At 43.2% G+C, this 67,735-nt stretch overlaps 5 protein-coding genes across 5 annotated transcripts; 2 read left to right on the forward strand and 3 right to left on the reverse strand.

Moving 5' to 3' along the window:
- Nucleotides 1-1,386: 1,386 nt before the first annotated feature.
- LOC308105033 (transmembrane protein 238-like) lies at nucleotides 1,387-1,926 on the reverse strand (the record flags this gene model as incomplete). The annotated part of the gene is made up of 1 exon (XM_080455668.1): nucleotides 1,387-1,926. The coding sequence occupies one exon, from the start codon at nucleotides 1,924-1,926 to the stop codon at nucleotides 1,387-1,389; it is 540 nt and encodes a 179-aa protein (XP_080311794.1).
- A 4,060-nt stretch (nucleotides 1,927-5,986) lies between these two features.
- rsl1d1 (ribosomal L1 domain containing 1) lies at nucleotides 5,987-12,677 on the reverse strand. The gene is made up of 9 exons (XM_080455036.1): nucleotides 12,586-12,677; nucleotides 11,683-11,822; nucleotides 10,518-10,656; nucleotides 9,915-10,063; nucleotides 9,193-9,294; nucleotides 8,119-8,212; nucleotides 7,627-7,764; nucleotides 7,251-7,358; nucleotides 5,987-7,099 (listed from the first exon to the last, which is right to left on the reverse strand). Exons 1-9 carry the CDS (start codon nucleotides 12,664-12,666, stop codon nucleotides 6,995-6,997), a joined length of 1,056 nt encoding a protein of 351 aa, XP_080311162.1. The 5' UTR covers nucleotides 12,667-12,677; the 3' UTR covers nucleotides 5,987-6,994.
- Nucleotides 12,678-29,638: 16,961 nt separating this feature from the next.
- LOC308104020 (eukaryotic peptide chain release factor GTP-binding subunit ERF3A-like) lies at nucleotides 29,639-37,884 on the reverse strand (the record flags this gene model as incomplete). Its single annotated transcript, XM_080454272.1, is given in 9 exon segments — nucleotides 29,639-30,315; nucleotides 30,889-31,057; nucleotides 31,469-31,558; nucleotides 31,715-31,888; nucleotides 32,722-32,802; nucleotides 34,777-34,870; nucleotides 37,310-37,369; nucleotides 37,371-37,442; nucleotides 37,688-37,884. Coding segments are annotated over 9 exon segments (990 nt in total), but the record flags the coding sequence as incomplete, so codon positions are not given.
- A 3,151-nt stretch (nucleotides 37,885-41,035) lies between these two features.
- On the forward strand, nucleotides 41,036-45,993 carry LOC308105034 (uncharacterized protein; the record flags this gene model as incomplete). The annotated part of the gene is made up of 5 exons (XM_080455669.1): nucleotides 41,036-41,076; nucleotides 41,803-42,014; nucleotides 43,902-44,033; nucleotides 44,939-45,228; nucleotides 45,415-45,993. 5 exons carry the CDS (start codon nucleotides 41,036-41,038, stop codon nucleotides 45,991-45,993), a joined length of 1,254 nt encoding a protein of 417 aa, XP_080311795.1.
- A 599-nt stretch (nucleotides 45,994-46,592) lies between these two features.
- On the forward strand, nucleotides 46,593-55,888 carry LOC308105035 (uncharacterized protein; the record flags this gene model as incomplete). Its single annotated transcript, XM_080455670.1, has 6 exons — nucleotides 46,593-49,357; nucleotides 50,749-50,836; nucleotides 51,553-51,605; nucleotides 53,121-53,208; nucleotides 55,109-55,277; nucleotides 55,364-55,888. The coding sequence occupies exons 1-6, from the start codon at nucleotides 47,953-47,955 to the stop codon at nucleotides 55,886-55,888; spliced, it is 2,328 nt and encodes a 775-aa protein (XP_080311796.1). The 5' UTR covers nucleotides 46,593-47,952.
- Nucleotides 55,889-67,735: the final 11,847 nt, after the last annotated feature.

Consider the following 67,735-nt stretch of genomic DNA (forward strand, 5'->3'; position numbering starts at 1 on the left):
TGATAGTGAGCTTCAGTCACTTCCCCAATTTCCAGCTGTTATTCTGCATTATTGTGTTGCATAACCAAATGTATGAAACCGTTCACAAGCACCCTAACAACAGGACATTTGGTTTGCAGGAAGACATGATACTGTACATAATACTACAACATTTCCAGTCAAAAGAAATATAAGTTTAAAAAAATACAAGTTTAATGTATATAGGTAAAAAATATATATTGCCTACTAACAAATATACAGACTAACACAAAAGTTTTGACTGAAGGTAAATTATACCAGATCCTTAAACATAAAATACAACTGCCCTAGAGTAAGATAAACACACACTGGAGAGAGAAAGACAAGACAAACTATATGCAGTCGATAAATGTCTTTTGCTGATAAGTGATATTCATCCTTAGGATAAATATCACTTATCAGCAAAAGATATGATAGGATTCGTATCATATCTTATCTAAGAGAGTTTTACTGGCATCCATTCACCCCTATCAGAGAAAGTCATCAAGTGCTTCGATTTTGTGCTTTTTCCCCCTTATTTTGTCGCTGTCGGGCAGAAACCTTGCATCTATATCTCCATGCATCTCCATATATCTTTTTAGCTGTCAGACACTGGATTGTCCACTCTCGTTATAAAATATCTCCCTGTAATGCAGACATTTTGTTTTGACGAACTGTGCGGAAATATCATTGGTTGTATCTAAACATTTAATTGAACAATAAATAGTATATAAACAATTCCAACATGCACATTCAATTTGTAAACTATTAAACTATTATTGTGGTAGAGTAGGCTTAAAACAAATGTATTAACAATTAGACTATGTGAAGACTGTCTGTTATAATCAGATTGCCACTCTTATATATACTTCATTTTGAGATCCAGATGTTAGTTCAGTGTATACAAAATACTATTACTAAGTACTATAAAACAAACATGCATAGGCCCATTTCACATTACAAGTCTTAGATATTTTCTTTCCTATTCACATAAAATAAAGTCTTGGATATTCATATCAACTGAATATCGTCAATAACAATAGCCATTGACAGATGAACACTCATGTGGATTCATAGCCAATTTGTTTTTGTTAGACTAGTCGTGTGTGTGTGTGTGTGTGTGTGTGTGTGTGTGTGTGTGTGTGTGTGTGTGTGTGTGTGTGTGTGTGTGTGTGTGTGTGTGTGTGTGTGTGTGCACGCGTGCGTGCATGCGTGCTTAAGCACATACGAGTTTGTGTGCAAAGTTTATGCCCTATCTACTAGATAAGGACATGTCCAGAAAAGACCTTGGTATTGCTTAATCATTACAAGCGCAGCAAGCACACTACATTTAAAAATGCTTTCATAAAGCAACAATTTGACAAATTCTTTGACGATTAACTGCCCAGATCATATTGAAAGAGTCTCCCTCACATATTCCTTCGATGAAGCCTGTTGAGGAGTGTTTTGACATATGACAGAAAGTGCCACGTCAGGAGTCTGCTGCTGTGCAGCAGTTGAAGCCTTGTCGTCTCCCGCTGTGTCCAAAGACTGCGGCTCCATGGGGCTGTCTTTGTTGGCCCTGCCATTCCTCCTGAATGAGTTCCTGATCCCGTTGGAGAGTCGGTCAGACATGCGCCTCACCACCTTGCTGATTCCTTTCTGGTTCTTCAGCTTCATCATGCCCACATCATCCTCCAGCTCCTCGGGGGGGACATCGATGTTCCCACTGTACCAGAACACCCACCAGATGAGGCTAAGGAAGATGATAATTGCGCCGGCATAAATTAAAAGGTCGTGGATCACCAGGCCACCAAACACCCCCACCATCATGATGAACACGCCGAGGATGTCGTGCGCCACTGCGAACCAGAAGGAGCACTGGCACCGGCCCACGCCTCCGTACCGCCTCTCCTCCACGACCGGCACCATCTGTACGGCCGTTGACATGGTTGCAGTGGAGTTAGGCTACTCCAAACCGAAAGACCAGAATGTATCAATCCACAAAGATAGGATGCTGTCCCCTCAGTGGGTGATTCCTTTACAAATGTCCAGGTGGATAGAGGCAGGCGGCGAGGTTTTGGGCTGCTGGCAATCCTGCAGTAAGTAAAGTGCACTGTTGTCCAAAACTGGCTGAGACACATACAGTATATCAGCCCACATGTTCAAAGTACATTGACCCTCAGTGCTTATCAGCCGGAAACTATACAGCAGAGTGGTGATTGGAGTTTATAGGGAAATGATGTTGAAATGATGTTGTCATTGCAGGCAGTTTACTCTGTTTGTCCTCTGTTATTCCTCTGTTTGTCTGTCTGATTTATCTTATGTTTCTTTGTGAGGACTGCGGATGAAAACTAGCATCTTTGCTAATTCCGGTGTATTTACGTCTTGACGTTCATTCATATGCATTGTCCTGTCCAAATAAACAAATGAATGAATGAACTCTGCAAGATAATGTAAGGTTCCTCTATGTCCAACCACTGCACAAAATGTAATTTGTAATCCCTGCAGAGCAGCTATCATTGCTTTTCACCTGAATTAAGTTTCAGATGGAATTGGCAATGGGAATCATCCTCAACTAAAACATTGAAAGTTTCCCCAACAACACACGTCAGGTAAGACAATCTTTATTGAGGCAAAGCGTTACTGCGCAACTTGTGCAACAAGTGACAGCTCTCTGCTGTCACTCACTCTTCAAAATGTTGCACTTCATCATACGACAGAGTAAATGGCCAAAAATAGCCAATATACAAGCTTACGTCATGATGCGATGTGTTGGGAGATTGTAGAGCTGCTATTTTATATTTTTGATAATGTTTGAAAATATTTTAAAACATGCACAAAGGGACGCCTGGTTGAAAGTGGTTAACAATTATCGCCCTAATGTTGACTTTTCCCTCCTTACACTATTCACAGCTTCCATGCCTACAAGTCTCTTGCCACGGTCCTTTTTGTCTGAGCTTCTCCTTCAGTATGGGTATCCACACCAGGCCAACCACCACAAACATCAGCCCTATGGATAGGCAGGCTGGGGCAATGCCGTGGGGTGTGCCGGGAACTCCTGCTGAGTGGAGCAGAAAAAGGACTGCCCCCACAGCAGACATCAATGCTCCCATCATCACTATGGCGATGATGGGTTTGTGGAAGTAGGTCCAGCTTGGGGGATGCACAATTCTGGGAGGGGGTTCCGTTTGCAGGCTCTGCCTCACAGAAGTATCTGAATCAGAGTGACGTGGAAAGAAGGTTTCTCCTGACACTTCCATGCTCTGACTGTTCTAAAGGATGATGCCGCTTCCAGACCTTGTTCCTCTTCTCTCGCAGTATGTCTTTTTCCAGCTTAAATGTTTATTGAATATGAATGTATTTGGACATTTTACAAATGTTTAGTAGTAGAATTCCCGTCAGGAGCAGAATGAGTGTGGTAGCTCTTATGCTACAGCAAAAGAAGATCAGGCACATTTGACATCACATCAGTGATAGACTATTGTCAATAAAAAACATCTATGGAGGGGTATTTCAGATGAACGATTCCAAGTAGCTTGTGTTTTTCTGCTTGCTAATGCATGGACATCACTGTTGAAGAGTTATGTGTTCTCGTCCACAGCTGCTCCTACAGTAGCTGATGTTGTTCTGTCAGACCTCTCTGCCAACATTACTAACCAGTAAGCTGAGCACTGAGAAGCAGACTTCTTCACCAAAACTCAACATCCACGGGCACGGTTCCTGTCAGATCCTTTTGCTCTTTATCTCACACATCTAGTCATAGTTGCTGTAATGAATCACCTAAAGGTAATTCAAACTCACCATAGATACAACCGCATCTCACCGCACAGGCTGTATGATCACTGCTACCGTGTAGTGCGTACATCGATCTAGTATAGTATAAAAATATACCTTGTTCCTTCAGCCCTGCCCCTGCAATTTGAGATGGTCCACCACGCCCTCACGGCAAAGGGCTTGTGATAAATAGACAGACATGATCCACCTGTTGACATCTCCCATCGTCACTGTTGATTGGCCAGCACCAGCCACCCATCATCATCATCTAAGCACCAGTGTAACTGTGCTTTCAAAGCACTAAATAATCTACACCAGTGGTTCTCACCATTGGGTCCGGGGGCCCCAGCCAAATGAATGATAGTTTGGAACCAAGTGGACCCTTACGGGTCTGTAACTCCAATTGTAACTCCAAGTGGGTTAATTTTATTCCAATTGTACACTCTCAGTGTTAAATTAACACAGAGGATGTTACAGTGTAGATTGGGGACCCAGAGATAAAGCATTTATCAAATGGGAGTCAGTGGCCTAATGCACATCAAACTGGAGGTCCTTTCAAATAAAAAGGTTGAAAATCAAATCAAAGAGCCCAAATAATTCCTGTGAACAGCCAAACCTGTCCTGTCAAGTGTTGCAGAAGTGGATTATACTTAGTATAGATATCATGGGTGTCATTTGCCACGACAGTTGACCTTTAAATGCCCAATCAGTGATAGAAACAAACATGTATCCACCTGTTTCCGCGGGAATTTACTGGAGCAAAAATCCTGTGTGGGAAACATCCTGTGGGGGGACCGGAAGTAGGAAATAGCGGCTCAGTGTGTTTACATTTGCCAGCAGAACGTAGCTCGTTCGCAGCTGGCTAACGGGCCTTTTGCATGTAGTTGAAGCGCAAGGGGGCGGGGGGTCGGTGCATGGGGAGAGAGTCAGCGCACTGAAGTCAAGGCACACTACAGACTACTGTGTTGTTGACAGACAACGGGTGCACGCTTATTATGAGAAACAACACAAATAAAACATGGCAAAACAGTTGCGTGCATTAGTGCAAGATGAGGGTAAAGGAAACATTCAGTCTAAATGTCCAGTAATTCGCACGCGAAAAGGAAACATTAATGTCCAGTTTGCTAATCCACAACTACTGTGCCAGATAATCACCAAGAGAGTTAAAAAAGAAAAAACGTTTCAGTCATTCAGTCCGACTTCACTGTAGCCTATAGTAGCCTTTTCATAAATTATATTTGTATTAGGCTGTCCTAAGAGTTTATAATATTTAGAGAAATGTAAGGTTTCAAATACAAAAGTATTGGTAGTAGTTGCTGGACATTTAGACTGAATGTTTCATTTATCCTCATCTTGCGCTAATGCACGCAACTGTTTTGCCAGGTTTTATTTGTGTTGTTTCTCATAAGCGTGCATCCGTTGTCCGTCAACAACACAGTAGTCTGTGCCTTGACTTCAGTGCGCTGACTCTCTCCCCCCCCCGCCCCCTGCCCCCTTGCGCTTCAACTACATGCAAAAGGCCCGTTCGTACAGCTACGTTCTGCTGGCAAATGTAAACACACTGAGCCGCTATTTCCTACTTCCCGTCCCCCCGCAGGATGTTTCCCACACAGGATTTTTGCTCCAGTAAATTCCCGCGGAAACAGGTGGATAGCCACCCCAATGAACAAAAAATAGCAGGTTTTTATTGTGTGACTGACATGGCTCTTGATAGGACTAACATATTTTGGGGCTGTAATGTGTATTTAATGTTTGTAAGCACTTGAGTAAAACTTGTCTATATTTTGATTTATTAGAGCATATTTTTCATCTACAAATAAATGTGAATATAGCCCTCATTTATATGTTCAAATTAATCATGAATTGGGCCTAACAAATATAAGTATAAAGGCAGTTTGTCAACTTGCTAATTATTTTCTTTACACAATGTTCACTATGCTATAAAAGTATTTGTACTGTGAACACTCAGCCATCCAATATAAAAGGTAAAAAGCCTCATGCAGTTTTTAATCAAACAGCATTATTACATGACAGAAGCAGGCAGCGGTTGTACCAACGATGAATATAATTCCATTAACAACAGACATGTCATCGATATAGTAGCTAGCAGCTATATCGGCCCAGTTCTGATGGTTGTGTTCACTCTGAGTAAACAGCCCTCAAGGCATATTTAAGTACATAAAAGACTGATCACACAAAATATATATCTATTGATCTTTGCCCATTAGCCTGGTGACATGAGAGATTGTAGCCAGTTTATTGTAAAATGCAAATATTTACAAAATCATAAACTTATATTAGGTAACTACAACATCTGTTTGCATTATGTGGTCACTTGTTCACCATAACTAGCCCATACCCGGAGATGTACAACACTACAGATCCCATAGCCCAAAAACGCTAATAAAAAAAGAAATCAGCTTCAATAAACTCTAAAGATAACCCACTGAGGTGAATAATGCATGAGAAACCTTTGCACCATTGAGCCATCCGTCTGTCTGTCTGTTCAGGTACAAGGAGACCCAGTGAGGAATGATGGATGGAAAAAATGGATAAGACAGACAGATGGACAAAGGTTTCCTCATTTTATAGCAGGACAGGATTCATAGGAGATTAGGATTGCACCAGTTATACATTTTATTTTGAACTGCACTGCACCGAACCACAACACATGCTGGGGCTGTTCAATTCTGTTCATTTGTTTACTTTTTCCTCTCCGTTGCGCCTGTAATCAGTCAGACCAGCAAAGCTATGTCTATTGACATCTAAATTCAATGAATGGGCTAAAACATTTCAGAACTTCCCCAAACCAAAACTAAGACTTTAGGGCAGTCCATCATATGAGATGGTAACAGGATTGTTTTTTGTAGCAGTGGGCGTAGGTGTGTTACCATACATTTCCTCAGACGCAGTAGGTGGAGATGGAGATCTCTGATCATCTGGCTACGTGAGACTCTATAGAATAGGGTATGTTCTCATTCACATTTTTGCAGCTAAAAGCATATACATCACTATCTGACAACAAAAAAAAAAAAAAGAAAAAAAAAAGAGTCTAATTTCGGTCAATCAAGTTTTATATAAACTGCTTAGTACAGTACAAGAAAGAGACAGTTTTTTGTTAGTGAAAGACAAAAAAAACAATTCCATGGCATGTTATTCCTGTATATTTGTATTATTTATAGTCCAGGTTGACATGGCACGTGAAGGGGGAAGGGGCTGATTTAAGAAGCCTCACTGACACTCATTTTACTTTAGGCTTTTTCGGTTTTCGGTTTCGATCGAGGGCCTTCTTGGACTTTAGGATCTTTCGTCTATTTGACTGGCTTCTCCGCCCCTTCCTTTTAGCCTTTCACCATGAAAAGGGAGAACAAGAGTAAAATACAATCAATTTGGGCAATCGAGACATGAATGACATTTTGATTTAGAAAAAATGTGTCATCATAGATACATTCATAAAAACAATCTTAATTAATTTGAAGGCTCTGTGTTATACTGACCTCCATTTTAGGCTTTTTGCTAGGGGTTCCTATGGGAACTAGTTGTGGAATCTCTTCTTCGCCCTCTGTGTTCATGGGAGCAGTTTCTGTCGACTTCTTGGCAGCTGGCTGTAATTCACAAAAGAGATACACTGTTGACAAACAGCCAGGAGTAGGCACAAAACAGGATACGAGTAAACTCACACACAATACATGTATGCATGCAATGAATGCATGAATGCAATGCATGAAAGTTACATACTGAAAGATGAAAATGAAATGACAGGAAGACATATTTTGGCTCAGTGGGCGATATTTCCATGTAACTTTAGGTTAATTTAACTGTGCAGCAGCAATACTGAACAATAAATTGAGTGGCATTTCCTAGAAGACATACGTTTTTGCGTTTCTTCTCGGCCATGGCCTGTCTCTGCGCGTCCTCCAGCAGGGTGAGGTGGCTGAGGTTCGAGGTGTAGATAGGTAGGGCTGCTGATGCTTCACTCTTTATGTGGATGATCTTCATCATTGGTCCTTTCTGACAAATGGGAACATGAGCCCATTAACACAGACCCCAAGCGCCACGCCATGCCAACACTTTTACCATAACAAAAAGTAGGAGATGAACAAACCTAATGCAGTCTTAGGTAAAGCTTCGCAGTTAATCACATACTTCTACATTGTAAAGTTAGGCTCTGTGATTAGTGCTGAATACAGGCATTTCTGTGAAGATGAAAGATTTTCAATACCCATTCGAGGATAGTCTACATGCGATCTACAAAAGTTGACTGCAGTATCTTGCAAAAGAACCATTTTAGCTGTAATGGTACAGTTCAAAATTTAAGATATGGGAATTGAGGAACCCAAAAGGTACAACTGGCTAGGGACTCACCATGCGTAGTTTGGTCACCACTGTTTTGACAGCAGCCTCAATGTTGTCTGTTATTTCGTCTGCCGTCATGCCAGAGTGGGCAACACGGGCCATACTGAAAACAGAGCTCATCGTTACTATGAAATTGATGATTACGCTTGGATATGAAGCTCACATGTCTGAGTAAGACTTTTTCAAATTTTATACAGCTGTCCATATTCAGGCATCATTTAGGTAATTTGAAATTGTAGTTTCAAACGGCTTAATCCTATCCCTTCTAATCGTTTCATTTAATTCAGAAAGCATGCAGTGGTGAAGGGAGGCTGATATATATGATGCAAAAAACTGCTCAGACTAATAATTATTTATGAATTTCAAAATAACTGGAATAACTGGGTAACAAGATCATTGTCACCATAATAGCACAGCCACTTTCTCAAAACCAAAATAAAAACATCACTTGAAATTCCTGTTTCAAAGTTCTAGAGACAGGCTCCACTGAAAGAGGAGGTCCATCTGGATTTACTTTGGAGTCTCTTTTGGCTCCAGTGTTGCCCAGATCCCACACTGAACAAGCAGGAATGGGTTTGCTATGGTGCCATTTTATTTTAGATAATTAATATTTTGTAATATTAATTTTGTAATTATTAAGCTTCTACATATTTACACTAACTAATTTACAGTAAAGACTTAAGTCACAGAAGATGGATCAGGCATAACAAAGGGTCCATGCAGCAGTCTCGTGCAGCTAAACGATCCCAGAGATCTCAACTAATCCGCCTGGTGAAATCTAGCTCAGCTAAAACTGTGTGGAAAGAAACCGTTCAAAATGAGTAAAAAAAAAAGATAACAGCATCACAGAACCAATGTAAAGATTTTAGGGTGGTCCTTTGTGATGGTATTTGGATTGGTTTTCAAATCAGTGGGCGTAGGTATGTTACCACTGGTTTTCTCCACCATCCAATGAATTTTATCAGTAGAAGAGCTCTGATTGTATGGCCACAAGACAAGTGTTTTTTCAACATTTAAGTGTGTCACTGCATCCATAAGTCCTTTATTTGTTCTTAATAAAGTAGGTAACATAATGACTAATACCAGCAGCTGCCTTTGTTGGTGACCTTCATGTAGGAACCCTGGATGACACTCTGCATGTGTATGGACAGCTTCTTACTTGTTAGATCAACACACATAGGGTCCCTGGGGAAGAGAGAGCAGATGTACCATGTATTACTTTTACCCAAGTTTACTTAAATTACTGCCGCAATTCAAATGAGTTTGTTTCTTATTGTCAACAACTGACATTTCCCCTATGTACTTTCAGTAATTAACCACTTGAACCCCAGCATGCCTATTCTGGGGGGAACAAAATAGATCCCGTTAATGAATTTCAAAATAGCTGGGTAACAATATCGTTGTCACCATAATAGCACAGCCCCATCTCAAAACTAAAACAAAGACATCACTTGAAATTCCTGTATCAAAGTTCTAGAGACAGGCTCCACTGAAATAGGAGGTCCATCTGGATTTACTTTGGAGTCTCTTTTGGCTCCAGTGTTGCCCAGAGCCCACACTGAACAAGCAGGAATGGGTTTGCTAAAGTGCCATTTTATTTTAGATAATCAATATTTTGTAATTATTGTTACAAGCTCACAAAGCATTGCAAACGTGGTGCGTTGCGAGCTTGTATATCGGCTATTTTTGTCGATGAGATATTGTACGCCGAAAAAGGCGGTCCAAGTACTGTTGTAACTCAGGTCCGATTTACTAAGAAAGAATAGAGGGTTTAAGTGGGTAAGTGAATCAGACTCCTATCTTACTTCTTCCTCTCATAGAAGTGCTTCCCCAGGTGGCTGGGCAGCAGGCGACGGATGCGATCATCGGACAAGAAGAGGTCATAGTTGCCCGCAAGGCGACGCTTGGCCTCATGTGGCTTGTATTCAGTCTTTAGGACCTTGAATGGGATGATCTGGCGCAAGGCAGACAAGGGACAGTAAGAAAAATTAACAAGCACTTTTTTGTTTATAGTTTAAATCAATTTTCAAAGACAGGAAATTACTAGAATAATTTTAAATCCATTTTCCACAGTGGCGGGAAATAGCAGAATATACAGTTCCATAAATATAGGTCAATAATCATGAATGCGACATCTTGGATTATCAGTTAACAAATTTGATTGATACAGTTTGATTGAGAGCGTTTGAGGTCGACCCACAGTAATGTCTCAAAGTTCTAGAGACAGGCTCCATTGAGAAAGGAGGTCCGTCTGGATATACTATGAGTTTCTGTGGCACCTATGTATTACCCATATCCAACACTTCACAGTAAAGACATGGGTTTGCTGAGGTGCTATATAACAACTCACTTACAAGGAAATGTTTACAGCAATGCAATGGGAACAATGCAAGGATGCCGAGTGGTACCTCTGTGACATTTTTGACTCCTCTCTCTTCCAGCAGCTTCTTGTAGAAACGCTGGGTCTGATCTGTGGTCATGTTTGGTTCATCTCTGGTGAAGAGGCATACTTCATCTGTGTCTGTCCGCTGGCCATGGAGCAGGGGGCTGAGGTCAAGAAGAGTCACACAAATAAATACGTTAGTTTATTTTATTACCAATGATTGAGTTGATGTTCATAGCAACTAACGAAAAGTTAGCAGGCGAGTTCAAGGGGACAAAGCCAAAGGCAGTTAGAGAAGGGGAACAAATCTGTCACAAGTCCGTTACAGCAGTGGTTCTTAACCTGTGGGGTGGGAAACCACATGATTTGGGGGGGGTCTCCATACAGTAAAGTGACAATTTAAGGTCTTTTAAGAGCTTTATACCTAAACAAAAATGGGGGAAAAGAAAGACATGAAATGAAAAAAGACCATTACTACATTTGAGGTTGACACATGTAATGTCTCAAAGTTCTAGAGACAGGCTCCATTGAGAAAGGAGGTCCGTCTGGATATACTATGAGTTTCTGTGGCACCTATGTATTACTCATATCCAACACTTCACAGTAAAGACATGGGTTTGCTGAGGTGCTATATAACAACTCACTTACAAGGAAATGTTTACAGAAATGCAATGGGAACAATGCAACTATATCGAGAGGTACCGCTGACATTTTTGACTCCTCTCTTCTAGCAGCATTACAGCATCAAAAGTAATCAACAAACTATACTATAAAAGATTGGTCAAACATTGGTCAAATTGTCAAATTATGCAAGAACATTTTTGAAAATAGCCGATCTATAAGCTCACAAGGCCCAGCTATTTTCACAATATTTATATGTGGAACCGAGTCAAACTAAATGTAATAATGTAATCATGCCTCATCTCCTACGATTCCAAGTGCTTGTCAGGGTGGGGGGGGTTAAAATGTTTCAAATAAAAAATATTCACCTTTTTATTTTTTTTCTTCAAGATCAAAAATAAATAAATGCAAATCTACAAGCTCACACGTTGTGAGCTTGTAGATCGGCCTATTTCAAATTGCAGATGTGTATAGGTTTAAAGTGTTCATGTGACCAAAGTTGCTTGTTTTATCTCACACAATCTGGCAACACGGGTGCTTCGTCGCTGTATGTGTGTTGTGAGACTCACATGCGGATGGACTGGGCCTGTTTGGGGACCTTCCACAAGGTGAACAGAAGACACACATGATGAGTGTCGTCCAGGAGCAGACTGTCTGGGGTGGACTTGGATTTCAGGAAGGCCTGCAGAGCCTGGACGGCCTTTTTCACCTGGAAACCAAACCACACCAGTCATTTAGATATAGTTATAAGACACCAACACCATCTAACAACTATTTACACACAATACAATTTTTTTACCGTCAGAGTACAGAACTGCTGGCAATGGTGTAAAGAAACTGAGTACATTTTCTCAAGTACTGTACTTAAGTACAATTGAGGTATTCTACTCCATTACATCTCAGAGGCAAATATTGTACTTTTTACTCTACTATAATTATTTGAAAACTTTGGTTACTAGTTACTTTGTAGATTTCACAAAACATACATTAACTACTTCAGCCTATACATTTCGGCCATTAGAAAATAGCCTATCTACATTGCGCATTGTGAGATCGGCTATTTTCTGTTATTTTCAAAAGATTTGTTGACATTTTATACATTCGAAAACTGCATAATGAGTACTTTCTACTTTCTGGTACTTTAAGCACATTTTGATACCAATATTTTTGTACTTTTACTCAAGTAAATTTTGAATTCCAGACTTTTACTTGTAAACAGAGTGTTTCTACAATGCAGTATTGATACTTTCACTAAGTAAAAAAATGTGAGTACTTTTTCCACCACTGAGAGCTGCTCGTGGCAACAGCGCTCTGCAAGCTAACCGGCTAAGGCTAACATTAACTATGTCTAGGCACTGCAGACAGTGGATACTAACATCTGTCACTATCTAGTAACGACTATAAGATCAGTTACTATTAAACTGGTACTATTTCTGCTGTAATCTAAAAAGTGATATTTTAATATATATTACCTGTGTTCTGTCCAACACGAGATCCGCTGTTTTATCAGCCATATTGTCTATTTCACGTGTAAGGAAGGAGCGCATGTGCATTGCAGATTGTGCACTACCCAGTAGTGTTGCCAGATGTTGTGACAGAAATAAGCAACCAGGTCTAGGAAAACAAGCCCAAAAGAAGCAACTTAGTAATGTTGTGGCTATTCGAAAATAGCCGATCTACAAGCTCACAACAAATAACAAATCACAAATAATGTTTTAATTAGCAATATTTTAACAACACAAATCTTGGGCGTCCCTGGTATAAAATGTTTTCAGATGACATTGATTTGGGGGTCCTCCTGGACTTGAAAATGTTTCAGAACAGAATCACTGGTTTAAACAACATTAGGAAACGAGCCCAAATAAGCAACTACACTTTAGAAACAAGCCCCCAAAGAAACGCAACCCGCAACTACCAATATTTACAAGCAACTTTACAGAAAAATAAGCCCAAATTCGCTTATAATAAGCCGACATGGCAACACTGGTACCACGTGTTCTTCTAGTTTTACATCCGTTGTTGTTGGCATCCAGCTTGGTGCATTACCGCCACCTTCTGCTCCGGAGTGTGGATCAGCCAAAATATCTCAAATACAGTCACACATACATACATACCCTGGCCTGCCCTGAACTAACTAACTATCCATCCATCCATCCATCCATCCATCCATCCATCCATCCATCCATCCATCTATCCATCTATGAAATTAAACACTCCTATATCCCTTAATAAATCTAACTGTACTCTAACCCACTGTTTCCCAACGAGTGGATCTCTTATGTTGTTATGCTCATCTGGAAAACGGAATTGTAATAATATAATTCATAAATACATAAATAAATAAATGGGATGATAGAAAATACAATTTTATCATCCCACTCCTCCCCTCTAGGTTACTGCAGCTGAGGTGACACAGGTATACCACACGGTTAAACACAACCTCAGCTACAACAGTGCTGACTGTGCACACAAGCTCAATGAAAATATTCTACATAATTCTAAAAAGATTCCAGTCTTTTTTAAGTAATAAAAATTCTATTGTCTTTTTAATGTCCAATGTATGTTTAAAGGACAACGTTAACGTTTAAAGTTAATAAAGTTAACGTAAGTATAACTAAATGCATTTGAAATTAAATAAAAAGTTACTTTTCAGGATTCCAATTAAAAAATAGCAAAATAAAATCAGGATTCCAATAAAAAAATAGCAAAAATAGCAGCTCTACAAGCTCAAAATGCGACGCATTTTGAGCTTGTAGATCGACTATTTTTGCTACTTTTGTGTGACATAGAATGGCAAAGTACGGCATTAATTTACGAAAAAAGGAAATTAAGTAAAGAGAGACAGTATGCAATGTGGCCCTCTGAAGTGAGTGTCAGTGTGGAAACATAGTGGCCCTCTCCATCATCAAAGTTGCCCACCCTTGCACTAGATAGTTATCTCACAATCTCATGTCTGTTGCAATTTAATGGACCTTTTTCACATCACACATTTTGATGGGTAAATGCAGGTGAAGGCAATAAGGTTAATTGCCAGTGCTTCATTTAGGTTTAGTGACAGTTTATGATATGGACCCCTTAACAGATGACGTCACACTGATAAGAACCAATAGCCTATGCGTGCAACCAGTATGCGTGCAACCAGTATGCGCGCAATGAAACCCATTCTGTCAAGTCTCGCTAGGACGCGCCTCACTAGCCAACACACAAGAGGGGGTTGGGGTGTGCTGAAACCAGCGCACCCCAAAACAACAGGTTGGGAATTGATTGCGTGAAACAATCACCTTTGCGTCCAGTCTCAATGTTAGTAAACAAATAATTGGTCTATAAACTGTCACTAAACATAAATGAATCCAGACTACAAGGCATATTATGCTAATATAAACTTTATATTAGCATAATGGCCTGGTAGTCTGGATTGCAGCGACCCGAAAAATCTTGACTGCCCTAATGTAAATCCTGGGGAGGCCACTGCCTCCATCTCCCTTTAGTTTCATACAATATGTTTTAGAAAAGACGTTTGTCTGCGTTCTCGCACAACAATAACTGACTCATATTGAGCCTAAAAGTCAACGTTTTTGTTTACAATCAGTTATTTCAAATAATTCACTGTAAACCACATCCAGCAGTTAACTCCATGTTCCAAGATCCTCGTTTCTCTCTCACACACGCACACAATAGCATGTATTGTGAGTTTCTGACAGCACCTGGACAACTGTTATTATTGTTTCTTTCCTTATCTAACTTACCATGCACCAATCACTGCAGTCAACGGATTCCTCATACATTTCATGTCATCAAGAGACTTCATTTTGGTTCCCTCCAAGCCAACGAGAAGACACGAAATTCAGGTAAGGTCTAATTCAGCACATTTTGTTATTAATCTGCTATGAACAATATGGACATTTCCATAGGTATATATATATAATATATATATATATATTGTATACGTTCAGGATAGGAGGCCTATATGGTTTATTTTCAACCATTGCTTTTTAGCCTAATAGACTACAGCCGTTTCTTTGGTTCTGGTCCATCAAAGTGTCTCTCGACAGGTCACTAATTATTATTATTTATGTGATGTTTGGTGTAATTGCTTGTGTGGTTGAGCACTGCTGGTATCCACTTTGTCATGAAAGGATCTGCCAATGATCTAAAAAGGAAATAGGAATATGGGGTTTAAAAGAAACTATACTGTACAAACATTTGACAAAATCCATGATCACTGAAATGCAGGACATGTTTCTGTTCATGCAAGGGACAAACGTCCCATGCATCTTCAGGACTGCATCATGTCTAGGCCTATAGGGCCTATAGTCACCATCACCAACATGTCCGTACACGGAACATGTTGTCCGTGGCAAGACTTGTCCATGTCCCTGGCAATGTTTTGATTTGAGAAAGAAATTATGAAAAATATATAAATTGATTTCATTATAATGTAAATAAAAATATGTCTTCTCTAAGTATTCACAATCTAAGATTTCCTGAATGTGCATGAACTAATGGTAAAGTGTCGGGATGATATTACATTCTAGTAATGAATTATCCCGCACCGACATCACAGTACCTGTCAATTGTGCCCCATACCATAATTATGTGCTGGTAACCGGAAGACTCGCCCCAAAACACGCTCACCCCCATTGCTCCACGGAGCGGTTCTTATTCTTGTATTTGTTTTACTGAGGATAAGGTTAGGAATAAGTAGTGGTTAGGCATAGTTTTACTGAGGTTACGTTTACGAATAAGGTTAGGTTTAGGCATCGTTTACTGAGGTTAAGTTTAGGCATACCAGGTGAATACCGGCGGGTTTGCCCCGGGGCGACTGTGTTTTGGGGGGAGCGTTTTGTTAGTCACTGTCCCCTGCGCAGAGAGAGAGAGAGAGAGAGAGAGAGAGAGAGAGAGAGAGAGGTGGGGGGGGCGGCAGACAGGTAACTTTACTTGGTCAGTCAGTTGTTTACTGTCTTTGCGTGCGTCATTAGCACAAAATGGCACATTTTACATGGAGGTGCCCAGATGTCCCTAGTGCCAACCTATCCTGTGTATCCAAATAGCCTTCCCCATTATCTGCCTATGGTTTCTGGTAATATTATTGACCACTTCTTTTGTATGTGGCAAAAATCTAATTTTGAGGAAATGTCGGGATTACATTCTTTAATTACCCCGCACCAACATCAAAGCACCTGTAATGGTCGGTGTGCAGTACGCCTACAGCACAGTATGTGCTCACTGGAGGAAGTGGGAAAGTGGAGATATTTATTTTACTAAATGCACGTTGCATGCAGAGAGAGAGAGAGAGAGAGAGAGAGAGAGAGAGAGAGAGAGAGAGAGAGAGAGAGAGAGAGAGAGAGAGAGAGAGAGAGAGAGAGACACGCACGCGCACACACACACACACACACACACACACACACACACACACACACACACACACACACACACACACACACACACACAGGTTCTCAACCTGTTGGTCGGGACCCCCATGGGGGTCCCCACTTGATTGGGGGATCTCCAGATGACAGTAAAGTGGCAATTTAAGGACTTTAAATACCTAATTGTCCTATACTAATTTAATACCTAAAGAAAATAAACGAAATGAAAAAAGTCCATTACTGCATCAAAAGTAATCAACAAACTATAATAAAAACTGGTCAAACATTGGCCAAATTGTCAAATAATACAGGCAAACATTATGATACATATTTTCACTATATTTAAGTGTGGAACCGAGACAAATCTAAATGCAATGCCTCAACTCCTACAAACCCCCCCACCACTTGTCAGGGTGGGGGGGTCCCCAGTTCAAATATGATTATTGTTGGGGGTCGCGGCCTGAAAAGGTTGAGAACCACTGAGATAGAACACAGAGAGAGAGAACACACCTTATTTAATTGTACATACATTGTTTTGTTTTGATTGTTTTGTTCCACTTTTGAGAGAGAAGAGAGAAGGGGGAGAGGGAGAGATGGAACACAGAGAGAGAGAGGGGGGGGGGTGGGGGTGGGCAGACAGGTAACTTTAGTAGTCAGTGTTTTACTGTCTTTGCATCATTAGCTGTGCATTATTGTTTACAGTCAGTGCATTTAATTGCAGTTATTTACATGTCTGTCATGTATGTGACATGTGTGTGGCTCTATGGGAAGAGGAATGACGTTTCTTTTTAATCAGAAGATCCAAGTCATTTCAAGAATGTGTGTGTGTGTGTGTGTGTGTGTGTGTGTGTGCGCGTGTGTGTGTGTGTGTGTGTGTGTTAGTTATGGAGAGAACATGGTCATCAAGGTCTAGGTCACGATTAGTTACAGTACAAGTTACAACAATCCTTTATGTGTCGAAATTATCCAGAGTACAACACAATGATGGCCTATACAAGGCAACCATTCACATGGCACCCCCACACCTTCAAGGCCTGATCAAACCCTACAACCCGCTCACTTATCAGCTAACACAGGAATGCTGTCTGAGCCTTCCCTAAAACACTCTAATACACATAAGAGTAAAACTTATTTTGGTTTGGCTTCCTTCAGACAATGCAGCAGCATATAACAGAATAATGATAAAAATCGTAAAAAGATTTAAAGAAAAGAAAGGGTGCAAAAAGAGAATAAAAAGAGCATCATCAAATGTACATGTGCATAAAAAATAACTTGGTATATTGTATACACCAACAGCATTTTTTTCTTCAGTAGCTGCCACCTAACTTTGTGTAAACAACTTCACAGTATATTCTATGTACAGCAGATTAGGTACAGTATGCAGTTCAGGCATAATATTGCAAGAAAGGGACGGATAGTTGGGGGCGGGGAGGTGGTGGTGGGCAGCTTAGCATATCCCTTTGACCTGGTTCGTTCTGGTTCTTGTCAGATGGCGTGGCTTGTTCCCACCGTGGAGGCCTATGTCCCACAATAGGCACAATGTTTCAGGTTGCTGATTTTAAGTAAAGCAAGGTCATTTCCGCACACAGTATAGCTCTCCCATGCTTGATTCAAAAACATTTCACCCATGACGGTCTTCATTCGGTTCTGATTTGATATTTTATGAGAACGTAACTAAAACTGTCAGGTCAACTTATCATACAACTAATATACATACAATTGTCTTATATCAGAGTTTTTCAACCAGTGATCTGGTTGGTTTCAGGTTCCAGGTGGTCTCTGACCAAAACAACAACCCTCAATTACATCTGAATTTCAAAACATATTTGACATCTTCACTAGCACCTAGCAAAAGTGACCTCTCATAGAATGTGGAATATGGAAATTATATTAATGTATATCCACAATTGCACCTATGATAACAAGTCCTAATTACTTTATTTAACAGCAATAGTAAAAAAGCAATATCTGTTTTGTTATTCTTCATAGCCTATAAGATCACAACAGAAAATGATGTATGTGAGTTTCCCCAGGTAATAAGTATGAATTAATTACAGAATATTTGTGTGCTTTTTAAAGGAACACGGTGGACTGTGGAACTACAGTAGAAAATGAAGAATCTGGTTCTCATCGTAATGCAATTGCTGCTCTATGCTGATGTGATAACTGGCACAAGAGGTAGGCTAATCTTTATTGTATATTGTGTTGTTGTCACACACTTTATTTAGTTATGTTCTGATATACAAACTTTTTAAGTGTTTTGGTTTGAACCATCTCACAATTCATCATGAAATATTTTTAGAAAATAAGAAAAGTAAATGATATAATTTAAAAATATTTGCTTACAGTAGGCTATATCTTTGTTTTAAACAGATAGTGATTATGGTGCTGTTGGAAATATCATCTACGACAATGAAGACTCCATAACAGCTGTACCTGGGACCAGTTCTATAATTAGCTGTACATTCACTCATCATGCTGGATTCAAACCCACATCTATAAAACTGATGAGGTGTGAATCTACACCTGTCTGTCTGGAGGATGACATCATTTTCGACTCTGAGGATGTCAATGCAGGTAAGGGCCAGTTCAGGGGTCTAGTGTCCCTCTTGGAGACAGATCTTAGCAAAAAGAACTGCAGTATCCTCATCAATGACCTCATCCCCTCCATGTCTGGACCCTTTCATGTTGGAGTTGACGGTCAATGGAATGGACACGTTCTACAAATAAGGACTCCCCTCATGAAGCTCATCAAAGTCACAGGTTTGAACTATTGTTACTTTTATTATATGTCTAATTTAACTCTGTGTGTACAAATAACCAAATGAACCCGTCTGGTTACATTTGTTAAAAAAATTACACATTTGTGTTTGTTGTGCCACTAGGACTGAAACAGCCCAGAATTATTGGTGAAACCTTTATGGGAGAAGGTGATACCCTGCACTTCACCTGTGAGGCCCAAAGCGCCCCTCCATCGAATGTCATTTGGACTGCATTTGGATCCGACAAACCACTGATGAGTGGCAATCAGACAGCCACGCTCGTCATCCCAAAGGTGACAACTGAACATTCTGGAAGGTACATCTGTACAGCAAATCATCTGAATGAGACGAAGACTACATTTACTACTGTATTTGTGAGCTGTAAGTACTGTACTGCACTGAGCTGCTTTGAGGAAACATTTATTTTCACTTTTCTATATACATATTTCTCTTTTATGTGATTTTATGGTGCAACTTTGCTTGTTTGCCCTCAGCCTTTCAAAAGACGAAAGTATTTCTGACAGTCATCCTCGCCATTGTGTCTTCGGTTGGTGTTGTGGCCCTAAGTGCAATCATATTTCATTGTCATTTCAGGTGCAGTGTTACGATCTCTCTATAATCTCTCTCATGTTTCAATTAGAATTTTTATTGAGAAATATTAAACAATATTTCTTAATCATTTAACTAAACAATAATTGTTGAGGTGCTTTTTTTCTTTCTCAAAATGTCTACTTAGATGCAGAAAGAGATGCACAGAACTGAGAGACCAGGCAGAGACCTCCATGCGCCCTCCCTCCGCACAAGGAGAGCTGCCTCCTCCTCCCCCTTCAACCACATCTTCTTGGGATGGAATCCCACCCCCGCCTGCCTTTCCACCCCCGCCACCACCTGCTCCTCGCCCCCCACCTCCATCTGCTCCCCATCACACCGTGGCCACGCCCCCTCCCCCTGTTGCGCCAAAGCCCAGCAGAAGTGGACCTCCTCCCCCTGTTGCGCCAAAGCCCAGCAGAAGTGGACCTCCTCCTTTGTCACCCTTCCTGCTGGATCAGATCCGCCTGCATGGGGGAAAGCTCTGAAACGTAAATACACCTCTCGCCCCCACCCCCCCTCACGCAATTCAACGAAACGGGTCTATCAGATTTTTCATATTCCATCCTGATTGGCTAAGATTGGCTTCCAAAGTTTGCAGGAGTGCTCTGTTTTGAACAAAATGCAAAAAAAATTACAAAATAATTTTGCACACACATTCCCACTAGGGCTAGGCTAAGGAAGAAATGCCACTTGAAATTTTCCAAATCCCCCTCATAGTGGTGCTATAACAGGCTGATTCGTGTTCGTACCTATAACTGCACCAATCTGTATAAAACTTTGTATGTGCACTCCCTAGAGGCCAAGGAAAAACCTTATATTTTTCACATCTGCCTTTTATAGCACCACCAGGAGTCCGACTCATGTAGTGTGATATCACATCCTGATTGGCTAAGATTGACATCTAAAGTTTGCAGGAGTGGCCCGTTTTGAACAAAATGCCTCAGATCATGAACGCAGCGTCCGATTGAGGTGAAACGTTGCACGCACATTTGCAAAAATGCCACCTTTTTGACATTGCTCTATTATAGCACCACCAGGAGGCAGATTTTTGCACACAAAAAATATATATTACTCCTAAAGATTTTGTCAATCGGTGCACATTATCTCTATAGTCATGTGATCAAGATGGATTTGTCCGATTCTAGGTCAGCTAAGCTAAGTCAACAATAACTTACCTGACCTGGCAGAGACCTGTGTTCAGATGAGCACTTTTTCTAGTTGACTGACACTGTACTGTGATGGAGTATATATTAAGCTTAGTGGCATTCTGGTGGCGCAGGGGTAAAGTTCCTGCCCACCACCGTGGAGACTAGGGGTATGAATCCTCCATGGTCATGTTCCAGGGTGGGAAGCCAACTGGGGAGGGTGATCTCTTTCACTGCACTAGCAGGTTGGTCATAGCGCCCGATCAGCAAGGAGAGGAACTGAGAGGAATACAGTGTTCCTCCGCATGCGTTGTGTCCTCTCAGTGAAACTCCTCACTGTCAGGTGAAAAGAAGCAGCTGACTACCAAAGTGTCAGTGTAAGAATAGTGTGGCTTTAAATTAACTGAAGTAATTATTGGCTTGTTGTTTTACACCCCTACATTCACATGATCAGAATAATGCTTAATGTCTGTTTGATGTCTCGTGCCGGAAATAGTCAATATACAAGCTCACCACGCATAGCATCTGTGACGTGTGGTGAGCTTGTGTACATGGCCTATTTATGGCACATGAGACCATCGATATCACACGACAAACTATAAATCAAGCTTAAGACAGGAAGTGGTTTCACATGGTGTCCTGCTGTGTGTCCTGTAGGTGGGAGTCCTGTGCAGACGCCAGCAGCTCTTCCAGAGGGAGGGAATTAAAGCCATGCACTCCTCAACAACAACTATCAACCAATCAAACTATTACGTAGCACATTTCATACTATACATACATGACATGAAAGTGTTTGACGACCAGTGTGGACTACAGTGGACATTTGTGCTCTTTCAGACAAAGGGGAAGAATGATGATGAGAATTTCATGACGAATGAGTGACTGATGTAGCCTATTTACAACTTCCTCTAATATTCTTTATGTTTCATGTACTTCACTGTGCTGTGATTAATAATAATAATAATAATACATCAGACTTATATAGCACTTTTCTAGTACCCAAAGTCGCTTTACAAAACAGCTTAAAAACAATTTTATTAGGAGAAAAGAAAACATTAAAAAGGCTCAAAACAAAACAAACAAACAACAAAAGGCTAAGACTTAGAGGAAGAAAGTGAGGTTTGGTTTAGGCAGGGAAAGCGAGTCTAAAGAGGTGAGTTTTGAGGGAGGCTTTGAACACGGCAAGAGTGGGGGCGGCTTTGATGTGGGGTGTGATGGTCTATTGTGAAACCTTGGGCCGTCAACCTTTACTTTCTAGAGTGTGGAGCACAGAAGCTGTGCTCCAATTAGAAGGCCGAACGTGCCATCCACTGTTTTTGATATACTGAATGCTAAAGATAAGAACCTCAGAATTCTCCAGGCGCTCAACCGAACGCTTGTTTGCATACAGACCTAGATGGTCCCTAGCAACGGAAAGAAAACCCCCTCCCGCCAGGAGGGTATGGATTGGACTGGAGCCTGGGAGCAGGACCCCTGTACCTAAAAGGGGGGCCTGGTCTCGGGCACTGGAAAGAACCTCCTCCAGAAGACATGGATACACACATACGCTCATGTTAGAATAGTCGCTTGTAAAGGCAAACATAGGGGGACTGCCCCCCTACTGTAATCCTGAAGGTTAGCAATACACACATATTACGCGTGATCTTAGGGGACACCAAAGTTCCCAAGCTTGTTCAATCAAATGAAAAGTTATGTGATTGTCCCCAATAAGAGCTCATGTCCGGATGGTAGGCTGGGACTGCCCCATGCTTAGTTCAAAGTTTCCCCTTCAAAAGAAGGGTTTTCCTCGGTTCACATGACTCAATACAAGAAAATTAATGGGACCTGCAAAATGATATTTTAACATGTTATAATAGATGATACTTGCTATAATGTAATGTTCAGATTTTAATCTTGTGTTGTGGGTACTAAATTCGTACCCAAGGAGGGGTTGATGGTCTATTGTGAAACCTTGGGCCGTCAACCTTTACTTTCTAGAGTGTGGAGCACAGAAGCTGTGCTCCAATTAGAAGGCCGAACGTGCCATCCACTGTTTTTGATATACTGAATGCTAAAGATAAGAACCTCAGAATTCTCCAGGCGCTCAACGCTTGTTTGCATGCAGACCTAGATGTGGAACGAATTGCCTTCGTAAAATATCAGGTCGTATTTTGTTTTATCATTGAATCTGCTGTTTATGTAATTCACATTTCATAGAGGGAACTTCCCATGTAATCAATAAATTACCCTTTTAACTGGTTGATTATGTTCTCTGTATTGTCGTCTATAAACTGGACTTTAGGGTTTATTGAACCTTAGCGACAGACCGTGTACGGCACATCAGGTGGGAGTGGGTTCCAAAATGATTGATTGTGTTTGTTTTCAACAGATCATTCAAAACACTGATATGCGGTTTCTAAACACATTCTACAAATTTTGGGAACTATGTTTTACTGAATTGTAGAGTTAGAGACTTAAAACAGTTTTTTTCCACCATATCTGAGTTATGATATTTTTTGGCAGGGCTGAAATCATACCTGATAACTGAATCATGGTCTTACTGTAACCATACTCCAATCATAGCTACAGGCCCTTCACATGTGCCAACTTGCATGGTTGGCAGCCAACTTTTCTTTTTTTACCCCATAATTTACTGTACTCGTTCATTGTTATGCCAATTAAGTATTCCCACAGCTTGCCACTTCTGTTGTACCCTACTGGCTCACCTGCCAGTAAGGAGCCCCCACCAGGAGGATATAGCGCCTCAAAGATCACCCTCTCTGCCCGGCGTCCCTTCACCCAAACACGGCCCAATTGCCCATTGTCAGACATCGGATTGGTGCCTGACCAACCATGAGTGTGCTAAACGTGAGCTGAGAAAAAGAGAAAAAAAACATATTACTGTAAAATGTATGAAGATTTATGAAAAAGTAGGTCTACAAACGTTTTGTACTACATAATGTATTTAGCTGCTTAGATAGAATGTTGACCCATAAGGCAGAGAGGTCTTCAACAGGGGGTCTGCGACCCCTAGGGGGTCCGCAGAGGTACTGCAGGGGGTCCGCAAAATTGTTGCTTGAGTAGACTTTTTTTGTATTATTTTTTCATTTTTTCACAAATGTCCATTTGTCTTTAAATACACAATAACACGAATCCACCATATTGTAGCAAACAGATAAATAGACTCAGAAGGTGTTATCCTTTATTAATTATTTTGATAGCTCAGTATAGAGTACAGAAGTCCTGACGTCACTCGCTCATCCCCAGGTTCGTAAAGTAATTTCGCTATGGAGAATAACATTGGGTCATCATAGAATCGTCTCATATAAGAATTGTGGTCCAAAAATAAACAAACTGTCTCGGCGATATTGTCAGGGAGGAGGTTCTGTATCGTTTATGATAGTCAGTCACTTATATTTGATACAGTCTGTTTCTGGCGAAAATTTTACTAATTCGGCGGAAGTAACATTATTGTTTTCTCACTGTCAGTTGATGCTTCATATCCATAAGAGTAAAACCGCCGGGGTCATTTGTTTATTTTTGGAACACAGTTCTTATTTGACGCGATATTAAATACGTCTATGGGATTCAGAATGGGGGTGGAAAACCGCGAACCAGGTAGACAAACCAAGGATGTGTAAATTACGTCAGACTTCGGTGCTCTATTGTTTTCAACATAACAGGTATGTTTATGCATGGCAGTGACATTAATAGGGATTTCTTTCTGTCCATTTTGAAGAGCTTGTATACATGATTATTAAGCAGATTGTTGATCGTATTGACATTGGTTCTCAGTTAATAATGTAGGTTTATAAATGGCAGTGGCACGGCCACCCTACTCACTGTATCTTGTACATGTATGTTTAAAATAAAAGCATAAATATATGAATCTGTCTATTATTTTAATAGCTTAATGCACAATAACATGTTATGTTTATACATATGAAACACAATTTTATACATAATAATCACACCCTGTGTGAAGTGGGCGGTGTCTTGCTAGCTAATCACAATACTGAATGGAGTCAACCAATCATGTACAAAAAATAAATACATTTATTGAAACACTCTTTATGATGGACGAAACCATAACTTTAAAAAAACAAATTTATGGGTTTTTTTAAGTTATGGTTTCTTATATAGGGCTATGCACATGTGTCATGTGACACTGGCCAATCACAGTCCTGAATAGATTGTGATTGGCCAATCACGGTGCAGGGTTGGCGGAGTAATTTTTGGCCAATCACAGCGCAGGATAATTGTACAAATTTCCAAACCTCACTTATAGGGGCGGTTTCACCGCCCAAAAATATACAATATACAAGGTATCTCCCCTAGCTAATCTAATATCACTGTGTAGATATTAGTCTAGGATTTCTGTGTTGAACCTGCATTTCCAAGGGGAGGATTATAAACAATGGCCTCAGGTGATAAAACCGCCCCATATTTGCATACTTGCCCCTGATTGGTCCCTCACTACTTCGGAGGGAGTGAAATCCAATCACAACTGAGAGGTGCCAGATCAAATCTGCCGAGGGCAATTTTTTTTTTTGCAATGGCACATTCGTCTGGTTTCCAGGCTACATCTCCCCATTAGTTTGGGGGTCCCTGGCCTGAAAACGTGAAAAGACCCCTGCCATAAGGCATACAGCGTTTGTTGTCCTCACCAAATGGGCATGAAAACTAAAGATGATGAAGGATGATGTTAAACAATGCAATTGTTGCTAGGCATTTTGTTACCTGCCAGCCCCTGTGCATTAATTGAATTAATTAGTTGCTGTGAGTATTAATAAAACTAGTCTTATTGAACACAACATAAAACACCTTCCAGTTTCCTGTCCAAATCTATTGAGCACATAACAGGAGCACCTTTTACTTCTAATAGGTTCAATTATTAGTAGCCATTAGCATTAGAACGGTTTCAATGATGTAGCATTAACTGCATTAGTGCCATTTCTCTCTTAAATGGCATTGAGACTAGGCCGGTGCTTTACTCAGGAAATGATACTCATTGTACCCCTTGTCATAGTGCCCGTTGTACCCGTCTGCATTGTTAGGCATCCATGACAACGGTGTGTGTTGTGTATGACGACAGACCAGAGCACATGCTGTTGATAAAATTAAATCAAGATGTCTTTAAGCTGCAGTTTGTCTGAGATAGAGACCAGAAGTGATCACTTTTTTGAGAAGATAAACCGAAGAAAGAGAAAAGACACATTCAATACTTAACGTGAATGCCTATTTCAAATTTCAAAGGACCGGGGCAGGGCGGAGCCCAGAAGCTCCTGGGCTCCGAGTCGGAATCCCAGGACGGCGAGGGGGCCCTCGCCCGGCTCGTGTGCACGTCCGACGATGGCCAGCATGAACCCCTGTTTCCTGGTCCTCCCCTGCGGGCCCTCGCCCGGCTCGTGTGCACGTCCGACGATGGCCAGCATGAACCCCTGTTTCCTGGTCCTCCCCTGCGGGCCCTCACCCGGCTCGTGTGCACGTCCGACGGTGGCCAGCATGAACCCCTGTTTCCTGGTCCTCCCCTGCTCGGAAAAGTTGGCGATGGTTCCGGGAGAGAATTTCAAGGGAGGGGGGCAGGGCGAGTGGAACCTCCAGGAATCCAGGGCTCGTCCGGCTCGCGTGCCCGTCCGACGGGCCTCCCTCTTGGGATCCCGATGGCCAGCATGAATAGGCTCCCAGCTTATTCAATGACAAGTGACACAGCAGAGTCTACTATATCTGCTAGAAGAAATAAATATCCATATACGTACGCACCCTGTACGCTAGACGTAATGAAGCCCATGGGCATCCTCCTGTTCGTGTTTGTGTTTGTGATGTTTCACTTCGGCCTTGCAACCGGAAGTCCAGCACATGAAAATGACATTGAGTGTCCAGATCTAAATCTTTGGGCTCGAAGTCTCTTTATGAGATATGGTACTAAAAAGCCTCATAAATACGGGGCTTTCATGCACCTTGTTTGCACTAGAGGTGATTTAGTCTTGGTCGGCTCAGACTATATAACCTGTAAAATTAATGGTGAGTGGTCAGACTGGTCAGCTACGCTCCCAGAATGCAGACACCCTGTCCCCTGTCTCAAGCCAACAGGACCAAATATGGTTCTGAATGATGACATCGGAAACCAAATGTTTGCACATGGCTCCTCAGCTACGATGGTCTGTGAGATTGGGTTTGTATCCAAGGGAGGAAATGGGACTATCACTTGCACAGCCGGAACGTGGAGTTCGATCACACTCATGTGCGATAGGAGAGATTGTGGCAAACTTGGTTACATACAGAATGGAACAATACATTATCCGTCTGGAACTCAGTTTGGTGACAAAGCTGTGGTGACTTGCAATGTTGGCTACAACTTAACTGGCCCCACAGAAATAACTTGTGGCGCTGATGGCACTTGGAGTTCCGTCACACACATGTGCGATAGGACAGATTGTGGTAATCTTGGTTACATACAGAATGGAACAATACATTATCCGTCTGGAACTCAGTTTGGTGACAAAGCTGTGGTGACTTGCAATGTTGGCTACAACTTAACTGGCCCCACAGAAATAACTTGTGGCGCTGATGGCACGTGGACTTCCATCACACACATGTGCGATAGGACAGATTGTGGTAATCTTGGTTACATACAAAATGGAACAATACATTATCCGTCTGGAACTCAGTTTGGTGACAAAGCTGTGGTGACTTGCAATGTTGGCTATAACTTGATTGGCCCCACAGAAATATCTTGTGGCGCTGATGGGTGGTTTAACAGACGACCAGTTTGTGAGGTCATTAAATGTAATAGACCGCCAGACGTTGAAAACGCCAATAAGTACAGCCCATTGAAAGAACAGTATAATTATGGAGATGTCGTGATTTACACATGTAGGAAAAAGTTCAAACTCAATGGATTTGGTTCATCAAAATGTCAAGTCGATGGAACGTTCCTTCCGGTCCCAACATGTACATTTAATCCAGGTGGTGAAGTAACCCCATGGTTTTTATCATGGTGGTTGTTTGCCTTGCTCTCCGCATCCCTTGTTGCTGTTCTCATCGCCGGGTTTGCCTTTATGTACAGAAAGCAAGTACAGGCCAAAAGACGATCCTACTACTTTAAATGAGTAATTCACCCAAAAAATTACTTATTTTCTATCAATTTAACACCCCATGAATTGAATTTGATTGATTGATTGATTGAAATTTTTATTAGGCAAAAGAATGTAAAACAACACAGTTACATTTATAATGCTTTTGACTAAAAGGTCCGGCCAAAAAAGTTCTTGCGGACTTGTTTCCGTTGGGGTCCTTGAATTAATTTCATAGACATATATAGTAGCAACCAAACAGTTCAAAAATCAACATGAAAATACAGATAATACAGAAAAAATACCACTATGTACAAAAAGAAAGCATGAAAAAATAAAAAATTATATATGTACAAAAAAAGGGGGGGGGGAAGCATGGAAAAATAAAAATTATATACAAAAAAAGCATGAGGAAATACAAAATATGTACAAAAAAGAGGAGGGGGGGGGGTCGTCTGTCTACAGGGGAACTGGTACTAGCTCCTCTTTCGGCCTCCAGAAAGATGAGTTTTTAGGGCTGTTTTGAATGAGCCCTAAAAACTCATCATGAAGCCTGCATTCCTAAGCCAATAATTTGATAATCGGCTGTCTCTCCGGTAGGAGACACAAAGTCTCCTTTGTGTCTCCTACCGGATACATTGGCATCTTTCTTAATATCATCAAATTATTGGTTCAGGAATGTGACAAAAACAAAAAAATCGCCATGAATTCAAGGCTTCATGGGGTGCGTAATTCATAGAAAATAAGTAATTTTTGGGGTGAACTACCACCAATGTATGTCTGGGGTTGGTCAGCACACAAGCACTCTACTTGCCGCCAAACTTGCCATAGACTATTGATCAGTGCTCTGGCTAATACTTGTACAGTTATTATAATGCTACATTGCACATTTTAGCCACATTTTTTGTCACTACTGCGCATCTGCATATATGGCCTCTCTGTTACAAGTTAAAGTCCTCTATTCAACATTTACTTGAGTAAAAGTACAAAAGTATAGACATCAAAATATAAGTACTCATGTGTCCCATTTCACAAGTTTTCAAAATGTATAAAAATCTTTTGAAAATAGATCTACAAGCTCACCATGCGTTGCGGTCGGCTATTTTCAAATAAGTGGTTAATGCATGTTTTGAAATAATAATCAAAATGTACAAAGTAACTAAAGTTTTCAAATAATTGTAGTGGAGTAAAAGTACAATATTTGCCTTTGAGGTGTAGAAGTAAAAGTATTGGAAATTGGAATTACTCCAGTAAAGTAAAAATACCTCAAAATTGTACTTAGTTAAGTAACTATCCATCTATCTATCTAATTTATATATTAATATATATATTAAATTAAACACTCCTGTATACCTTAAGAAATCTAACAGTACTCTAACCTGTGCTCTTGATCTGTCACCTATGCTCAGTGTATTAGTGTACATTCCTGCACCCCTACTTCCCTCAAAACTGTACCACCTCAAACAGTTCAACCTTCAAAATCTTATTAGTAGAATAATTGATTGCCATTGACTAGGAAGTCCCAAGTTCAATCAATCATCCTACTAATAAAGTTGGAAACATTAAAAGAAAACACACTTTGCTTTTCGGTAAGATTTTTATTTATTTCATCTTTAATAATGTAACAGATGTGTCTGTGTGTTGGTGTTCCCACTTTCTTTTGTAACAGGGGATGTGATCTGAAATCAAATAAACCACTGAAATCGCATTGAATGAACATAGACCAAATTTTTAAAAATCGTACAACAATCCTTAAATCCAAAAACAAAACAAAACATCCATTTAATTCTTGATATGGAGTTGTTGTTGTTTTTCTTTTAGCAAATGATAATCACAGGCTAAGTCTGATCTTTATAACAACATGACATGAGAGCAGTGTCGTTACATTTCCCAATGCATTTCAATGCATCCATGTCCATTCCAAAAAAATGGCGCTGCGAGGCAACAGTGACATCAGCCAGGTTGGGAGGGGGGTTATAATATAGCTACATTAGTGGCATAGCTAAGCTCTCAATATGAGAAAGCTGATTCACTGGATTTTGTCTCTTCATGTAGTTGATCACAAAAACTGATTCAGTCTTATAACTTCAACATTACACTCATTCATTCATTCTCCATCTCCTCTGTGTTTCCCATTAGCATAGTGGCCGTTTCACGTAGGTTCTAGCAACATGCCTCCCTCTTAATAACCAGTGGAAGATCTCCATGCATACTACTGCTAGTGCATTTAGTCCTTCTCTGGCACCAGCTTCAGCACTTTGCCAATAGCGATGGTTTTGCCTGGAGGGGATGAGAAGGAGGAAATTAATATAGAACTGTGATTAGAATTTGACATATAAGAAAACAAAAAAAGTAGATAGATACATGCCGATACAAACCTATAGAGTCTAACACTTTCAATACACATTCACTCATACAGTTCTCATTCATTCATACAACTCGTAATGTGACGAGGAGCGTTCCCTGACATCCTTAAACAACGCACCTAACGTGATTGGGAGGAGAGAAAAGACTTAAGGTCCTTACACACCGGGGCGAATTCTTCATGCGAATAAATACGTTTTTTTTAAAACCTTATAAAGTCAATGCAAGCGTCCACATCAGTTTCGCGAAGCGAAAAAGCGTCTTTTAATTATTCGGAACGAGTCCGAATTTTTCCGTATATTCGCATATTCGCCGGTGTGTAAGGACCTTGACTCTAACAAAATTGTTATGGCGTAATCTAAAATGGGGTGTACATTGCTCTTTAAACATGCACACTCCCTCTCCCAAACACTCTGCCCCATGAACTTTCATGCACACATTCTCATTCGCCCCTAACACACACACACACACACACACACTCTCTCTAACCTTCGTCTCTGAGTGTGAAGCGTCCCATCTGAGGGAAGTCTTTAAAGGTCTCCATACAGATGGTTCCTGCTGCTTGCAGCCTGGCGATACACACCTGGTCCTGCTTCACAAACCTGGGCCGTGTCTTACTCTTCTCCCCCGTCTTCTTATCCACGAGACAGATTAAGGCCTGGGAGTGGGTTGTGAGTGGGGAATGGAAGAGAGTTGAAGACGAGTGCAAAGTATTTTGTAGCAGGGATGCAACAATATGGAATTATTTTTGCCAATGATGACCTGACATAACTGTGCTTTTCTAACGGACGGGCGGAGGCAAAAACATAACCTTTGGCCGTCCGGCCTGGTGGAGATAATGATCTACTCATTGTGGCCAACAACAATATGATAACCGTATATTTGACTTTATTCAATGCATTTTAAGCAATATAATCCACAGTTTACGTGTAAGGAGGGTAAGAGAATAAGAGATTGGTTGTTTATTTTCCATAGCCATAACATAACCAAATCATACAGTACATGACATAACATTTAGAAAGTTGCAGTTAACACAAGAAAAATATTAGCAAAAGCTCAAATTACTTACCATGATTTGTATTTCTTCAATGCAAGTGTGAATGTGGAGGACTGCATGGTAACCGGGGCATATGATCGATTTGTGTTCAATGATGACAATCTGAAATAAAAGGAGAACGTTAATGAATGAAGTGAATATGAACAGTGCAGGTCATGCAACATACAGTACAATGGTGTCTGATCATGTGATCATGAGATCAGCCTTTCATTCCATCAAAACATTACAGCCGTTTTATATTCCTTTAAAATGGTGCACCTGTGCGTCAAAGGTGCGTCCAGTGTGACAGAGGTCCTCAGCGTTACAGAGGAGGAAGCCGGGCAGGATCTCCTCCTCCTCGATGCCCTTCAGCCTCAGCTTCAGGTTCTCCCCGGGAGTAGCGTCGTCGGTCTCCACGTCGTCACTCAGGATGCTCAGCACCTCCACCATGTGCTAGAAGACACACATAATGATGAGAAGAGAGACAACAGCAGCTTCTAGATGTCCTCTCGATCAATATCAAACAGCCAAGGGTGTGAAAGACAATGACTGAATTGATGTCAAACAAGCATGTTAATCCCTGATGTGACCTTGTTTGTGATTGCACATTTTGGGCAGACAGAGTGGCTTATAATAGTGACATGGTCACTCACAGCCAAATACACAGCTGAGTGTTTTAAAAAGGTATTTCTGCCGTTACCACAAAAAGGTTCATTACCTCCACCAACGTGGTCATGTTAATGTCAATCCTATTAACAGGCTATCACAAGCATTTATGAACGAATTTGCACAAAACTTTGTGGAAAGTTTAGTCCGGGGCCAAGGAAGAACTGATTAACCACCAATTGGACGAAAGGGAGTGAGACACTGGGTGTGGTCTGTGACAAAAATTTACATAATTTCTGAACAGATTAACACCACCACAATAGTTAGAAAAAGGGTTTATTATGGGCTCAGGAAAAATGGATTAACTCTTACTGGACACACGCTGTGTCCAGTTAATCGATGTTATCATCCAGAGGCCGCCGAGTGTGGGAACTCCATGTGTGGGCTAATGCATCATGAAGTTGTATTGGCCAAAAGAAACACTGCAACACCTTATATAGACAAACTCTGCTGAGCACATTTTTTACATTATATTTGAGGGATTATTTGATGCTTTCTAATAAAGACGGGCCACAAAGCGGCCAAATAATAATAATTATGAATAATAATATATCATCTTAGCCATACAGTTACAGTACTTCTATGAGCTATAGTGCTATTGGTTTACAGGAAACTTTTACCCTGTTTGGCATCATCATCAGCTGCTGGGCTTTGCTGATGCATCCTGACTCCAGTTTCCCCAACACAACTGTACCCATGTCCTACACACACACACACACACACACACACACACACATCAATGTAGAATCAAAGCGATCTCATATTTGTGTCTGTCTATACACTATACACTGGATATACATTTCAGAAAATCGACTTTGAATGAGCCAATGCAGTGTGTCAAAGTACCATACAAATTCCCTTTACAATGACTTTGAAGTCTTTTACAGTCTCTTACAGAAGCATAGTAAAATAGGTACACTAAAATAGTTATGCCACTTCTGTGGTAATAAGCAACAACGTGCCCTGTAGATCAACATAACATTCCTACATCACCATGACTACCTGCTGCACTGTGGAGGGCAGTTTAACAGTGTACTGAATGAGTGCCTTGGCAGCCTGTTAACTCAAGCATAGTCACAGTAGAACTATTCTCTCAGGCTTATGGAAAATAGTTGGTTGTTGTTTTGTTTGGTGGTTGTTTATTGTTTTTGATGTAAAGCGTCCTTGGGTTTATGAAAGGCGCTATATAAATTCAAGCTATAATTATTATTATTAATAATATCAAGTCAAGATACCAAGGGATTATTAGTTTTTTAGCAAAAAAAAAATCCTTAAAATCTCTATGTGATCGATCATCGATCGAGGACATCTTAGCAGGCTTGAACGAGATCAGCATCTCCTCACTCAAGAGTAATTATTGCTAATCACAACCATAGAGATCTTTAATATACTTTAACTCTGTAGTCACAACTGTGGTTGCAGGCAGAGCAATGAATGAACTAAATGAATGAATGAACCTCCAGCTACAACTGCAATGTAACAAACTGTACCAACGGATAAGAAAATGGCACAACACAAAGTTCTGCCTGGTGGCTTACACACAGTCACCACCTCAAAATGTTATATTTCTTTCTGAGTATACCGACTCCTTTAGTAGTCTCATCAAGACCCTTTCACCGGAACCCCTTGTGTAATCAGAGGAAAGAGGAAAATAAAATAGAAAAACTCCCTAGAACTTGAGGTTATACTTTTTTTCTACAAAGGGCAATAACCAATTAGAACGTAGAACTTACATACAAGTTAGAACTTGCTACCTTACCTAAAACGGCAATACATTTGACACATCACAGACATTAAGTCATCTACCTCCTGAATATTAAGTGACGACAACCGACGGTCACAGTCTGTCTTAATGCACTCTCTGCAATGTCCTGCTGCTCTAAGATGCGTCCTATAGTTCCATGTACTATGTGCTGTAGTCCTGCTCCTGCATCAAGTCAAATGTTGAATTCTTCAGTAGCTCCACGTGCCAAAGCAATGTCTTGCTTTTGTCTGTAATTGTAATGCATTCTATAACGTCATGGATTCTGCAGAACAGAATTCCTAGTTTTATACTGTAGGTAGCGGGCTGCAAAACCATTACAAATATCATAAATATGTGATTTTTTTCAATTACCTGTGTATCACTGTAAGAGACATGAGAAAAGAGGAGGAGAGAGTGAGGGAGGGGAAATGGTGTAAAAGAGAAGAGAGAGAGAGATGGGCAGAGGAATAATGTGGCGATAAATGAGGAAGCTCTAAAAAATATCTGTGTTGTGCTCCTTCCAAATCAATGCCTACGTACTACATCTGTGCCAAGAAACTAAATGATCCTAGAGAGGAAACTAGATGCTGTGTTTCAGTTTGTGTGTGTGTGTGTACACGTGCGTTCGTGCGTGGATGCATGCATCTTAGAAGGGTACCCAAGGCCTCAACGCTGCATTATCTTTAGATGAAGCAAAGCAAAACTGAAAAGATGCACATTTAGAAAATGCAAAACAGTTGAAAATAAATATGAATAAAAATAACCTTTTGCTTCAAGTTTCATGCCTACTATGAATCTAAGGACACAATACACCCGCCCTGACTTCCCTAGAAATTGTCCTGGTCTCAAACCCTGCCTCAGCTCATTTAAAAAGATTTCCTCTTTTCCTTTCTCCATACCTTTCAGTGTCCCCCTGCCTTTAACTGTTTACCTTGTATTTTTCTACAATAGGTAGTCGGATTGGGCCATCATTGGATCTGCAGAAGCTTGGCAAACTGTCCAGGTGGGGGATGAAGGGCAAGCCCCTGAAAGAGAAACCGAATTTGATCAAAGTCCAGTTAACACTGGCAGTGTGAAAAGTGCTAGTTGCCATTGGTCCAACTGTTGAAGTCCCACCCCAAGTATAGAGACAGAGTTCAACTGAGCTAATAGAGCACACCTGCTGGATTCAGAGGAGAAATCTTATTTTGACAGTAGCACTTGTCACCCAGTAGTGGTCCTACTCTACAACAGGATCTAAACATCTCAATAGAAGATTAAATTGGTCAACATATCATTTTATTCCACTAAATAATGTACATGGTGTAGCTTTAACGAATGAATTTTAAACGACACACAAATACGTTTTAACCATCTACTACAACAGAATTTTAAAAAGATTATCTGTTACAGACGCAATTTTTTGTTACAGTCCAATACTACATCTTGAAACTATTTTGTTTCTTGACTGGCATTCTTCAACAAGAAAATTGTTGAAGGTAACGAGAAAGAGCAGTAATATACAGTAGATGTAATTGAGGTATTCTTTGGTAAATGTTTGCATGTTTGTTATGTCAAACAATGTTTTTCTTTTTAAACTGGTTTTATTAACTGACCCTGTTTTCTGCAGAACTTTTCTGTCTACCAAAACTGGAATATCTCCAAACATGGGACTCTGCATGAAGCTCCATGCATGGATATCACTACTAGTGACTAATACAGACCACACTGGCTGCAGTTACATGGACAGTTTTATTCGGAATTAATGAATGGATGAATTCATTCAGAATAGAAATGCTCATGTAAACACCTCAATTGGAATAGAATATTCCATTCCAGTCTGACCCGAATGAATTTTCATTCGGGTTTGGAGGAGTGGTATAGACCGTTTGAATCGGTATACCAATCGGAATTGACCATGTAAACACTTTATTCCGAACGCTCCTCTCTGTTTGGAATACATGCATTCCTTTGCGCATGTCCGTGCTTAGTAGTGCTGTCAGGATTGTCCAAAAATTAACTATCAAATCTCTAATTCGGCCACAGTTCGTGCTGAGAAGCGCTCGCTCCTGCGGGATAAAATGAATGATTCTATTCTATAGCGTCATTTAATAAGCCTGTAATGGTTAAGCCCAGACTTGTCCAGGAGAACGGACGCTCCGAGGATTGCTGGCCTAGGCTACACTTATATGGATCTTTTTCTAAACGGGTATTTTAGTCATCAGTTTTTTTAAAGAATCCCTGGCCACATGACAAAGATTTAAAAAAAAATCCCTGTCCACACGTAAACGCAGAAATGCATTGATCAGCTGCAAGTTTCAATTTTAAATCAGATTTTACATTTATTTTATATATGAGGGGCCAAATACATATACATTTTTAATCACATGTTAAGGCCCAATACTGCAATAGCTGCATTATTTAACCCTAACCCTAACAAAAATAAATGAAAACAACATTATTAGGGCGTAGCTGCAGCGAAAACAGATGAGTTTTACTTCATCAATTCATTCCATTCCATGGGCAGCCGGAACGGTCGTCCCAAAACACCCCGCCCCACGCACCTTTTGAGCGGGCCATCCACGGCCGCTCCATGGTCGCTGGATTTTGACCCGGGGCGGTTGTGTTTTAGGGCGACAGACAGACCCAGACCCCGCATTCAACCCGTGTGCGCACCGTGCGCTACTCTGCGCAGAAAGAGGGTTTTCGTCACAGTGAATGAGTTACAGCATGTTTCAAAGCTTTTTCATAATAATACAAGAAAAATGTGACACTCGGCATAATGAGTAGCTTATACTTTCTACTTAAGTATATGTTGATGCCAATACTTTTGTAGGCTACTTTTGCCATAAATGAGCGTGCCTTGTTTCATAGACTGTAAGTGTTGCTCTCTCTCTCTCTCCATTTATTATTATAATGACCATGAGCGGTCCGGTGTTTATGTATTATTATTTATTATTATTGTGACCATGTGCGAATGTGCGATGACGTCATCGTACCTACATGAGAAATGTGACATAGTATAGGCTAGCCTAAGTTTTACCGTGTCTGGTACCAATACAAAAAAAGAAACTGGTCTGAACTTGTAGATCTGCTACTTTTGCATTAAAACGGCGATAACAAAGGAACACAGGCTTGCACCGCATACAACGCTGCCTGGCCAGGAGTCGGTGCGTTTCTTCCCGGCCTGCCTACGACCGACAGACCTCCGCGGTGGCCCCTGGTCCATGCCCGGTAGGCGGGAACCACTTTGCGCATGTCAAAAGTTATATTCCGAATGAATGCTTTGGTCATGTAAACGAGGAATACTTTTACTCAGGTCCCATGTAAACAGGTGAGTGGAACAGATTCCTCTATTCGGAATGAGTTCATTCTGAATGAGTTCATTCTGAATTAATACATGATGTCCATGTAACTGCAGCCACTGTATCATACTATTCTTTTAAGTTGAACTGCAACTCAATTTCCCACAGCTTGTTACTTACGTGTACCAGGTGCATTCTGTCTGAGGATCTTTGAGGTTGGCCCCTGTGAGTCCAGAACAAGTAGATGTCCTTTTTGGGGTTGAAACCCACTTTTTTAAGAAACGGCACCAGTTTCTCTTTACACTCTTCATATCTGCGGGTGGAGATGAAAAGATGTTTTAATCTTTATTGGATTTTTAATCAGTTACCTGAGCCCTTTGTCCCCAATCCCTGTCTTTGTATCTTTATTTTTATCTGAAACATTTCTACTATTTTTGTTCACGTTTTGTACAGTACACATAATGTATTTTTCTATGTATTTATTGTGCAGTAGATGCAGACGTTTTTGTATGAGATGTGTTGTACAGGTAAAGTGTGACTTGTATGTGCAGTGCTCACCTTTCGAGGCTCCAGTTGACAGTGGGGTCATCCATCTTGTTGACCAGGACAATGAGGTGTTTGACTCCAGCTGTCTTGGCCAGCATGGCGTGCTCCCGGGTCTGGCCGCCTTTCTCAAAGCCTGTCTCAAAGCCTGTCTCAAATTCCCCCTTTCTGGCTGAGATCACCTGACAAGAACCAAGAAAAGTCAGGTCATATATTTATCATATGTGATCATTCATGGCTGGTCTCTTGGTATGTTGCGACCTATAAAACTAACATCTTATTAACAGCATACCTTAATAAATTAAAAAGAGAACGGTACTAATCTGCAACACTATCTAGAAGCCATGATTTGACCTTTTTCCTAAACAAGTTATGACTATTGATGCTCTTTACGGACAGTGGTAGCATGTTCTAATTAACTGTTCCACTGTATCTAAAGGCGTTTACCCAAATTTGTCCTGCACTTGGGCGGGTACAGATATGCAATGCTGGCTCTGGTATTAGGGCATACACATCACCACTTCTACGAAATAAATCAAGAAGATCATACTCAGGGGCCTTGTCTGTGAGTGTATATGTTATGGACCATATTGAGCTGGAGTTGGACAAACCTAGCTTTCAGGGGGAGCCAGCCCTTTTGTGCTCTCTGGAGGCTAGCCCAAGTGTAAGTCGTATGAGTTTGTTTTAGGAAACCTGCAGATTCTCCTTTAAAACTTTGGTCAGACCACCATACCAAGAACAGATTGCATAGTCAAAGCAACAAAGAACAAGTGAACTGGCTAAAAGACAAAGGCTAACAGAGTCTAAAAAGGGAGCTTTTCTTGGCAGAAATGTTGTTCTACCGTTCCCCCTACTCATGATCTTGAGAGCCATCGATTCACCACACAGATAGCTGGTTGAGGTTTTAGCAGTGAAAGTGTGGACCCCCGAGGTCAATGCATGGTGAAACCAATTTATGCAGCTTAGGTTGGGACCCAAATATAATATATTCGGTTCTGTGGAGAGAAAATGTGTTATTACCTTTTAATGTTTGTATAATTTATAGCCAACCCTGGTTGTTTTTTCTTTCAGAGCCGCAAAGTGGTATAGAACTGTACAGACATCACAGCCATGGTATATGATAATATACCTCACCTGTCAACGAATGAAATTATATGATTTGAGCCGCCCGTTTTATCATCAATTAGAAGAATTATTATTATTATTATTATTATACAAAATTAGAAGAAATCGTTGCCAGGCAACTTTTAACAGTTTTAAATATCCACAACATTTTAGATAAGTTCCAGTCAGGTTTTAGACAGATGCATTCTACTCCAATGATCTTTTAATGGCATCCGATAAAGGGAAATCCTCAATTTTAGTGTTGCTCGATATGAGTGCTGCATTCGACCCTTTAGATCACTTTATTTTAATTAATAGGCTCAGGGCGTGGGTGGGGATCACAGGGAGAGTCCCCCAGGGCTCGGTCCTCTGGCCAACGCTTTTTGCACTTTATATGCTACCTCTTGGTCACCTCATCAGCACTTTTAAATGTATGTCTTATCACTTTTATGCAGACGATATCCAGCTGTATTATTCTTTTAACTCTAAGAGCCCTTTTAACGAGCCCTTTTAACTCTAAGAGCCCCCCACATGTGTCAAGCTCTGCCAAGTCCCCCAGGACTCGGTCCTCTGGCCAACTCTTTTTGCACTTTATATGCTACCTCTTGGTCACCTCATCAGCACTTTTAAATGTATTTCTTATCACTTTTATGCAGACGATATCCAGCTGTATTATTCTTTTAACTCTAAGAGCCCTGATGATTTCAATGTTTTGCACAACTGTATGTCAGCCATTAAGGCCTGGATGTCAGAAAACTTTTTACAACTGAATGAGGCCAAAACTGAGGTGCTTATTGTTGCCCCCGACAGCATTGTGCCCAAAGTGGTTGAATGTATGGGGCCCCTTAGACAAAACATCCGCCCTAATCTCAGAAACCTCGGTGTAAATTTCAACCAATCAATGCACCTTGATACACACATCAACTCTGTAACCCGGACATGCTTCTTTCACCTCAGAAACATTGCAAAGCTCAGATCCATTGTTTCCCATCCCACACATTTGTCTCATCACGCATGGACTACTGCAATTCACTTTTCACCTGCCTCAGCAAAACCACCATGGACCGCCTCCATTGCCCTCCAAATAATTCAAAATGCTGCCGCCAGATTGCTAACCAGAACAAACAGAAGGTCCCACATCACTCCAGTCTTAGCCGCCTTGCATTGGCTCCCCATCAATTTCAGAGTCCAGTTCAAAATCCTGGTGCTCACCTATAGAGCTCTACATGGTCAGGCTCCAAGTTATTTGACCGATCTGGCCCACGCTATGTCCCGGAAAGGGCCCTAAGGTCTGCTGAACAGGGTCTGTTAAAGACCCCAAACACTAATCTAAGAACCAAGGGTGACAAGGCCTTTCAAGCTGTAGCCCCCAAACTGTGGAATGCTCTCCCCCAAGTCCTGAGAGACGCAGCCTCGGTTGACATTTTTAAAAAACAACTCAAAACGCTTCTATTTGAACAGGCGTTTGTTGTCGTTACATGATTTTATTTTCCTTACCTGTGTTGTTATCCCACCTGAGATAAATGTGTACAGCCTTTTTGTTTTGTGGTGTTGTTATTGATGTATGTAAAGCACTTTGTGAGACTCCTCTGTGAAATGCGCTATATAAATAAAATTTACTTACTTACTACTTCTTTTATGTTAAAATTGCCTTGTGGATGGAAGGCAGTGTTGCCAGATTCTGGGAGAGAAACAAGCAACCGGGTCTAGGAAAACAAGCCCAAAAGAAGCGACTATGGGTCACATGAGCACTTTAAACATGTACATCAGCTATCTGAAAATAGCAGATCTACAGATCGACGCGTTGTGAGCTTGTAGATCTGCTATTTTCAAATAAAATCTTGGGGGAGAATTATAATAAGCAGACCTGGCAACACTGATGGAAGGTGGACGGTGGGCCGTCACAAACGAATCACGCCCATATATGGAGACAACTTTAAACTAGATGATTGAAGGTGCCTGAAAATCTAGTTTGTTTATTTGTTATCTCTGGGACGCCGATCTACACTGTAAAAATCCTCAGTGTTAATTTAACTCTGAGAGTGTACAAATGGAGCCAAATGGGTCCATTTGTGCGCTCTCTGAGTTATAGGGCCACAAGGGTCCATTTGGCTTCAGTCGTACACTCCGAGTTACAGGTCCGTGACGGTCCATTTTGGACCCCTTGGTGGTCCCCGGACTCCCATGCTGAGAACCAGTGGTCTTGTACAGTATATCTGTATATTCAGGTGGGCCTTCCAAAGCCACAAAGCTCCTACCATGGGACGTGGAGTCCTGACTGAGACAGTCAAGAAGAGGCAGTAACGCTCATAGAACAGAACACACCTGTATGAGGAGCTAAAAGCCTTTCCCTTTCTACGGATGTCTCTGTAGCCTGAAGACCGAAAGACTAATATCTCCCTAAAGTCAAAGTAATTGCTTTGCCGAGGCATGTGGAGGATCTCCTGTAGCATGAGGCCAGCTTGATGTATGAAGTAAACCCCCTGACATGACGCTAATAACAGGGACTAACCCCCAACCCAACCCTTGATGCTGGGTCCCAGTTTTATAGTCTTTAGTAGGCCTATGACCCGACCAGGGGATTGAACCCTGACCTCCCAAAATCAGGGCAGACACTGTAACCACTAGGCCACTGAGCTGCTTCTGGATCAAAGCTGTTGTTAATATTTTTCTAGGTTAAATAATGATATAAACAAAAAACAAAAAAACAAAGACTTAACCACTTCCACTTAAAAATAAATAAATAGCAGATCTACAAGCCCACAACATGTCACTTGTAGATTGGCTATTTTTGCTACTTGGTATTAATTCACACAAAAAAACAGTTGAAATGTGGAGATGCAAGGTTTCTGCCCGACAACAATCATACATACAATTACTAATTTACTCCCCCCCCCTCTCTCTCTCTCTCTCTCTCTCTCTCTCTCTCTCTAGTCCTCTGTTTCCTCGGAGGAGGACGAGAGGTTTTTCTTCGCAGCCGCCCGACCTCTGACCCCGCTCATAAACCCCTGTGACATCACGTACAGCTGTGATGACATCATCACGTCCGGCTGTGATGATGATGACGTCATCGCCGCCAAGTACGCGCCGGCGGGGGGCGGGGCCTCCTACCCGCCGCCGCCGCCGGTCGCCGGGGAGATGGCGTTTGTGCCCCGCCCCCGGCTGCCCACCCCAGAGGAGAAGATGAGGCAACAAGCCCAGTGTGTTCCTGCTGACATAGTGGCTATTAATGTGACAGGTACCACACACACACACACACACACGCACACACACACACGCACACACACACACGCACGCACGCACGCACGCACGCACACACACACACACACACACACACACACGCACACGCACACGCACACGCACACACACACGCACACGCACACACACACTGTACATAAGAGGTTCAGAATAGGAATGGTTCAATCCCGGCCCCCCTGTAGTAACTCTAAGGACCCCCTAGTGGTCCCGGACCCCCCTGTAGTAACTCTAAGGACCCCCTAGTGGTCCCGGACCCCCTGTAGTAACTCTAAGGACCCCCTAGTGGTCCCGGACCCCCCTGTAGTAACTCTAAGGACCCCCTAGTGGTCCCGGACCCCCTGTTGAAGACCCCTGATGTACATCATACAGAACCTATATGTGTTGTACAGACACTCATCTACTATAAACTGATGATTAACCTCTCCTGTGTGTGTGTGTGTGTGTGTGTGTGTGTGTGTGTGTGTGTGTGTGTGTGTGTGTGTGTGTGTGTGTGTGTGTGTGTGTGTGCGCGTGCGTGCGTGCGTGCGTGCGTGCGTGCGTGCGTGCGCGTGCGTGCGTGCGTGCGTGCGTGTGTGTGCGTGCGTGCGTGTGCGTGCGTGTGCATGTGCGTGCAGGTGAGAGCTTTGAGCGCCAGGCTAGCTTCCGTCGGGTGATGTCGTACACAGAGACGTTGCCACGACAAACCATCACCGGGATACCTGATGACATCATCAGAGAGCTGGGTATGACATCACTATTATTATGATGAGATACCTGATGACATCATCAAAGAGCTGAGTATGACATCACTATTATTATGATGAGATACCTGATGACATCGTACAGACTGCAGCTCGCTGTGTTCCGAGGACATGGGCGGCGGTTCGAACCCCTCGTGGTACGAGGAGGAGCGCGGCGCGCCCGGGAGGCAGTATGGCCGCAGTATCTCCTCCTCCATGGCCTCCTCCTCCTCCTCCTCCTCCTCCCCTCGTTACGCGCGTAGCGGCACGCCCCGGAGCATCTTGTTCCGCAAGTCCAAGCGGGCCCCGGCCCCGCCCCGCCGCTGTGACTCCCTGAGGAGGGGCCCGGCGGCGCCTCACCTCACCCTCCAGCGGCTACTCCAGCCAGTCCAACACCCCGCTCTCCTTCCCTCTCACCCCCTCCTCCCCCCTCGTCACCTCCTCCCCCTCCTCCTCCTCTACACCCACCAGGGCCGAGGGGAGGCCCAAGCCCTCCGTGCCGGAGAGGAAGTCCTCCCTGTCCTCCTCTTTCTCCTCCACCTCCTCCCTCTCTTCCTGCACCTCCTCGGAGTCCTCCGCCAAGCACCCGCCCCCTCCGCCGCCTCCCCCTCTGCCGGGGAAGAGCCGCCGTTCCTCCCCCCTCCCATCCCCGCGCCTCCTCCCCTCCCCAAGCTGTCTATTGTCTCACCTCCCCCTCCCCCGCCTCTCCCCCCTCCCTCCCCTCGCCCGCCCCCGCCTCCTTACTCCCACGCCTTAAAGCAGTCGTCGCGACCTCTGACCTCCCCTCTCCCTCCCCCTTGGACCTCCCGGGACTGTCAGTCAACTATGAGACTCCTCCCCTTACTCGCCCGCCACCTCCTCCTCCTCTCCCCTCTGGTAGCTCCTCCCACTCCCTCCCCAAATCCCTGCCCCCGCTCCCCGCCAGAGAGGGCGCTCCTCATCGCCTGGCCTGCAGTCCAGGAAGCCCCTCCCGTCCCCTGGTCACCGCTGAGGCGCTGCACGGGATCAAACTTCGCTCCGTCAAGAAACAGCAGGGCCTGCTTGCTAGTGCCACGCTAACCGGCACTACGGCGCCGGATGATGCTAATGTCCAGCACCCAGCCGGCGCTGATGCTAAGCTAGCCGTGAGCGTGTGCATGTGCGTGCAGGTGAGAGCTTTGAGCGCCAGGCTAGCTTCCGTCGGGTGATGTCGTACACAGAGACGTTGCCACGACGACCTCGCAGGAACAGCCGACGACAAACCATCACCGGGATACCTGATGACATCATCAGAGAGCTGGGTATGACATCACTATTATTATGATGAGATACCTGATGACATCATCAAAGAGCTGAGTATGACATCACTATTATTATGATGAGATACCTGATGACATCATCAGAGAGCTGGGTATGACATCACTATTATTATGATGAGATACCTGATGACATCATCAAAGAGCTGGGTATGACATCACTATTATTATGATGAGATACCTGATGACATCATCAGAGAGCTGGGTATGACATCACTATTATTATGATGAGATGCCTGATGACATCATCAGAGAGCTGGGTATGACATCACTATTATACAGCCACCTTCGAAAGATAGCGTACTCCTACTCGTTCAAAACCTTTAGTTTCAGCTCCTATAATTCAAGGCATTTCGTGAATTATTTGTATTCATTTAAAAACAATAAAACTAAGCTAAAAAGTAGTCATTTCTTATACAAACAGGAGCCAAACAGAGTTGCTGTTTCTACAAAAAAAAGGAGGCGGTGCCCCCAAAGGCAAAGGGGAAAACATATATTTTTCCATTTTTGTTACCGAATGGGTTCCCAGATTAAACAGATACAGATATGTGTGAGTGTAGTATTAGTAGAGCTCAGAGCCTCTGGCTGATGAGGAAAAGCCTAATATCTCCTCTAGACAAGGAGAATTAATTCCCCTTTAGGCTAGTGGTTAAGATGATGGCTATCCACGGGGGACCGGGTTTTGAACCCTTGGTGTTTACACCATCCTTCCTCTCTCGGAAACCGATGGTCCGTCCGAACTGCCGTTCGGCACGGCGCACTCCGCGGCCAAAAGAGACACACACGGCAAGTTTGAGTAAATATACTTACTTACTTTTCCACCACTGTGTGTGTTTGCGCGTGTGTGTGTGTGCGTGTGTGTGTGTGCGTGTGTGCGTGTGCGTGTGCAGCCTATAAGTGCGATGCGGTTCAGCAGTCAGAGGTTGCAGAGGTCCAGTACGCCGCAGTGACACCATCCCACCAGGAGGGGCAGCAGAGAGCAGCAGCAGGAGAAGCAGGAGGGGGTCAGAGGAGGAGACGCATCAGAGCCCAGAGAGGAGAGGGCATCTCCAGCCTCATGGCCTCCCTCAGCCCCACCCTCACCCCCAACCCCAGCATCCGCACCCCATCCCCCGCTGAGGAGGAGGAGGAGGACACCGCCCCCTACAGGACGCTCAGTGAAACGTCATCATACTCACTGGTTAGTTACAGTAGGATCATAGGATTAGAGACGTTTAGAGAAGCTTGAAAGATAATAATACAATACTTTTTAAGACAATATTTCATGTAAAATTCTCTCTCTCTCTCTCTCTCTCTCTCTCTCTCTCTCTCTCTCTCTCTCTCTCTCTCTCTCTCTCTCTCTCTCTCTCTCTCTCTCTCTCTCCAGGCTGCTGACTCGCCCGTCCGCCTGCAGGACCTACAGGGTTTCCCCAGCGACCTGCTGCCCCTGCTGCCCTTTGACCCCGAGGCCCCCCGGGACGTCCCCCAGTCCCCCCTCTCCTCCCCCACCTCCCCCTCCTCCCCCTGTCGGACCGCCCGGCCCCCCTCCTCCCCCCCGGGCAGATGGGGGAGTGGTCCTACCCCAGTGACAGCTCTGAGTTCAGCTACCTGGAGGTTCTGGAGGAGCAGAGCTGGGACTATCACCCGCTCTCCCCCAGCTCCTCCACAGGCCTCAGCCAGGAGGAGGGCTGGAGCTGCGACCCGCTCCTCCTCTCGTCTCCCTCCTCTCGTACAGACTGCAGCTCGCTGTGTTCCGAGGACATGGGCGGCGGTTCGAACCCCTCGTGGTACGAGGAGGAGCGCGGCGCGCCCGGGAGGCAGTATGGCCGCAGTATCTCCTCCTCCATGGCCTCCTCCTCCTCCTCCTCCTCCTCCCCTCGTTACGCGCGTAGCGGCACGCCCCGGAGCATCTTGTTCCGCAAGTCCAAGCGGGCCCCGGCCCCGCCCCGCCGCTGTGACTCCCTGAGGAGGGGCCCGGCGGCGCCTCACCTCACCCTCCAGCGGCTACTCCAGCCAGTCCAACACCCCGCTCTCCTCCCCTCTCACCCCCTCCTCCCCCCTCGTCACCTCCTCCCCCTCCTCCTCCTCTACACCCACCAGGGCCGAGGGGAGGCCCAAGCCCTCCGTGCCGGAGAGGAAGTCCTCCCTGTCCTCCTCTTTCTCCTCCACCTCCTCCCTCTCTTCCTGCACCTCCTCGGAGTCCTCCGCCAAGCACCCGCCCCCTCCGCCGCCTCCCCCTCTGCCGGGGAAGAGCCGCCGTTCCTCCCCCCCTCCCATCCCCGCGCCTCCTCCCCTCCCCAAGCTGTCTATTGTCTCACCTCCCCCTCCCCCGCCTCTCCCCCCTCCCTCCCCTCGCCCGCCCCCGCCTCCTTACTCCCACGCCTTAAAGCAGTCGTCGCGACCTCTGACCTCCCCTCTCCCTCCCCCTTGGACCTCCCGGGACTGTCAGTCAACTATGAGACTCCTCCCCTTACTCGCCCGCCACCTCCTCCTCCTCTCCCCTCTGGTAGCTCCTCCCACTCCCTCCCCAAATCCCTGCCCCCGCTCCCCGCCAGAGAGGGCGCTCCTCATCGCCTGGCCTGCAGTCCAGGAAGCCCCTCCCGTCCCCTGGTCACCGCTGAGGCGCTGCACGGGATCAAACTTCGCTCCGTCAAGAAACAGCAGGGCCTGCTTGCTAGTGCCACGCTAACCGGCACTACGGCGCCGGATGATGCTAATGTCCAGCACCCAGCCGGCGCTGATGCTAAGCTAGCCGTGAGCGCAAGGCCAGCTCCGGATGCTAGTCAAGCATTAATGAGCGAAAGATCTGATACATATGAAGATACTGCTGCTCAAAGCCCCAGGAGCGCTAATGTTAGCAATGATGCTAGCCAAACAATGCAGCAAAGCTCTGTACCGAGTCTGACCTGTGACGTCCCTCCTCAAGACACTGAGCATGAGAAACACTACAGCCAACATGAAGAGGTGTATGCTATGCTAACCAGCAGTCTACCAGCTAGCCCTGATAGTGCTATGCTAACCAACAGTCTACCAGCTAGGCCTGATAGTGCTATGCTAACCAACAGTCTAACAACTAGCCCTGATATGCTAACCAACGGTCTACCAGCTAGCCCTGATAGTGCTATGCTAACCAACAGTCTACCAGCTAGCCCTGATAGTGCTATGCTAACCAACAGTCTACCAGGTAGCCCTGATAGTGCTATGCTAATCAACAGTCTACCAGCTAGCCCTGATAGACCACTGTGACACAGCCTGAGGCCGATGCTAACTACATCAACACAAACGTACAAGAACCACTGATGCCAGCGGAGTACCTGCGACAGCAGATGACTGATGCTATGATAATAGAGCTAGCTGAGAAACAGGGAAACACTGAAGACATTTGGCAAAAACAGGCTCAGTACTTTACGTTCTCAGACAGAGATACTTCTGTCCCCGACATCACAGGGACAGAGTACAAAGAAGAGACACGTAGGGACAGTTTTAAAGACGTACTCAATGCAATAAAAAGTGATGCTCCTCTGAGGCCCGTCAATGACACTCCACTCACCCGTTGCACACCTGCTTCTAAGCCGTGGTGTTCTCCCGTGAAGTCCCTGGAGAGAGCCATCCCACCGAACAGTGACACTACCTCTAAGCCACGGGGTTCTCCTGTGAAAGCACGGTCCCTGGAGAGACCCATCCTTCCCAAGAAACCTGATCTTGAGGCACTGGGGCTTCTGAGGTCCCCCGGGGCCAGAAAAAATACCCATGGAAGGCGAGAGGAACTCCCAGAGGTATTCCTGAGGACAGTGTGCCATCTATTACCGGCGACAGCACCCGATCAGATCGATCCGTTACTCCCGCATGTGAACACGCACCTTCTCCAACAAGGACCTTACCTTCTCCAGCACACACCTCAGCTCCTAGAACTTCTCCGGCGCACATGTTAGCTTCTCCCACGTCTACCACAAACACCACATCTTCTGCAAAACACTCAGCATACACCTCGCCTTCTACAGCACACATCTCAGCTTCTCCAGCACACACAGCACGAACCTCACCTTCAGCAACAGAGACCTCACCTTCTAGAAAACAGACAACGCACACTTTAGCCTATCCGACACACTCAACAAACACCTCAACTTCTCCAGCACAAACCTCGGCTTCTCCACAAACCTCAGCTTCTCCATCTTCTCCAGCACACACCTTACCTTCAACACACTCCTCATCTTCTCCATCTTCTCCAGCACACACCTTACCTTCAACACAAACCTTAGCTTCTCCATCTTCCCCAGCACACACCTTACCTTCAGCATACACCTCAGCTTCTCCATCTTCTCCAGCACACACCTTACCTTCAACACACACCTCAGCTTCTCCATCTTCTCCAGCACACACCTTACCTTCAACACAAACCTCAGCTTCTCCATCTTCTCCAGCACACACCCCGGTCACCTCCCCTCAGAGGCAGAAGCCTCCGATCCCGCACAAGAAACCAGACTGGCTGATGATCCCGTCGCCCAAACGGACCAAACCCGAGACGGACGCCGTCGTCCCCGACAGAGACCCAGAGACCAGGACCAGGAGGACGGAAACGTCCGGGGCAGCAGAGGAGGAGGAGCCCAGGGGGGGGGAGAGGAGAGTTCACAGGGGCTTCATGAGGTCCTCCCTGGCTGAGGAGGAGGAGGAGGAAGAGGAGAAGGAGACGCAGAGGGTTGAAGAGAGAGGGATGACGATGATGATGACGATGGTGTCAGAGGGACAGAAGAACAGAGGGAGGAAGAAGAAGAAGAAAAGGAGGAGGGTGGAGAGGAAGCTGGCCATGATGCCGCCGCCCACGGCGCTTTCCTCTTCATCGTCGTCTTCGTCCTCTTCGTCTTCGTGCTCATCCACGGAGGAGGAGAAGGAGGAGGTGAAGAGGAGGAGCGACGAGAGGGAGGTGAAGGAGAGGAGGATGAAGGAGAGAAGGATGGAGGAGAGAAGGATGGAGGAGAGAAAGAAGGAAGAAAGAAAGAAGGAAGAAAGAAAGAAGGAAGAAACGAAGATTGAGGAGAGAAAGATGGAGGAGATAAGGGTGGAGGAGATGAGGGTGGAGGAGATGAGGATGCAGGAGAGGAAGCGAGTGGAGGAGCAGGTGATGATGACGAGGAGGAAGGAGCAGGAGGAGGAGGAGGAGGAGAGCAGCGACACGGACGCCTCCTGCGAGCTGATTGGTCAGAGCAGGCACTCCCTGAGCAGCCTGCTGTCCAATGACAGCCTGAGGGGGGCGCTGTCTCTACCCGACCTCCTGATACTAGAGGAGGAGAGAGAGGAAGAGTCAAAGAGGAGAGACGATGGTCCTGTTGATGGTAAAACATCTTCTATGTTCTCAAACATTGTCATGTCATGGACCCCTACATTGATACATATTAGGCCACAGACCCCCATTTGAAAGTACTTGGTGACAGGGACCCCCATCAGAGTAGGTTTGTCAAGAAGAATTTTCAAAAATAGACGATTTACAAGCTCACAAAGCGTTGTGAGCTTGTAGATCGGCTATTATAGAACATTTGTGAAAATTCTTATTTTTTTTCTGCTAGGGACCTCCTGGAACCCCCTCAAGGACCTCTGGGGACCTTCTTCTCACCACTGCGGAGGTTCTCAAAGTGGGCTCCGGGGAGGAGCCCACTTTGAGAACCTCCGCAGTGGTGAGAAGAACTCAGATAACTTAGTGAAGTAAAAATAGCCATACCTCAATGTAGAAATAAGTCCTGCATTCAAAACATTACTTAAGTACACATTAATTGGCATTAATTGGCATCAAAACAAACTACCAACATTAAAAGTAATAATCACATTATTAGTAATTAGTAATGCATGGTTTCATCACTTTAAGGTTGCAGCTGTTAATGTGGGGCTGATGTTAAAGACTTCCTGTGCTCCTGGATAGCTTAACCTACATTCATACATGTTCATTTACCACTTGATGTGTTTTATATTAATAATCTAAATCTGATGATTAACTAGCAACGTCACCTTGCTAAACTAAAGGCCCAAGTCATTTTTTAAAAGTTTTTCAGGAAAAATAAAAAACTGATCCAAAACAAAACTATATGATATTTCTTAATCATTTCACCCAAAACGTTTATAACAAATTATGACTATTAAAATAAAAATAACACTGTCTGTCAGTTATGTAAAATAAGAGATTTAATTAGGTTTAAATAGGATTGAATCTGACTTAGGCCAAATAATTAGGCATTTTTGGGGCATTTCTTTTGCCTAAGTCACAAAACCATGTGACTTAGGCCAAAGAAAATGGCCTATTTTGGCCTAAGTCACACTAGGGAGTTAGGCCATTATACTAAAAGGGGAGTGAACAGCATGATCCTTTTCAATTAGGAGATGGGCGATTTTACCAGAGGTGGCCAGTGTCATGAGGAGCTGACTTAGGCAAAAATAACATTTTCCTCCAAAAATGACTTAGACCATTAGTTTAGCAAGGTGACGAAATACAACTGTCACTTGTAGTGGAGTAAAACACTACAATATATGTCTCTGATAGTGGAGTAACAGTATAAAGTATAAACAAATGGAAATAATGAAGTAAAATAAAAGTACAGTATTCAAATGAAAGTACTTAGTTACCATCCACTGCTAGTAAACACAGACAAAGATAAATACATTTTAGTGTAAAGTTATGAAAGACAAATGTAATACATTTCTGTCTCCCTATCTTCCTGTCTCTGTCTCCCTCTAGTGGAAATGTTTGGTAGTGTATCTGCAGAGGACATGCTGGCCTCCAGTCGACCCAGAACTACAGAGGACCTGTTTGCTGTCATACACAGGTACACACACACACACACACACACACACACACACACACACACACACACACACACACACACACACACACACACACACACACACACACACACACACACACACACACACACAGTGGCGGCCTTTCCTATGTTTCAACCGTTTCAATTGAAACGGGCCCCCAACCTCAGGGCCCCCCCCCAAAAAAAATAAAATAATAATAATAATAATAATATTTTTTGACTTGCATCCCAGTCTGGGGCCCGCCTCTGGCTGGCCGACGTCCAAGAATTTCATGCAAGAAGAGGATGTAGATCTGATTGAATCAGGGCTCAGCTCAAGTGAATCATGTGAGTGAGTCGTTTTAGCTGTCTGTCCATGGTGGAAGTGCAGATAGCCTAATTAATTTAGTTCGAAAATGCATCATTATGGATTGTGGAAGCAAACCAACTTCAGTCCACAAATTATTAATTTTTTTTGGGGGGGGTGCATATGGGGCCCCCATATGAGCTCTTGAAACGGGCCCCCAGATCATTAAGGCCGCCCCTGCACACACACACACACACACACACACACACACACACACACACACACACACACACACACACACACACACACACACACACACACACACACACACACACACACACACACACACACACACACACACACACATTAATAACATGACGTGTGAAGTTTAAATGTGTTTCATCTCATCCTCCTCGTACCTGGAGCAATGCAGTGTGGGAAGGCACGGCATGAAAGGCCTCAGATGGGCGGGGTTTGACCCGGCAGGTAAAGCTGTGATTGGCTACTGAGTGTTAGGAGGTCTGGACCTTGTAGTTCCTACCCGACCTCCTGATACTAGAGGAGGAGAGAGAGGAAGAGTCAAAGAGGAGAGACGATGGTCCTGTTGATGGTAAAACATCTTCTATGTTCTCAAACATTGTCATGTCATGGACCCCTACATTGATACATATTAGGCCACAGACCCCCATTTGAAAGTACTTGGTGACAGGGACCCCCATCAGAGTAGGTTTGTCAAGAAGAATTTTCAAAAATAGACGATTTACAAGCTCACAAAGCGTTGTGAGCTTGTAGATCGGCTATTATAGAACATTTGTGAAAATTCTTATTTTTTTTCTGCTAGGGACCTCCTGGAACCCCCTCAAGGACCTCTGGGGACCTTCTTCTCACCACTGCGGAGGTTCTCAAAGTGGGCTCCGGGGAGGAGCCCACTTTGAGAACCTCCGCAGTGGTGAGAAGAACTCAGATAACTTAGTGAAGTAAAAATAGCCATACCTCAATGTAGAAATAAGTCCTGCATTCAAAACATTACTTAAGTACACATTAATTGGCATTAATTGGCATCAAAACAAACTACCAACATTAAAAGTAATAATCACATTATTAGTAATTAGTAATGCATGGTTTCATCACTTTAAGGTTGCAGCTGTTAATGTGGGGCTGATGTTAAAGACTTCCTGTGCTCCTGGATAGCTTAACCTACATTCATACATGTTCATTTACCACTTGATGTGTTTTATATTAATAATCTAAATCTGATGATTAACTAGCAACGTCACCTTGCTAAACTAAAGGCCCAAGTCATTTTTTAAAAGTTTTTCAGGAAAAATAAAAAACTGATCCAAAACAAAACTATATGATATTTCTTAATCATTTCACCCAAAACGTTTATAACAAATTATGACTATTAAAATAAAAATAACACTGTCTGTCAGTTATGTAAAATAAGAGATTTAATTAGGTTTAAATAGGATTGAATCTGACTTAGGCCAAATAATTAGGCATTTTTGGGGCATTTCTTTTGCCTAAGTCACAAAACCATGTGACTTAGGCCAAAGAAAATGGCCTATTTTGGCCTAAGTCACACTAGGGAGTTAGGCCATTATACTAAAAGGGGAGTGAACAGCATGATCCTTTTCAATTAGGAGATGGGCGATTTTACCAGAGGTGGCCAGTGTCATGAGGAGCTGACTTAGGCAAAAATAACATTTTCCTCCAAAAATGACTTAGACCATTAGTTTAGCAAGGTGACGAAATACAACTGTCACTTGTAGTGGAGTAAAACACTACAATATATGTCTCTGATAGTGGAGTAACAGTATAAAGTATAAACAAATGGAAATAATGAAGTAAAATAAAAGTACAGTATTCAAATGAAAGTACTTAGTTACCATCCACTGCTAGTAAACACAGACAAAGATAAATACATTTTAGTGTAAAGTTATGAAAGACAAATGTAATACATTTCTGTCTCCCTATCTTCCTGTCTCTGTCTCCCTCTAGTGGAAATGTTTGGTAGTGTATCTGCAGAGGACATGCTGGCCTCCAGTCGACCCAGAACTACAGAGGACCTGTTTGCTGTCATACACAGGTACACACACACACACACACACACACACACACACACACACACACACACACACACACACACACACACACACACACACACACACACACACACACACACACAGTGGCGGCCTTTCCTATGTTTCAACCGTTTCAATTGAAACGGGCCCCCAACCTCAGGGCCCCCCCCCCAAAAAAAATAAAATAATAATAATAATAATAATATTTTTTGACTTGCATCCCAGTCTGGGGCCCGCCTCTGGCTGGCCGACGTCCAAGAATTTCATGCAAGAAGAGGATGTAGATCTGATTGAATCAGGGCTCAGCTCAAGTGAATCATGTGAGTGAGTCGTTTTAGCTGTCTGTCCATGGTGGAAGTGCAGATAGCCTAATTAATTTAGTTAGAAAATGCATCATTATGGATTGTGGAAGCAAACCAACTTCAGTCCACAAATTATTAATTTTTTTTGGGGGGGGGTGCATATGGGGCCCCCATATGAGCTCTTGAAACGGGCCCCCAGATCATTAAGGCCGCCCCTGCACACACACACACACACACACACACACACACACACACACACACACACACACACACACACACACACACACACACACACACACACACACACACACACACACACACACACACACACATTAATAACATGACGTGTGAAGTTTAAATGTGTTTCATCTCATCCTCCTCGTACCTGGAGCAATGCAGTGTGGGAAGGCACGGCATGAAAGGCCTCAGATGGGCGGGGTTTGACCCGGCAGGTAAAGCTGTGATTGGCTACTGAGTGTTAGGAGGTCTGGACCTTGTAGTTCCCTGGATAGAAGAGTGTAGTTTTGTGTCTGTGGTTCCCTTAGGATGCTTGTTGTCCGTCAGTGTTTCACAACCTTTTTTTTCTTTTCCCCCTGACAAAACCTGAGACCCCACACATGCACATGCACACACACTTGTGCTTTTTCAGATGTTAAGCAAGTATGAGCTTCTCGTACGACGAAAACAGCCTGTGTACAAACTGTACATGTGTTGTGAAGATTGTACATCAGCTTTTTTCACAATTTTCTTTTTACTTTATGAATACAAATTCATCATTAAGGCGTCACATTTTGCCGCTCTGTCAGCAGCCCTCAAACGTCAAGTTTTGACATGACGGGACAAAACTAAACCTAACCCTAATCCTAAACCTAACTCTAACCTAAACCTAAACCTAAACCTAATCCTAACCTCACAAAATCTGTGCGGAGAAAAATTATAAAAAGAAGTTGTTCTCCGGATGGGAATTGATCACAGAAGGTTGCACTTTATAGCTAAGCGGTGCTACCAGGTTATCCACCGAGGCAGCTGCCCACTCCTGTGATTCAAGGAGTCTTTGAAGCTCCAACATGTACGTTTTAGTGTTAGTAGTGTTATAGTAGTTCTATAGTGACACATTAGGGGGTGAAAACGACAGAGGTGGGAGTGAGAATGTGTTGCACAAGGAACAACCAGGCAGCACAAGGAAAATACACTGGGAACTTTTAGGAATAAATGTGCACAAACTGTCAGGGAACACATGGAACTGAGGGTTTAAATACACATAGGGGTGACCACACACAGGTGAACACAACGATTAATACAGGGATAGGCTAGGGGAGTAACAGGTGACTGATGGGGGTTCACAATCACAACCATCAGGAGAAACAAGACAGGTAACAGTTAACCAAGGGAAACGGGAAACACTAGGACGGCACTACAAAATAAAGGCAGAAAACAGGAGGACACATTACTTAGAATATATATGACCATTCAAGGACAGCATCCCTGTGTAAGTGGACCGCTCTAAGAAGGGTGTGAGGTTAATACTCTGAGTTCTTTTTACCTGACATGTCTGTGTGTCTGTCTGTCTGTCTGTCTGTCTGTCTCTGCATTGGTCTCCCAGGTCAAAGAGGAAGATGTTGGGGAGAAAGGATTCAGAGGACGACAGACACCGCTCTTCCTCAACCTCCACCCCCCTGCCGACCCCCACCGACCTCCCGCCCTCCTCCTGCCTCTCCTCCCATCCCCTGGGTCCTAGAGCCCGGCGGTCGGGCAGCAGTGAGAGCTTCAAGGCTCTGCTGCTGAGGAAAGGTTTCCGCTGTGACCCGTCCGCATCTCCGCCGTGGAGCTCCTACGCACCTCCGCGCGCCGCCTGCAGAGGGCGGCGCCTCCGCCGCGCGCCCACGACTACGACCTTGACCCCGTGCTTGACCTCCATTCTGAGACTCACCCCGACCAGGACCAATCACAGCGGGACACCGAAGCAGACGGCGAGCGTTTGACCCGGACGCCGTACGCGACGCCGGACTTGAACCTTCACGCGGCGGTGGACGTACCCGCCGCGACCCCACAGGACCAGGGGCAGAGAGCCCCGTCCCCGTCCACCAATCATCACCTGGTCCTCCTCTCCTCCTCGCTCTCCTTCTCCTCCTGCTCCCTCCCTACGCTCCCTCTCTACCCGTACGCCCATCCCCCTCCCTACGCCCCTCCCCCTCGCGCCCTGACCCCGCTCTGCTCCTCGGCCGGCCGGCGCTTCGCCTGGCGCTGCCGCCTGCGGGGGTTCCCCATGACGGCCATCTTGGAACGGGACAGCGAGGAGGAGGAGGAGGAGGAAGAGGAGGAGGAGGAGGACTTTGACGAGGTTTTCCTCGAGTCAACAGGGTCTGTCTTGGCCTTGGCCTGACCCTCCCCCCTCAGATCAGCTAGGGGCCAGTGGTTCTCACCGGGGGTCCCCCAGGGGTCCTTCATGGTGTTCCAGGGGGTCCAGCAAAAATGAGGAACAGTTGAAACACCGTAACCTTATTTTATACTTAGGCCGTTTGAAAATAACTGATCTACAGGCTCACAATGTGTCGCAATGCAACCCGTCATGAGCTTGTAGATCGGCTATTTTCCAGACGTTCGGAAAAAACCTTGAAACATCCTGAAAACTTTGGAATGATGTTGAGAACTTAACAACACAAATCTCCTTATGGGGGTCCCTGGCACAAGGTCAGATGGGGGTCCTTGACATGATGATCAAATTAATTTGTCCTTGACTTGATAATGTTTGAGGACCGCTGAGCTATAGGGTTCCAGAGACCAGGCTCTCAACCACTGTAAGGCTGTGTGTCCATCAAAGTGTTTTATCCCAGAGGAACACGCAAGGCGCTTTGCTAAAAACCTTTCCTAAAAACACAGAGTTGAACTCTGGGCGCACGGATAAAAACGCCAGACGTTTACTCACGGCGCAGAACAGACGTTCAGCACCGTGTGACGCTGCTGGTGTTTCCACATTGTAAACACATGAAAACATACGCACTGCGCTCAGGAATAAAAGTCTTGGTGGACACGGGCCATAAATCACTGGAGAATTGAACCTCTAAATGTGTCATTTTCTACGTCTTCTCCCAGGTTGTAATACGGTGATGTGTGTGTTGGGTCAAAATCTACCGCAACAAAAACATCTTGTTGCATCGAGACGTTTGTTTCTGTTATCTCAGCATGGCAGGCGCACCAAGAACGCAGGCCTGAGGCTAGCGAGTCACCGCCGAGCGATCCGCTAGGTGAGCGAAAGGCAGAGGATGAGCAGCTTATGGCCAACGCACGTCCATGAGCGCACCGTCCGAGTCTGCAAGCCGCGGTAGACGGAATGTTTCGTCACGTTGAGCACAACGAGCGCTCCCTACCCCCCTGTCTCAGCCAATCACAGGCTGAGTCTTCATGGAAGGGAAATAAATATCGCTCCAGTGTTTTCTCTCCCAACTCGAAAACATTTAAAACAAGGCAGGCGCACCAACTTGAGCGCCGCGAGGCACGTCTAAGCGAGGCGCTAGCCCAACGAGAGCCGTGCCGAGCGGTGCGATGTGCACTTCTGCCAACTCTTAAGCCGTGCGAGTTACTCACCGACAGGCTTGGGATCATAAACCGTGTCTAACGTCTGACACCTGGTCAGACGTTGCCCAACCGGTCGCCGTAGTACAACCTGGGTGTGAGAATGCGTCGGTCGATTTTACAACCTGATAGATTTGGTAGCGTTCACGTTCCATGAATCCTCCATGTTTGAGTTTCTCTGTCTGCGCTCCATCGGCCATTTTGAGATTATTGATTAAAACGATGTATGAGATGTTTTTGATATTTTGTAATATTATTATTTGTGACAAACGTCAACATTACAGTGACCTGAGGGAACGATTGACACTCGTGTTACCATAGAGACCAGATAAATACACCCCGAGCTATAAACTAAGAGGAGGCACTTCCTGGTTACTGTTGCCATGGGTTGTGTTTGTTTCTACTGTGTCACTTCCTGGTTACTGTTGCCATGGGTTGTGTGTGTATTGATGAGAGTTGTTTCTAGTGTGTGTTGAAGTTGTGCGTCAGGCTCAGCAACATGTTGAACTGTAACACAAAGCTACGTTGAAGCTGTTCTATCGTCTCTGTCGGGTGGAAACCTCATATGTCCAGGATTCAAATTCGATAATAGGAAAAGTAGCAGATCTACAACCTTGAAACGTGTCGCTTCACGCCGCGTTTCGAGCTTGTAGATCTGCTACTTTTGATGCTTTTGTGTGACGCTGTAGTATGATGAAGTAGGGCGTTAATTTACGGGGAAAAAATACACAGAAAGTTAAAATTTGGAGATAAGAGGTTTCTTCCCGATATTCAAACACACACTGTTGTTGTGTTGTCATAGCAACACATTAACCACTTTCAAACTGGCGTCCATATTGTGGGCATGTCGTTATGAACAAAACAAATCCCCAAAATGTTAACTTTTCCAAAGTTGTAGAAAAAAAAAATCAAAATATTTTCCAAAAAAAAAAAAAAAGGGAAACAATTAAAATAGATTTTAAAAAGTCAAAATGTTTGAAATATCTCACCATGCATCACATGGAGATGCATTGTGAGCTTGTCGATCGGCTATTTGTCCCTATTTGTCATATGACTAAGTATAAAGGGCTTAAGTGGTTAAAACAGTGACTTAACTCAACATTAACACTAATTACTACGATGACTACTACTGCTACTACAATATTACATGTATTACTTGTACAATCATAGCCTTATGAGTTACTGTATCACCTATTAGTATTAATAAAGATTATAATAGCCTAGCGGCTGAAAAAAAGAGGAAAAAGTGTTAAAAGTAACAAGTTACATTCACTGACTCTGAAAATGACTCAATGTTTTATTTCCTTACAGGATAGTTTTAATGTAAATACATATTTGAATGTTTTTATCAATCATTTTTATATCACTGGACATAATCACCTTTTGTTCTGTTTCTTCTGTTCTTTTCTGTTTGTTTTATAATATTTATTTACTGAGGTGTTCATACTGGTAGAGGGAAACTAGACTGGTATAAAAGTATCTGTATTAAAGATTAAATTAACTATTTTAACTGGATTATAGGAGAGAGAGAGAGAGGGGGGGGTGGATGAAAAGATAGACGAGGTAAACCGACGTTGCTGTGGTGCATGTGAAAGAAAGAAAGAAAGAAAGAAAGAAAGAAAGAAAGAAAGAAAGAAAGTGTTCCATATACAGACTATAGCAGGTGGTGAATGTTGTTGATGTTGGAATCTCCAGTTTTAATAAAATAATCTGAAATGTTACGTGTTACACACACACACACACACACACACACACACACACACACACACACACACACACACACACACACACACACACACACACACACACACACACACACACACACACTCTCTCTCTCTCTCTCTCTCTCTCTCTCACACACACACACACACACACACACACACACACACACACACACACACACACACACACACACACACACACACACACACACACACACACACACACACACACACACACACACACACACACACACACACACACACACACACACACACACACACACACACACACACACACACACACACACACACACGAACCCCCTGTTGAAGACCCCTGCCGTTTCAGTGATTAAATGTTTTCTCATACAAACACACTGTGTATTTCAAGTACAACGCTGTCACCTGGTGGCTGTTTGATGTCAGTACAACAGAGGGTTACAGGTGATGACTGGCTTTAGAAACACATATTATCGTCACTGTCACCATGAAACCTTGTATCTCTTATTGTCATTAATTAAGGCACTATTTTATACTTCATTGTATGGGAAAACTGGTAGAAAAAGACTCGTTCACTGCATAACAATTTTAAGGAAAACTCCTTAGACAGACTTAAGAAAATATATTTTCTTTATTTTAAATGCTCATGGTGTGTTCTGTGCTCATAGTGAATTAAAAAAGGAAACGTTTCAGTCCTTTATAGGGTACTGGATACTTTTACTTCTACTCCACTACATCTCAGAGGCAAATATTGTACTTTTACTCCACTACAATTATTAGAAAACTTTAGTTACTAGTTACTTTGCAGATATAAATAATTACATTATAAGAGATACTTTAACCACTTCAGCCCTATTTTATACATAGGCTATTTGAAAATAGCCGATCTACAAGCTCACGACGCGTTGTGAGCTTGTAGATCTGCTTTTTTTCAAACATTTCAGTACTTTTACTTTTGGTATTAAACATGTTCATCTGGTCTGCATAGAATATACATTTTTAAATATACAAAAGTATTGTATAATTATTCATAATTCATACAGTATAAAATGTATAAAAGTATAAAATGTAAACTACTCATCAAACATTAGTAATAATTCCTACTATGATCCTTCCTGGTGAATTCACATACAGATTAAAGTCATTTTACCTTCATTTACAGAGAAGACGTTGACAGAACAAGACAATGTTTTTCACCTCCATTAATCCCATCTGTCTGAGTTTACCTGAGTGTTGTCTCTTCCTCAAACTCAACCAGACACACATCATCACATGTAACCTGGGCTGGGTCTAGAGCGGATACGGAAACACTGTGTGTGTGTGTGTGTGTGTGTGTGTGTGTGTGTGTGTGTGTGTGTGTGTGTGTGTGTGTGTGTGTGTGTGTGTGTGTGTGTGTGTGTGTGTGTGTGTGTGTGTGTGTGTGTGTGTGTGTGTGTGTGTGCGCGCGTGCGTGTGTGTGTGTGTGCATGTACATTACAGGATACAGTAGGAGGCTGTAGAGCGGATCACTGAGGCACAAGGGAGGAGTTTCCTCTCAATGCTTTCTGACTGGAAAACATTCCTCCTTGTGCCTGCCTGCCTGCCTGCCTGTTGGTTTATGCAAATGTTTTACCATGTTTGTAGCACTTTGTTTCAAATGAAAAGTGCATTATAAATAAAATGTGTCATTAGAGTCCTGACGTCACGCCCACTACCCCTAGGTCACAGTGTTATTTTTTGTATTGAAAATCTTATATCTTCGATCGCCTCATATAAGAACTGTGTTTCAAATAAACAAACCACCCCGGCGAGTCAGGTATGTGACTCTGTGTTCTTTATGATATTGAGTTACATTTCATAACGTCTGTGTTTGGAGAAAACAGTAAAACATTCAAACCCTTTAGATAAATTAGCCTAGTACTTTGTTACTCTCAGTTGATGTTTCATATCATTATGAGGAGGCTAAAATCGCCCGGCTGATTTGTATATTTCTGAAATACAGTTCTTCTATGACACAATCTAAGATTCTCCTATGGGAATTTCAATACAAAAAATAACACTGTGACCCAGGATAGCGCCCATTGATGTTAGACTTTTATTATTATTATTATGAAATGTGTTGTTTTTCCTTGTGGCCAAACCTAACTGTTACAACTGGCTCACATTTATAACAAAGGGGAGTCTCTATGCACAGCAGCCATATTGGAAATACATTGGGCCTCTTCTGTACTTCCTTCACAGGTTGTTACCAATGATACTAATGAAGGCTCTGTTCCATTCTGGTCAAACAGAGTCAGGGTGTTGACTCACTGGAAACACTCTGCTAGTGGGTCTCAAAGTGTGGTCCAGGGACCCTCATGGTTCCTTGAGGGGGTTCTAAATGGATCCTTACAGGTCTGTAACTCTTAGAGTGTATGGAACAGTTATGGTTTTCCTTGACCTTAAAAAGTTTGAGAAACACTGTGCTACACTAAATGGAAGAGAGCTTTCATTATTATCATTGGTAAGACCTGTGAAGGAAGTAAGGAAGAGGCCCAATTTATTTCCAACATGGCTGCTGTGCATAGACACACGTGTAGGTACATGAACATAATCAAATGATCAGTGAATACAGTGAGTATCAGTGTATAAACAGTGTGTAGGCTAGATGGACATGTAGGCTATGTAAACATGGATGTTATATAAGGTGTAAATCAATAGAATAATAACCACATGAACACAAAGCAACCTGCAGAGGAGAGAGAGAGACCATGAATGACAGCAGGAAGCTATTTATAGTCCTGGGAAACCTCAGACCAGGTGTGTCTCATTCTCCCTGACGATCCCTCCAACTCCAGCCTGCCAATCAGCTCTAGTAGCAGCTACAACAGACAGGGTGGAAGAGTTAACTTTAACCCTAAACTAAACCTCACTAAAACTATGTCTACCCCGAAGCTAGGTGGAAGAGGGTCGCAACGCAACCTTCACCTCACTAAAATGATACCTAAACCTAAACTTAACCTCACTAAAACTATGTCTACCCTGAAGCTAGGTGGAAGAGGGTCGCAACGCAACCTTCACCTCACTAAAACGATACCGAAATCTAAACTTAACCTCACTAAAATTATACCTATCCTGAAGAGAGAGAGAGAGAGAGAGAGAGAGAGAGAGAGAATCCTAAACCACCGCGTCAAGGTTTTTTCTTTTTCACCCGCCTTCTTTCGTACACCCAGGTATGGAAGTCCATAGGTCCAAAAATTAAAAAAATAAATGCCACAATGGACACGATTCCATACTCAGGAGCCCAGGATTCTGATTGGTCTGTGGGCAGGGCGGGACCAGAGCGTTCCATTATGAAATTCAAGTCACTTTCCTTCCTGTACCTTCCTGACTCTCTGAAGTGTGGATATGAAGGGGATTACGTCACAGAGGTGTGCCAAGGGCTGTCCATTTAGACCTCTACTGATACTCCCTTCTTTTTTCTTATTAAATGTTTATCCCGCGATTTTTTGTAACCCATTTCTTTCACCCGGTGCCAATTTTCTAAGTGATCCTGGGCGCTACACCAGCCCTACACCAGCCCTACACCAGTCCCCCACAGTACCAGGGCCGAGCTCATGCTTCCTTCAATGCATGAGAGCCAACTGACCTTCTTGTCACCTGACAGGGGGGAGTTTCCCTGGTTGGACATAGTGCGTGGAAGGAACACGTTATTCCAACCAGTTCCCTTCCCCTCCATCAGGCGCCCCGGCTGACCAGGGGGAGGCGGTATGGTGACTAGGATTACTGCATGTTTTTGTGAGGATACCTACCCTAGGAGACACGGAGAGAACATGCAAACTCCACACAGAAAGGCCCTTTCACCAACCCCACCTAGGGTGTGAGCGCTGATGACGCGGAGGAGAAGACGCCCCCAGCGCCCACCGGCGGGAATCGAACCCAGGACCTTCTAGCTGTGAGGCTAATGCTCCATTCTATGCTCCATTCTATGCTCCCTTCTATGCTCCCTTCTAATGCTCCCTCCTTTCCTCTGTTTTGAAGCATGAATTCATGCACACATTGTACAGTACATCATTTAGACCTAAATGTACCCTTCAACTAATTCTTTATGCTCATAATGACTGGCTAGTCACAGGTTCAGTAGCAATGTGTAGCAATTGTAAAAAAAAATAAACATAATAGGCCTTACATGCCATATTCAAATAATTTATTATGTTACATTACTTCAGACCATTTTCCTATTTATCTATCTATCTATATATCCATCTATGTATTTATTACACTTTTACATTTTGTAAACAAATAGCTAATTTCAGATGGAGGTGCCCACAACGTTTAGGTGCCCACTCTTCCTGTTACTGGTCTTTGACAACATTACAGAACCATTTACAGATGAATATCTCAGTAAACAGTAAGCTGACACTCTAGTCTGATGTGACTCACATCACCTCATGTGGACAAACTGGTTCCTATTCACTGAAGAGACACGTTTACCCTGAGGGCTGTGTGTGTGTGTGTGTGTGTGTGCGTGCGTGCGTGCGTGCGTGCGTGCGTGCGTGCGTGCGTGTGTGTGTGTCCAGACCTCTGGAGCTTGTTCAGAAAGCTGCGGCTCGTCTGGTGTTCAACCGCCCCAAGTTCTCCCACACAACCATCCTTCTCCGTTCTCTACACTGGCTCCCCGTAGCGGCTCGCATCCAGTTCAAAACCCTGGTGCTAGCCTATAGGGCAGTGAAAGGAACAGCTCCTTCTTACCTCCGGGCTATGGTCGATGCCTACACCCCTGCCCGACCACTTCGGTCTGCCACCTCGGGGCGACTGATTGCCTCGTCACTCAAGGGTCCTTCTGGCCGATCCACACGGTCACGACTCTTTTCTGTTCTGGCCCCACAGTGGTGGAATGAACTTCCCACTGATGTTAGGACAGCAGAGTCACTGCCCATATTTCGCCGCAGGCTGAAAACCCACCTCTTCAGGAAACACTACCCTTCCTCTCTGCCTGACCTACTTGTTGTTAACTAGTTGTACGAACGCTTGTTTTCTATTGCTGTATTGTTTATTGGATCTTGTTTAGTCGATACACTTATTTGTTTTAGCTCATGCTCATTTGATTTAGCTATTTTTGTCTCATCTGTTTAAGGAAATAGGTGGCTGATATATTGCACTTTTACCTTAGCGCTAGGTATACTCTTGGTTGCTTGTTTTTGCAGAAAATGCACTAAAGACTTCTGGTGATTAGTAGTTTTCGTTCCCTACCTATGTTGAATACACTTATTGTAAGTCGCTTTGGATAAAAGCGTCTGCTAAATGACTGTAATGTAATGTAATGTAATGTGTGTGTGTGTGTGTGTGTGTAGGATGGTTTTAAGACTTGTAGTCGTGTTCAGACAGGCAAAAGCTGAACTCAAAAAACAAAGTCCTCTACAAAAGTTTTCTTCATTCCTGTTTCCATGGTAACTGGCCATGTGTTCTCAACTAATAATCTTTAGGTCATTTTAGGTCACATGATCACATTTAGTTGATACATTACAATCATTAATCCAAATATAATTAATCTAGACTGTGTACATATTTGAAGATTGAAGGAACTACTTCTCCCATAAACCATTGCACATACTTTTCCAGTGCTTGCTTAGCTTGTTCATTGTTTACTTTGATCATTGCCTTTATTATAGTGTTTATATTGTTAGTGTTTAACTGGTAGTGATTTTCAACCATAGTGTCTCCAGGCTATGGGATCTAGAGTAGCAGCCATTCACAGGAAGGTTATATTTCCATGGTAATGAGAGCTCCACCAATCAGAGACGCTCCTGCTACACTTTAGGATTGTGGGCATTGTAGTATTTTTCCATGACATCACAAATGTCATAGTTTTACAACCAGGACACTCATGGCAAGATTACATTGTATTGTTAACACATTATAGCTGATCATACAATTCTCTATGGAGAAAATGAATGGCATTTTTACTTCTGGCTCCACATTGTTGAGTTCTATTATCTTATCTGTATTATAGTTATTGTTTTATTGATGTTATACATACTGTAGACCTTATCTCATATCTGCTTCTACCTGAGTATAGAGACTAATACACTTTCTTGAAAATAGCCGATCTACAAGCTCACAACACGTCACAATGCATGGGCTTGTAGAGATAGATATTTGAGGACCACACAAATATATTTGGTGCATAGGGAAAGATATTTGGTGTCGAGGAGGAAAGAAAGGAGCGGGCCAAGTACAGAGCCCTGGGGGACCCCGGTTAGTGAAGTATATACTGTAGGGTTTCAGTGATTAAAAGGATCCTGGCTAATAAGACTTATATGCCTTAATACATTATAATTGCCCTCTATAACTAAAATTATAAATAAAAAACACCTTAAATATTGTATTTATTTTAGAAATAGTACATCTTTCACTCAATAGGGACAACTCCTGTCGCAAGTTGATGATGTCATTTGTCCATGTGTGGTCCAACCAAACATCAAAAAGTGTAACTCTTTACCCTCCTTCAAAACCGCCATGAAAGAGCACCTGTCTGCCATTGGTAACTAGCCCTAGAAACATCTGTAACCCCAGAAATGACCCCCCCCCCCAACTGCTTTTTGTACACATACGTTCATTGCTTCTTGCTTCTATGTCTTTAAATGTCTTGATGAATTGAACACCCAGGACCACAATGGAAACCCATTGGAAGCCCTACAATCATTGTAAAATCGTACCACTGTACCGTTTACAAACTGTTAACAAAGTATTCAATCAATCAATCAAAATGGCTGTTGAGCCTATTGTTTCTGTGGTATATAGTCCGGTGCTCCCTCTCCTGGCGGTGTGAGGTATTGCACAGATAAAGGGATGCAGTATCCTCCAGTGTGCCAGGAGGCCTTTAATTGGGTGAATTAAGGGCATCACTTCCTGTTGTCAGCCATTCTATTCATTTGAGTGATCCATGTCAGTCACAAAACTAGAGGGAGCGTTAACAACGATCTGGTACCACCCACCCATAAAACAAACATGGGCAAATTCTCCTTCTACAGCACTGCCACCCAGGTTAAAAATGCAGTTCACTGGCCTCATTTAAATCAGTCCTGAACATTCACCTTTCAGGAGGACAAAAAAGGAGCTAGTACCATTTTCCCGTTAGACAGACGTCGACCCTCCTTTTTTCTTTGACTCTCACCCCCCCCCCTATCCCCATTGTTTGTACATATAGTATTATCTTCTTTCTGCATTTTTTTGTTTTGGTTTGTACATATAGCGATATGTTTTCTGTATTTTTGTGTTGATATTTGAACTGTTGGTGCCACCATATTAGACTATGAATTGAATAGCCTCAAAGGACCTCAATGGAAACAAGACCACAAGGACTTTTTTGGACAGACCTTTTAGACAAAGTATTTTAAATGTAATTGTGCTGTTTTACATTCTTGCCTGATAAATATTCAATCAATCAATCAGTCAACAATAATGTGGGAACACAACCTGACAGAAATCAAAAAAGGATCACATTAGTCTGTCTACTTACCTTCTCCCTCCACACAGCTGGTTCTAACTAATGAATGGCTCTTGACACTTACGGTGCGTTTTAACAGCGGGCGATCAGCGGGCGATCAGGATAGTATTTTCCGGAAGTGCATTATATGTCTATGAGAGCCGGCGACTACTGGCGATAGGGCGAAGTGGGCGGGGGGGCGATGAAAGATGAATTTTCTTTATCTTTTGGACGATGTCGCCCGGGATCGCCCGAGAGTCGCCCGCTGTTAAAACGTACTGTCAGTACTCTTAGCTGTAGCCCAGACCCATATAGAGAGAGAGAGAGAGAGAGAGAGAGAGAGAGAGAGAGAGAGAGAGAGAGAGAGAGAGAGAGAGAGAGAGAGAGAGAGAGAGAGAGAGAGTTCCGTCATGCTCGGATCTCGCCGCAAAACGGGCCGCTATGGGCTGTAGTTCCAAACAGTGGAACTATCTCATCGAGACAGACAGAGCATTTATATTATAACTCTATGGTCTGTAGTTCCAAACATTGGAACTATCTCATCGAGACAGACAGAGCATTTATATTATAACTCTATGGTCTGTAGTTCCAAACATTGGAACTATCTCATCGAGACAGACAGAGCATTTATATTATAACTCTATGGTCTGTAGTTCCAAACATTGGGACTATCTCAATCCGTGTACCTTTCGGTCAGTTGATTTTCAAAATAAAATCCAAAAGTGAAAAAGGAAAAAAGGCTTGTTTTTTCAATATTTGTATTTTCAAACCAAGTCAAAAAATGGATAATGGCTCTTTTTACCAATTTCTAACTTGTGGCTCTGAATCAAAGGTTGAGAAAATGGAAAAAGCCCTTTTGGAGTGTCTATTTATCATTTTCTCCTTCAGTTGATTTTCAAAATAAAATCCAGAAATGGAAAAAGGAAAAATGGCTTGTTTTTTCATTATTTGTATTTTAAAAACAAGACAAAAATGACACGTTTTGTCAATATTTGTTTCTAAAACCAAGTCAAGAAATGGATAATGAAACATTGGAAAAATGACTTGTTTTTTCAATTTATCATTTTTCTATTTGTCTATTACTGATGTAAATCGGCGACGACACTATCGGCTGGTGAACCGGAACCGGAAGCTGCTGATGTTTTTAGCCTTCTGTGTGGCTAACAGGTTAGCACTGTACTATGGGGCTGCAGCCAAGACTAGTGGGAGCTGGAGGAGGAGACAATAAATAAATAGTGTGGATATATAAATCATTATTGAACATCGATCTTTGGCAGCAGATCGGATTGCGATACAACTGTAGAAGACGGACGGACAGACGGACGTCATGGTTTTGCGCGATCCTTATGAAAATACAATATGAGAAATTATAGCTCACAGTCAGACCTACGCATTTACACTTATTTAGTACAGTTTGATGTGCACTGAGGAGATGTTGTGCCACAACATGTCAAGGAGAGGACACGTATCTGATGATCATTTATACGTTGCT

This window comes from Gymnoscopelus braueri (assembly GCF_963280865.1).
Source record: "Gymnoscopelus braueri genome assembly, chromosome: 17".
In the NCBI taxonomy this organism is placed as follows: domain Eukaryota; kingdom Metazoa; phylum Chordata; class Actinopteri; order Myctophiformes; family Myctophidae; genus Gymnoscopelus; species Gymnoscopelus braueri.

What these genes read in the sequence shown, in the direction of transcription:
- rsl1d1 (XM_080455036.1), bottom strand. Translation starts at nt 12,666, where the DNA reads ATGCACATGCGCTCCTTCCTTACACGTGAAATAGACAATATGGCTGAT. An exon ending in CACTTCTATGAGAGGAAGAA is followed by an intron (nt 9,295 to 9,914) that starts GTAAGATAGGAG and finishes TCTCTTCCCCAG; the next exon opens with GGACCCTATGTGTGTTGATC. An exon ending in GCAAAAAGCCTAAAATGGAG is followed by an intron (nt 7,100 to 7,250) that starts GTCAGTATAACA and finishes TCATGGTGAAAG; the next exon opens with GCTAAAAGGAAGGGGCGGAG.